The following is a 60,948-nucleotide window of genomic DNA, read 5'->3' as shown; positions in this document are numbered from 1 at the left end:
TCGCTTCTGATCATCATCACTGTACCCCGAAACATCTTATATCTGCTATAAATGGACATTCGGTGCAACCCAGATGAGGATGGGTTCCCTCTTGAGTCTGGTTCCTCTCAAGGTTTCTTCCTTATGCTATCTCTGGGAGTTTTTCCTTTCCACAGTTGCCACCGGCTTGCTTATCAGGGACAAACTTACTTATAAAGAACTTATTCACTTTTAATCACCACATTATCTGTGTAAGGCTGCTTTGAGACAATGTTCATTGTTAAAAGCGCTATACAAATAAAAATGAATTGAATTGAATTATTTCTAGTGTATACAGTGGACATTGTCTCAAAGCAGCTTTACAGGGGATAAAGTGGTTATAAAATAGGAATTTATAAGTTTAGTCCCTATGAGTTAATACCTTAAAGGTTTATCCCTAATGAGCAAACCAGTGGCAACAGTGGCATGGAGAAACTCACTAGGGTGGTTTGAGGAAGAAACCAGAGTCAAAAGGAACTCATCCTCATCTGGTGGCAGCTAATGTCATTTTGTTATAGTTTTATAATTATTAATGTGTACTGTTCAATGATAAGGTTCATTGTTCAGGGTTTTAATGCAGAATTGTTCATGCAAAGTGCGAACTGTTTATATTAATTGAAGTTTAAATACACCCTCATATAATAACTTCCTCCGTCGTTTAGACTGTTCATGTGGAGATTATGGTGACTATGTTGTGGTTGGTTAAAATCAGTCTTCTCTTTATTTTTAAGCAAATGCTCCAAGTCCCATTTTCAGCGACTTTGTTTCTCGAAAACATCTACCAAGACCTGCAAAACCGGTTAGTCTAATACCATCTAGGTGTGCAAGAGACTGAAGGCGGGTATGATGTATGCAGATGTGTGTAGAACCGTTGGTGTTTGGTGACATGTTTGGACTCGGTGTGGTCTATAGGCTCCTGTGTGAGTAACGTTAAGGCGTTGGAGGTTTCCTCCTGCTCGGAGCAGCGAGGCGCGGAGTGGGCTGAGCTTCATGTCAACACACTCACACGAGATACGAGCCACTGCGCTACCGAGTCGTCGACTGGAATGGAGGGACGGAAAACACTAGCCGGTGTAAATGGGCATCTACCCGAATGACTCGAATGAATGGTTTGCCTGATGCCTGTTTTAATTACTTCATACGGACACCACGGAATCGGAGCTGCCGCCATGAAAATGAGACGGAGATTTTTACCCAGATGCTGCTCTTTCTCTCCCTGACGTGCCGTGAGCAAAGTAAATGAACACATTCAGTCACGTTGAATTGTGTGTTTAACACTATTTTCTGTAAGCTGTTCTGATAGTATACACGGGACCTTTTAGACAGTGTGTTGCAGTGATTTCTGTGATCTTAACATAAAAGGGTTTGTTCTCTTTGCCGGTCGAGTCTCGACTAATGTGTAGCTGTTTGTGGCCTGAAATCAAAAGTGTGTGTATTTGGTGATTTCAGGGACACAATGTTGCTGGCCTCGGCCGCCGTGGTATGGGAATGGCTGAACGAACACGGCCGCTGGAGGCCCTACAGCCCTGCTGTTTCTCATCACATCGAGGCGGTGATCCGAAGCGAATCCCGGGCAGGGAGCGTCGTGCTAGGCCAAGCCGACAGCCGCCTCGCGCCCTACATCGTCGACTTACAGTCAATGCATCAGTTCAGGCAGGACACAGGTAAGACAGTGTTCCCTTATTCGTCGGGGGCAATTAGATCATTTGAAACATGTAAAACCTTCATGAAAGTTTTTAGTAATGCAGAAATAACTTTTTTTTGTATCAAGTATTTTAGACATACTTCTCCACTCATCCACTCAAGTTTCATCCCCTTAGACTTTCGTGTTGTGTAGTGGTCGTAACCTGCGATGTGCAGGTCGCAGCCAGACACTGCTTTTGTCGTTTGCTTTTGTCATAAGCGAGCAGTCATGTGTTGCAACAGTTTAGTCGAGTTGTAGTTCACACCCTTTCCAGTAAGCTGTGACAAGCTGATAGTTGACAGAGAAGTTGCAGTGAACCTGTGGTTTTTTAACAGCTATACACTGGAATTTGGTACAGTGACATACGAAAGTGTTTAAACAGAACCAACAACAGTTATCATTTAATGCTTGAGCATTAGGTATTAGTTTATGACTATAAACAAGTGCTTATATTTTGTTTCATAATAGTTCCACATGTTACAGCTGTTGACTAGAGGCATGGGCTGTGGAAACATGACTGAATTCAATGTTACGTGCTAAGAATAAACACATATGAAAACTTTCATTTTTCTTGACTTGTCAGTTTGGTAACTTACTGTGAATGGTGAAAAATGTCCCTCTTCTGACCTAATGTTTCTTTCCCTGTAGCAATTCTATGGCAATGATGAGATGCTTTCAGCTAAATAATTTATATAAATATATGACCGGATGAGCCACAACAAAGGATCTGCTTTAGAAGAAAAACTGGTTCATATATAGCAAACTTGATGGTTACTTACCCCAACCACGGTTCACCAGTTGACGAAGTCTAATCCATTATGTTAGCGGAAATGAAAACGTGACACCATAAAACAGCTGTTTTTCTTCAAGTCACATTTTTGTTTTGTTAGAACGAGTCATACTTTTGCAGCTGTTGCTCTGTGGGGAAATCTGATTTAATAAAAACGAGTCACAATAGGGGTAGTGGAAAGACTAGATGAAACAATATTGCGAACATTATTTTAATCTTTGATTGTTTATTTGAAAGCATCATAATCATCAATGTCATTCGATTGCTTTCTTTTTTCATGACATGATCTTGTGGACAATTTGAAAAGGCTGGGAGGCAGAGAAAGGGAATACAAGTCAGCTTCTGAGTGGGGGTTGGTGGGGGCTACAAACATTTAGGAGTGAGGGGTGGTTAGAAAAGAAACCATCACCCACTCCCTTTGTTGAATAGGAGGAACAGATGTGAGAGGAGAGCGTGGGACAGAATCTGTAGAGCAAACAGGAGGGGAGAAATGTACTAAGACAGAAAGATTAGCCATAGTGAGCTCGTTAATTATGTGATCACGGGAGAACATTGTTTAAAGACAAAAGAGAGAGCTACCTGTCCCTGCTGAAAGAAAGTGTAGTGTGGTCCTGATCATTTCCAAATGAACACCATTGTGTGTAATTGCTGAAGTGGCCCAATCTAGACAGGGAAGACACTTTTCTGGCTTATTAAATCTTTGAGGTGACAGAGATTAGTCTGTATAGGAAGTAATGACCTAAAATATATTCTCTATTATTACAATATCTACAAAGCATCTTGCCAGTTAAGTCTTTTAACAGATAGGTAATTAAACAAATGTATAATCTTTTAACCATTGGTATGACGTGCAAGCACATTGGTCAAGTTTTTTTTGGTTGTTAACAATTATTAATGTGCTTTCTAAGCTACAAAAGAAATACACAGAAAACAAGCAATAGATGTCAAGAATAGCATTTATATCAAAGAGAATTACATGCCTTATCTGTTAATGTTAACAATAAGTGATGCTCGAGTGGGCAATTCAATATTAAGATAATAGTTACATTTGTCCCCAGTGTTTAATAAGAATTTCCACCCATATTTTTCATACTAGTGTTATTAATCTTAGGGAATAGAGGACATTTTGAGAGATTGGTTTAAATAAAAAGAGTTGGTGATATTCAAACCCATTTTCTACAATTCAATAAAAAATGGGACGCTTAAGAAAACCCTGAGCATTTATTTGCTGAAACACACATAGACACATAAGTGTATGCACACATACTCTAATCGTTTTGAAAGAGAGCTAACGTAGCTCTCCAACTCTTTTTGGCAAAGGGGTTAAAGATGTGATCCAACTGTGCTAGAGCCTCCATAAAACCCAGCTGGTCTTAACCAGCAAGATCCATGCCAAATTTCAACCAAATTAAACTGGATCAAATGCACACACAAAAATGCTGAAGCTCATTTGAGAGTTTCTCCTGCAAACATTGGTCTATGAGATGGGCCACATTCAAGTTGAAAAATGCAGGACAAAGACACAGAAGGGGGGAGAAGTGCAATGCATGGACTGGGGGTAGGGGGATTTAGGGGAATAATTTGGAAATGGGAACAGAAGAAGAAAACAGAAGGGCTTTAAGTTTCTCCTTCTGATTGCGCAACAGGCTGTATAGAGTTTCAACAGCCCTGGGCCCCGTGTGTTTTTCAATAAAAGCCAGAGATTAATCATGCGTGCACACAGGCAAATTCATGCATGAATGCATGCACACTGACACACACAAAGTTGGGTTAGGTTTTCATTTTGCTAATCACTTTCATGTGATTGCTTTGAGGAGAGCACAGAGTCAGAATGTGGTTTTCTGCTAACATATTGTGGTCTGTGATCTGGGTTAGCCTGTTTATTTCCTCTCTGTCTTTCTCTGCTAAAACCTATATGTCTGTTTTTTATGTCAGAGGAATTTTTGTTTGCTCTTTCCTTGACATTTACTGTTTCACACAAAGTCATTGTCAAATAGAAACAACAACAAAAGCAGAGAGAAGCAGAGAGAATCAGAAAGTGAGGAATGTGCAATGATTTAAATTCATTACACAGAGAATTGCTATGTTTAAGATTCATATTTATTTCTATGCTAATATATATTACAGGCTATACGATATGTTGGACTGTTTTATTCAACTAAGATTAGTGGTGACACCACAGATTCGTTACTACTCCTTGTAAAATAGATTTTTTTTGCTTTCCCCATGACACAGTATTATTTTGGAGAAATGCTTCCATTCTATCCTTTATTATACTGTCTAAGGGTATCAGAATAAAGACATTTACTACACTTCAAATAACTTAAATCACAAGATGACATACTTTGCTATTTATAGGATTACTGTCATTGGTGATAATGGTGATAATCGGTGCTTTATCTGTTTGTTAGCTGGTAATCTTTTAGCCTCTCAATCATTAGTGTTTTTGCAAAAATAATGCAACGCTACTTTGTGTCAAATGTGTTATAACCTGTGACATCAATTTTGTTCACTTTTCTCCTCACAGTCTCTTAAACCTTGAAGCTGCTGTCTTATTTACTTCTCTCACTTCCACTATCACTTTTGTACACAATGTTTTGTTTTGTGTCAATTTTAAGAAAGTTGAAAAACTGACAATGCAAACATTATCACTCATTCTTTATAGGACTAATATAAGTAAATTAAAGAATTTCTATTGTGGCAATTAATTATTGGCCAAAGGATAATTTGGGCTATATTGTAGACAAACAAAGTTTAGTTTGTTTGCTCATCATAAGTATGAGTCTTTTTTCATATTTCTTTTTTTCTATTAGAAAAGGTAAAAAAGTTTCTATGTGTCCACAATTTTTCTCAATTCACAATTTTATGCAATAAAGCACAAGGTTCACATATTCAGCATGTGAAAAGTAGCATGAAGGGACAGGAGGTCACACAAGCAAGGCGCTCTTCACAATTGAACAGATGGACATCTCTGTACACCTGCTTTCAGGCTTTGTTTTGCCTTAGAGATCCTGGGATCATGAACCTAATGTCACACTACATGATATACTAAGTCACTGACCTTCTCCACACACACACACACACACACACACACACACACACACACACACACACACACACACACGATTTTTTAAATTAGTCTCTTAATGCTTTTAAATGTTTTTTTTTTTTAATTGTTTGATTCTTTTGTGAAAATTATTTGTGTACATCCACTTCATTTGGGCATATGGATATATTTTTGGAACCATAATTAAAATATTTAATATAGCAATACAGGTGGCTCAGATTTTTGTTTAGAAAATTTTTATTGATATAGTGTGAGTGTGTAAAGGGACTTATTAACCACTTATGTAGTTTGTGTCCTTAGACATGTATTATAGTGCGACCATATTGTTGTTTTTGTGACATATTTAATGAACCAGTAAAACATGCACAGACAGTCCACCAAGCATAAATAACACAACTTTTAATTGAGTTCCTTCTTTATAAATGTACATTCATAGGAATTTTGTTCCAGTTAAGTCCATAGCTATGCAGAGAAAATGCTTTCAGTTATATCAGCTTACTGGTACTGTTGGACAAAAGAGAGGAGGAAGACTACTACAGAGATGGCAGGAAATGGAGAAGTGGAGGAGAGTGAAGGTTAGACTTAGTGCTTTAAATGTTGCCACTATAACTGGTAAAGGGAGAGAGTTAGCTGATATGATAGAGACGAGAAAGGTAGATATGTTGTGTGTTTAGGAGACCAAGTGGAAAGGGAGTAAGGCCAGGAAAATTGGAGGTGGGTTTAAACTGTTCTATCATGGTGTGGATAGAAAGAAAAATGTAGGGGTGATTGTGAAGGAAGAGTACAGTAAGAGTGTAGTGGAGGTGAAGAGAGTTCCTGATAGGGTGATGCACGTGAAGCTGGACGTTGAAGGGGTGATAAATGTCATCAGTGCCTATGCTCCATAAGTGGGCTGTGAAATGGAGGAGAAAGAAAAATTTTCGTTAGATGATGTGGTAGAAGGTGAACCTTGGAATGGAAGATTGGTGATTGGGGCATACTTTAATGGCCATGTAGGTGAAGGGAACAGAGGTGATGAGGAGGTAATGGGTAGGTATGGTCTTAAAGAGAGGAATGTGGAATGGCAGATGGTGGTAGATTTTGCTAAAAGGATGGAAATGACAGTGGTTAATACTTATTTTAAGAACAAGGGGGAGCACAGTGTGACGTATAAGAGTGGAGGAAGGTGCACACAGGTGAACTGAAGGAGATTGGAGACTGTAAGGTGTTGGCGGGGGACAGTGTAGCTAGACATCTTTGGATGGTGGTCTGTAGGATGGTTTTGGAGGTGAGGAAGAAGAATAGGAGGAGAGTGAGGACTGAAAGAAGAATAAGATGGTGGAAACTAAAGGAGGAAGACTGTAGTTTGAGATTCAGGGAAGAGGTCAGACAGGGCCTCAGTGGTGGTGAAGAGATGCTGGATGATTGGGCAACTACTGCAGAAATGATAAGGGAGACAGCTAGAAAGGTACTTGGTGTGACCTCTGGAAATAGAAAGAAAGACAAAGAGATGTGGTGGTGGAATGAGGAAGTGCAGGAAAGCACAAGGAGAATAAGGTTGGCAAAACAGAATTGGGATTGACAGAGTGATGAGAAAAGTGTGCAGGAGTACAAGGAGATGAGGCAGCAGGTGAAGAGGGATGTTGCAAAAGCCAAGGAAAAGGCATACGAGGAGCTGTATGAGAAGTTGGACACTAAGAGGAGAAGGTGGAGGAGTTTCTGTACTTAGGGTCAACAGTGCAATGTAATGGAGAGTGTGTTAGAGAAGTGAAGAAAAGCGTGTTGGCAGGGTGGAGTGGGTGGAGAAGAGTGGCAGGAGTGATTTGTGATAGAAAGGTATCTCAAAAGTGAAAGATGAAATTTATAGGCCTGTGGTAAAACCTGCGATGTTGTAGGGTTTAGAGACAGTGGCATTGAGTAAAAGACAGGAGGCAGAGCTGGAGGTAGCAGAGTTAAATATGTTAAGGTTTTCATTAAAGTGACGAGGATGGACAGGATTAGAAATTAGTTTATTAGAGGGACAGCGCATGTAGGATGTTTTGAAGACAATGTCAGGGATGCGAGACTAAGATGGTTTGGACATGTGCAGAGGAGGGACACAGGGTATATCAGTAGGAGTATGCTGAAGATGGAGCTGCCAGGTGTGAAAGCTTTATTTTCTATCACAGCATGCTGCTGTTATAGGCCCCTTTCATTCATTCTTAAGTTTCACCCTTTTTCCAGTGCTGTTGACTCACAGGGGGAGGAGGAGAAAAACATAATGATCAAGGGAATACTTTTCTATTCATCTGTTAATGAAAGAAAACAAGGTTATTTTACCAAACACAAAGATCACTGCAGAGTAGGGCACAAAAGGGGCAGAGAGGGAGTGATTATGGTCTAGACCTGCAGCTAATGAGAAAATCATACCTTATTGATGCCTTAATCTTGTATTGGAATTTCAGGTCAAGTAGCACGAGCCAACAAATACATCAAGTTTGTTATTGTTACACCGTAGGTCACTAATCTTACTATTCTCTTAGTTGGATAGAAACTATTTTAGTGTGTTTGCTCTGGGTATGCCAGTATTGAAACAAGAACTAGTTTGATCTATTGTACATACTGCCTACAAGTAATTATTGGGATTTTGCATGACTGTGGAGCCAAACCGGTTTTTTATCTTTTCTTCTTTGGGAAAGAAACGCTGTTCTGTAGTTCAGTAGTTAAACTGTAACATGTCTGATTTATTAAATAGATTAATTATCGGGATTGGTGCAATAGTTATTCTAGTGTAAAAGCTTGACAATGCCTCAAACTATAACACTATAATAACATGTTTCTATTGAATAGATAATAGTTTTCCTTGTTTGTCCTTTGAAAAGCTGTATGTCAGTGTATGCATCTAAAATGTATCTAAAAATTGAATCGAATCGAATCATGTTTATAAAGCGCAAAGGTGAATTATTCACAGTAATGTCCTACTTTATATATTTTCTTTTATAGTATGTTATTTAACTTATGTTACCTTTTAGTTCTAGAACATTTAATTACCTTTTACTATTAACTAAAACTGACAGTCTTGCCTGGGGTAAAGACTGTATGTCTTTCATAATTTCATAATTTAATACTTTGTTAAAAACTCACTAAGAGATAAGGATTTTGGACAGTGGTATTAACTTTAAAAATACAACAATGCAATGAATGTTTGACCGGTAAGTGTTTATGGAACATTAAAATTAATACAATCTGACCTGTCTCTCTCCATCTTACAGGTACTTTAAGGCCAGTACGTAGAAGTTTCTATGACCCCGCTTCAGCACCAGGTCAGGGCTGGCTGTGGGAGTGGGAAAATGATGCAGGTTCTTGGACACCATATGATATGGAGGTGTGCATTGCCCTGCAAGCAGCACGGGATCGCCAACAGCCATGGCTGGATCTGGCACCGCTTGGTTTCTGCTACCTTGTGGACTTTCAAAGCATGACTCAGATCAATCAGCAAACGCAGAGGCACCGCCGCATTAAGAGACGCTCAGACATGGCTTATCCACTCGTCTCTGGCCCATTGCCAAAAGCCTCACAAGGTTGGGGCATTGGGCCTGCAGGGGCAGCTGGTGGTAGAGGCATGGCTAGTGGAGGTTCAACTGGAGCACTTTTGGGAGTTGGAGTTTCTGGATCTAGCTCAAGTGGAAATGGTGGTCCACTGTACCCTAGTGGAACGATTTCGATGTCATCTCTTTCCCCTCCTGGACAGCCATGTGGTTGTCAACAGTGCATGCTTGTCTTGAGTGTGAAAACAAATGCCTTGTCATCACAAACCCTAGGACGCAGATTGCCACCCACAAAAGCACTCAATCCTAAATCCAGTCAAGGGACACTTCCATACTCTTCTACAACCACATCTATATCAAATTCATACTCACAAACTCTGCCTCATGGACTGTCCTTGAACCGCTCTCTCTCACAAGATCGCAAAAATGCTGCTGCTTTTGCTCAGTCTTTGTCCATGCTCACCTCAAACACCGCCACTCTTTCGCTGTCCTCTAATCGCCCACCCCTTCCACCTTTGCCCCCTCCACCAGTATCCCATCAACAATCTTTATCCATGCCAAGCTGCACACCAGCATCTTCTTCATCAGTGCCAACCGCAACACTTATCACTGTGGCTACAAGCAACACGTCATGTTCATCCTCATCATCAACCTCAACAGCCGTTCCACCTCAGCGTTCTACAGCCTGTGCCGCTCCTTTGCCCCCTCGTGCCAGTCTAGCAGGACTCAGCAGGCCAGCTTTACAAAGAATTGCCATGGCACAGTCTCGGGCACTCATTGCCTCTGGGTGAGAAATGGCTACTATTATCTTGTTACACTGCAAAACTATGAAAGAAAAGTATCACATTTGTTTACTATTTAGGTCACACTTTCTCCACTTTTCTGTCCTGATTGCCAGGCTGCAATAATATCGCCCAGTGTTAAAAATGGCAACCTAATTCCTAATGGTATAATAGATTAGATCTACAGGTTCTTATCCATAAAAGAAAAAATAAATTGTTTGCCTTAATTCCTTGCATAGTTTTAAATCTAGCCCTTGCTCTTAGTGCTCTTTCATTATGATTAGCTGATTTGTGGTGGTTCTGCTCGTGAATAAACAGTGTTACAGTGTCTGTCAATATTTAGTCATGGTGTATGATTGCATGGCTACCTCACCATGTTTCCTATGTGGCCATACTGTATTACTTATGAACATGTTAAAAATGTTTTGATATACATATCTGGTTAGAATTTAGAGAACCAAGATCTTCACATTGTCTCATTTTCATTTCCTAGGTTGTTCAGGTGAAACTTATTGGTCTTTACACATGCAACTGTGTTTGTGCAGTGTGTGTGCATGTGTATATATATATATATATATATATATATATATATATATATATATATATATATATATATATATATATATATATATATATATATATATCACACATTTCTGAATGTCTGTGTATTGGGGGAGTGTTTGTAGGCTGCATGATGTGCAGCATGGGGGAGTGTGTTTCTCACACTCTAAATCATCCAGCATGTCGCTGCTTGATGACCATCTGGGGACAGAACTGAGCATTTAAACAGTAAAGGAATGAAGATGAAGCAAACGAAAGGGGAAAAAAACACTGAAAAGAGGATTGTCATGGGAGTCTGGGAGGGGGACTAAACGTCCCCCAGTCTGTACACCTCCCACATTTCTGTCTCTCCTTATCATCTCCACCCACTTCCCAGTCTTTTCCCCTACCCCCACCATCATTGTGTGTTCCTCTAGGGTTTCTATGGTAACTTTTTGTTGGCATGGCAAAGCCTAGTCAGCATTAGCAACACAATGATGCTTCCATCAAGTGTGTGCATGTGTCTGTGTAGGATGAAAGTGCAATCATTATTATATTGTACTATATACGCCTATCCTGGGCTATAAGTTTTTTTAAGCTTCGGCCATGTTACACACATTTTGGAAGGAGATCCAAGACTGCCTGGCTTTAATGGAAGGCCATTAAATTGTGATTGTCTAGAATCTGCGGGGGTAGAAAATGGTCAAAGCCAACAAGGAATGTTACATAGAACCAGATATGTGTTGGTAGTGTGGACACACAACATGTCATGTAAAAAGCCATGAATAATTGACTTTTAGGTGCCTAAATTGGCTTCATCAGTATTTTTTACTTTGCAATGCAAAGTACTTTACAAATCTTAAGCAAAGCTGTTTGAACTAAATTTCTGAATCATGCATGAATAGTTTCTTCTGATCTGAACTATCTAGCAAATGCTAATGTAAAAAAAGCACAATAGTTTTATTATCATTCAATAGGTTCATACAAAGAAAGTTGAAAAATCCTGATTTTCTTTTATTTTTGTGCCCGCAAAAAAAAAAAAAAAAAGTATTTTTAAACATGAACAGAATTTTCTTCTTGAATCTTTCAAGAAATTTTGGTAGAAATTCTTCAGTAAAAAATGTAATTATTTGGATTCCGATTCTGAGGATGTGTTTGCATACTGAAACATTGGAGTCTTTAAAGTGCTCTCTCCTCCCCCACCTCTCCAAACAATAAGGCTTAACTAGACCCTCGCAGGCAAAGGCTAAAAATGCTAACATCTTACCTAATTTACTGAAAGGGGGAGTTTTATGTGATTTATTCAATGGAGATTTTGTTAATGATGAAGAATCCATCCATATGACTGCATGTTGTAGCATACTTTTATGAACCTGCCTAACCCCGTGTTTGAGGGAGGGAGGGAGGAGGAGGAGAGAGAGAGAGAGAGAGAGAGAGAGAGAGAGAGAGAGAGAGAGAGTTTGTGTCTGAGTGTTAAAGTGAGTAATTGAGTGAGTTTTTTTTTTTTTTTTTTTGAGTACAGTTGTGTTGCTCTTATTCAATTGTTATATGGCTGGGTTTGCCCCTCTGTGGGAAACCTTGTGACAGTGCCATTGATTCGTTCTGACTCTTACTGTGAATGCCAGCTAACCGCAAAACGTTTGATTTCTGCTTTCGATGTTATGAACAATGTTCTATTTGTGGAGCTGTATGTTAAAAAAAATTGCCCTTTTTTTTTTTTTTTTTAAATAGTCTGAAATAAAATTTAAAGTCATAGAAAAAAAAGAACTTAACCTCTGGTGGTTATATTTATCATCTATTACTTTAGAAAATTGTAGTAATTTGAAAAAAATTCTGAGAAACAGACAGACTAACACTGAATCTTAATCTCAAACCATGCATCTAAATGTAATTTTGCCTATAATAACAATATATTTTTTAAACAATTTCTCAGAGCACATCTTCCAGATTATTAAAATCTATTTTTTATGTATAATAAGAGATGGCTATGCAAAAATGTGTAAAAACTCATTTCTTATAACTTTATTTCAGTCTAAACTAATGGTTCAATTATTTGTAATTAACAGAGAAGGTGTGAGTAGTGCTGGGAGATGGGATTTGGAAGATTTTGTTAATGGTTTAAGCACTAGCCAAATATACATTTGTAAAGTGTCTCTTCTCTGTGTAGCAGTAAATTTACACCTTAGTAACGCCTTCCGGTCTGTCTTTGTTATAAAATTTGTTCAGCAACCACTTACTTCTTAACAGCAAGCAATGGTACTTGTTAATCATATATTGCTATTCCTAACTGCTGTTAATGCTGTCCTGTTTGACAATCTTGTATGTTATAACATTGTTTAAATTGACTCCTTTATTCTAACCACCTAAGTTACACATTATTGTCTGCACTCAGAATGTCTCTTGTTATGTCTCCTTAATCAGCGAATGTGATAGTAGGAGTCCATGCTTGTTTGCACCTGTGTATCAGTGGGGCAGCTGGGACAGTGAGCTGATGTTGCTTAGGTTAATAAGGGTGGCTAAACATACCCCAGTACCTATCTGTCACCTGTACTGTTATTCAAAATGTAGTTAAAACACTGCTAATACACTTGATTAAATTAATATGCAGATAATAGATAATAAATCTCGATAATGATAAATAATTTTTGGTTTCAGTTTTACAGCTGGAACATATTAACTGTTTGTGAGAAACTAGTATTAGTGAAAACCATTTGCCAACCTTCCCCTCCTATCAATACATCCATTTTATTTAGGAAAAGATCGGAACTGTACAACCGGACACAAATCCAGATTCATGTCCATGTTGTAATTCATTGCAGCAATGATTTATCTCAAGAATGTAAAGCTGTTGCTGATTAACAAAAAGGCCAGCTTGGGTCATTATAACCACAACACCACATAAGCAAGCAATTCAACATCTAGCTAGTATTCATTTGTAATTTCACAGAATAACAAAGTAGAAAAGTAGCAAAATCTAGATCCCTCATTCTGCCCTTCACTCTGTTCTGTAATCTTTATATAATAGCTCTGTATTAAAAAAAAGTAGTGCAAGTCTCCCCCTGTATAAGAGAAGGTTTAAGCCATAATAGGCTTTTACACCATCTCTGTTTGTTGATGTGTGTGTCTAGATCTAGTAGAATGTTTATAAGAGCTGTCATTGCATTAGCTTGTGACGTATATTAAATTTGTTGAAGATGTTACTCTCATGTGTTGTCCGGTCAGTCACCGTATAGAACATAATGGATTAGGGTTGTAGAAGAGCAAGAGACAACCACAAGGATTACAGGAGTTTACTTTTACTATGTAATAAACACATTGTATGTAACTTTTATTTTTCATTTGTCAATATACATGGTATTTTTTATTTATTTGGGTAGCGTTTGGTACACCTTATACACCAGTATGGTGTGCAGTGCTTTTACATATGGAAATTGTTAATGAAAACAGTTTTAGCTCGATAAGTAGTACATCAGTATGTCTATCCGATCAGTGTCAGAGATTTTTTTGTTAGTGTGTGGGTGTTCGTGTTACCATTATGAACATTTTTCACTATTTGCAGGTTTTAGTATTTAAGTAAATCAGCAGACAACAACTGGAATGCTCTAATATTAAATTACATTTTTGAAAGCCTTGTCTGCTACCACAGCCACAATTTGAGCAACATCAAATGTATATGTTGGCACTCTGCCGACATGATTTTACTCTTTCTTTGTTTACATGGACATTAGCTAATTGGATTGTGTTAAGGTTGGATGTTTTCTATATATCTCAGAATTGACGTTTTTTTTTCTGTTGCTCTTAGTGTGCCAACAGTGCCAGTGAAAAACCTAAATGGTTCCAGTCCTATCCATCCAGCTTTAGCAGGTAAGACTGTAAAAATTACAACTGAAATTTTAACATAAATATAAAAAAAATAGATGTCTGCACATGCTAACTGATGAAAGTTAAATTAATTTAATAAAAGCTTAAAATTAAGAAAGAATCAGTGTACATCCCTGCCATTTTATTTACAATACAGGCTTCACAATTTCATTTAGTACTGATAATATTTGAACCAAATTTGAATTTTGCAAACTTATGATTTAAAGACATTTTAAATTTGTTAACCATAAAACTAAATATAAAAAAGAAATACTATGTGTTGTTCAATTTTATAAACAAAATGTACTGCAGGTAAATCATATTTTAAAAATAAATAAAGATATTTTTTAATTAAATTGAATAAACCTAAACTGGGGACTTGAAAATGATTGAAGCATACTGAACCTTGTTGCAGAAATTGAGCTCCAAAGTTAACTAAAATGGCTAGTTTTCTTGCACTGTAAACATTGCTTGCATGTAAGCAAAGCTGTTTTAATAATTATAACATACTTGTGTAACCATATAGTGTTTGTTGGGTTCTAGTAATCCAGGGCAACATATTCTAAATATTTTTAATAATGATGCTCCTCACTGTATGAACAAACCTGTCCTCAAAGTGAAATTTGTTTGGAGTCTTAGTATATTTTATTGTTTATTTAAAAGTATTTATAGCTCATCATTAGGAGATATGTGTAGTCAATAACGAACACAGTTATGAACAAATTCATGGTACTAACGGTCGTCCGGAACGTAACTCGTTTGTAAGGTGGGTTGCACAGTGGGTGCACAGATTTAGACCTCTGTTGTGACAGCATTGCATACATAATTAAAATAATACAGATTTCCACGAAGTGAATTGCACATTTCCATGATGTTTAATCATGACTTCATCATTTGTGTTGGCATTTATTGTTACACTAGTTGTGTATGTATATTCCTTCCAGGAATCACAGGTATTCTGATGAGTGCAGCAGGCCTGCCTGTGTGTTTGACTCGTCCTCCTAAACTTGTGCTACACCCTCCTCCTGTCAGCAAAAGTGACATCAAACCCATCCCTGGTCTTGGACACTGTTGCCGGAAAACCACAAAAAAACAGGCTCGGAAATGTATGGCTCAGAAAACGCACACAAATAAATTCATACATACATATTAATATATTATATATTATTTGTTTAAGACTTGATGAAGCTCATCATTTTTAAAAAATGTACACAACATTATTTTTCAAAACCATGTTAAACATGTATTTTTTTCAGGCAAGACTCCAGAGGAGGTAGTGAAGAGGTACCTACAGAAAGTCAGAAATCCTCCAGAAGAGGTAAATGACACTCTGGTACTCTGGTGTTGGTGCATGTATGACTATTAAAATCACAACCACATATTGCTTATAAACCTGAGTTATGTGATCTTATGGTTTGACTTGATATGAAGGATACAATCAGCGTATATATATATAAATATATATATGGAAGTTGGGGCAGTCTGTGGCAGGGGACCTGAGCTAAAAACCTAAGCTAAAACTGTTCCTGATTGGGTAAGAAGACATAATGACTGGAGATGTTTGAGCCCAGATAAAGACTTCCTGTATACCTCACATCGTAAAGACCCTATAGACACTGAACAGATAACAGGAATGTGTTAAGAGTACCAGTGTGAGAACCATCTTAAACCTAACATATACAGTCTTCAAGCTAAACCATATGATAGCTGCTACATCTCTATGGTTGTGCAATGAGACAGTGGTTGTCAGTGCTCATACTATACACTGCGCACTGCAACAAGTCGGTTTGCATGGATGCTGAAGACATGTCCAAGAGCAGGAATTACTGGAACCGTGTCCTGTGGTCTGATGAGACTAAGATAAACATGTTTGGTTTAGATGGTGTCCATATGTGGCAATGCCCTGGTGGGGGGCACCAAGAAAATAGTGGCTTGCCTACAGTCAGGAATGGTGGTGATAACATCATGGTCTGTGGCTGCATGAGTGCAACCGGTACTGGGGAGCTGCGGTTCACCGAGGGGATTCGAACATGTACTGTGACATTCTAAAGACCTGAACCCTATTGAGCACCTGTCTGGCATCCTCAAGTGGAAGGTGGAGAAGCGCAATGCATCTAACATCTAGGAGCTCCATGATGTCATTATGAAGGAGTGGAAGAGGATTCCAGCAACAACCTGTGCAGCTTTGGTGAATTCCATGCCCAAAAGGATTAAGGCAGTGCTAGATAACAGTGGTGCTTACACAAAATATTGACACTTTGGACACAGTTTTGACATGGTCACTTACGGTGTACTCACTTTTGTTGCCAGCTATTTTGACAATATGGCTGTATGTTGGGTTACTTTTAGAGGACAGTAAATCTGTATTGGTGTACAAGCTGCACATTGACTACTCTAAAGTATATCCAATTTAAATTTCTATAGTAAAGGATATACTAAAATGGTTGTTGTACTGTAAGGGGTGTACTAACTTTTGTGTGTGTGTGTGTGTGTGTGTGTGTGTGTGTGTGTGTGTGTGTGTGTGTGTGTGTGTGTGTGTGTATGTATGTATATATATATATATATATATATATATATATATATATATATATATATATATATATATAGAGAGAGAGAGAGAGAGAGAGAGAGAGAGAGAGAGAAATATATGCACACACTTTTCATTAATAAAATAATATTGCTGATTCAGGACTGCACAATCTGTATGGAGCCTTTGGCTGGCCCCTCTGGTTACAAAGGCCCAGGGGTGGGCGCTGTGTCTCGTGCAGAGTCAGTGGGTCGACTGACACAGTGCGGCCATCAGTATCATCTGCAGTGCCTGGTAGCCATGTACAACAATGGAAATAAAGATGGCAGCTTGCAGTGTCCCACATGCAAGACGATCTATGGTGTGAAGACCGGTAACCAGCCACCTGGGAAGATGGAGTACCATGTCATTCCTCACTCACTCCCAGGGCACCCTGACTGCAAGACTATTCGTTTAATATACAATATACCACCTGGTATACAGGTAACATATATAACATATTCATGTACTGCTTGACTACAAAAAAGCTTTAAAACAAAAGAGTAATATGTTTACACTTACAATTTTTTGTTTTTTTGTTGTTGTAGGGCACTGAGCACCCAAACCCAGGAAAACCTTTCACAGCAAGAGGATTTCCACGCCACTGCTATCTTCCAGATAGTGAAAAAGGAAGAAAGGTATCTTGCAATATATATATATATATATATATATATATATATATATATATATATATATATATATATATATATATCTTATTTCCAGTAGTAAGTGAGTAGCCACAGGGACACTAACTCCAGTCTCTTTTTTTATTCCCCTGGCACTGTTGTGTATGTTTTCAAGTATAAAATAATTTAAATAAATGCGCTTGAAGTGTGAGGGGGAGACATAACAAACTTGCGGCCTGCCACTTAATATGCTCCCGAGTAAACTCAGATATGAACCATGTTCCGCACATGTGTATCGAATCGAAAGCCATTTACCACAAACTTTTGGCACGAATACGTGTACCGCTACACCCCTACTGTTTGATTTTTGTGACTTAGCCAAACATTTCCTATTTATAGAAAGGCAGTTTGACTCTTCTGCATTTTGTAAAAGTCTATTATGACTAAGGTTATGTGTTTGTATTCATAGGTGTTAAAACTTTTATTAGTAGCATGGGACAGGAGACTAATCTTCTCAGTGGGTACGTCTAGCACCACGGGTGAGTCAGATACAGTCATCTGGAATGAGATCCACCATAAAACCGAGTTTGGATCCAACCTTACTGGCCATGGATACCCTGACCCTGGCTACCTGGACAATGTGTTGGAGGAGCTAAAGGCCCAAGGCATGACCGAGGAGGATGGACAGCAGCTATGAAGAACAGGAAGGAGCATTGGAAGAGATATAGAATTCAAACAAAGGCTAGAACTGTGTGAATTGAACTTAAAATGGGTGTGGGATAACGGGAAAATTATGCTTTCTGTGGGTTTGGAAAACTTTGTTTTGGGAAAATTCGATTTTGAGGCATAAAGGACTTGTGTGTGTGTGTGTGTGTGTGTGTGTGTGTGTGTGTGTGTGTGTGTGTGTGTGTGTGTGTGTGTTTTCACGCATTTAAAATGTGAGTGTGTGCTGGAATTAATAAGTGAATGAGGAGAGGTAAGAAAAGAACTGAAGCAACATTTGCTCAGTTGTGGACCAAAAAATGGTATACGTAAATGAATGAAAGCTGTGGTTTGACTAAATTTAAGTGCTTTGAGTCTCTAGCAATGATTAAATCTACACTGGTATGCTAGATTACAACTTAAGATAAATCAGCCTACAATTCTGATGAGAGTTTTATCTTTTTTTTAATTAATCATCCCAGTGCTCTCATTTGTTTATTAATATTGAGTTCACTGAAAGCTATAAAAAGAGAGTTTTATAAGAAAGGAAATGGCAAAGGTTGTTTATAGAAGTAAAAGAAGGTATACTGAATAGAAAAATGGGTAATGGAGAGGAAAGTAAATGTGTGGTAGGGAGTCCAAGCAGAAGATTGAGAAGAAGAAAGGCCAAAGAATGCAGCTTTAATCTCATAAGTTAATAAATTAAGTATCCATATTGATAGAGCTGTAGTGAAGGCTTGTGCATGTTTGTGTGTGCTTGTGTGAAGATTAACGGAAAGCCTTATGCCCTCAAATCATTTTCTGTTCTTTAAAAACATTCCTTATTCCAACCATTTGAAATGTTTGAGTTTTATAATCTGGGACCCAAGTGCTTAACTTGTATCATGATTTCTGTTACATATGTAATAACATTCCATATGTTACATTTATTTCCTATAAATTTTTATTGCATTACTTTTGTAAGTCGTGGATGATGATGTGTGGGTGTGGCTCAGATCGCTGAGTCTATTGAAATACCCTGTCACAAAGTTGTAAACACCTACGGTGTAACTTCTGTAGAATAAGAGAATGCTTAGTGTGGACTGAAAAGCGACTTAAACGTTTTCTGTTGGTTTTAAGTTTAAAAGAAAACCTAAAGTACTTTTCAGTCCAGGTTTACATGTATTTTTGTAGCCCTAATTTCTCCATATCAAATAATTATAATAGTGCCTCTTTGAAGAGATGGTTATGATAAAAAGGTCCTGGATTTTCAGTGATAGTGTTAAAGGACAAATCTGTATATGCAGCAGGTTCAAAATAACAGTAAATGACACTAACTAGTGTTGGTATTCTAAAAATCCTAATACAAATAGTTTAATATTGTACAGGTTATGAGGAAAGAATGGAAGGCCAAGCAAGAGTTTGAAAGTTAAATGACAATTGATGGTTATACAACACAGTAATATTATATAGTCAAATATTTGTGGACACCTGATCAGCACAGTCATATGTGGTCATTTCCCAAGCTGTTGCCACAAGGTTGGAAACACTACTGTATAGAATGTATTTGAATGCTGTAGCATTACGAAATCCATTCACAGTGCACACAAAGTCATAGTTTGGAAGGGTCTGTGTACTTCAGTGTTCTGATTTCAACCCCACTAAACATCTTTGGAATAAATTGGAATGCTGATTGCCTTGACAGGCACTGTCCTTCCTAATGTTCTTATAGCTGAAAGGGCACAAACCATACAGTCATTTAGCTAAATAGTGGAACGCCTTCCTAGGGGCACTGAATATTTTAATGCCTGTAGTTTTTGTAATTTGGCACGTTGAGTCCATGGTCAGGTGTCCACATATTTTTGACTCTGTACTGTTTTATAGGCGAAAATTTAAATACCCTACTCTAGCTATTACTCTAGATTCACAACGGAATTGTTGGCCTCAGTAGTGAAAAAGATGAACTTTTGTTTGTATGTTGTTCCAATCTGTGTTGCACTGCCTTCCATGTCCTCTTTGTCTGTTTTCCAATGTGTGTGTTCAGTCAGTAACTGACCTGTTAATGTCTTTCTGTCTTTAACTCAAGAGTGTGCCATAATTGTGTCTCTGTAAGAGTGAAAACATGCATTTGTGAGCACAAGTGTCAACTGTATGCATGCATTTAGCGCTTTAATGCGTTTGTGTGTATGTATGACTGGTGTGTTTTATGACCTAATTTACAGTAGTTATTTTCTTATTTTCTGCATGCTTTTATTACATATTTAGTGTTTTATTACCTGCATTTTTATTTCCTCCCATTCCAAGCAAATTAAATATTACACACCTTATGGTACTAGGTTATAGAACTCCTCAGTCGTTCTGTATGTTCTGTACATGTACAGATGTTCACTGCATTTGCCATTGTCTTTTGTGAAAAAGAAACTAAATGTTCCCTGAGTGTGCACATTGTCCGGTTCTCTGAACCAAGTCTTCTTCCACTTTCCATTAACAACTGAACAGCAGAAATCTCAAGTCATATTTGGGGACCTGTTTGAAATGGATAACATTTAGCTTTTTTTTAATTACATTTTCTGCACTGCAGGAGGTTTGGATAAGTGCAGGCTTAAAACAACGAGAAATGTATATATAATAAGGGGGGGTTGTAAATAATACAATTTGAAGTTATGTTATTAAATGATAAAAATAAAGAATCTGTGATAGTTGTTTGCGTTCTGTCGAGACTTATTTATAATAAATACAAGTGCATGAGTGATGTGTGCAGTATTATTTTAGTTTATTATATTTACATTTACAATGTGCAACCCTGTTTTTGCTAATAATCTGGCCTTCACGTCGCTCCTTGTTCCCCAAATAGATGCCCTTCATTTACTACGAAAACTGGCCAATTAAAACGTAGTTTGAGGTACAGAAAAAAAGCCTTTTTTCATAGACACCGTATATTCCAGAAACCATTTACCGGACCATTTAATGGTTTCAATTTGGCTTATTTCTGCTTACGTTCTTTAAATTTACTTTAGGGGGATTACTAGATAAGAGCGAATCCTTTATAAAATATTTATGTAAAATATTGTCTGACATTAATCCGGTCCGTGGCGCAAAAAAGTTTGGGTACCACTGCTTCATATGGCTCGGGATTCATGAATCATTCTCTTCATGTGCTCTGATCAGTTGAGTCTTTGGTTATCTTGCTACCATCAACAAAAAATAAATACAAATTGTAAATTGCACAATTTAGTTGTTTTAAGTTGTTAGGAAGTAACTGTAGCGGCAAGTAGCAGACTGGGCTATTCAGGAAACGTCCTGCCTGTTCGATAAGTTAAACCCAAGATACTTAAAAGCGCGGATCCTATGCGAGTCCTCACTGATTCATCTGAATCGTGGAATCAGTTTGAATCCATAAACGGATTCGATTTTCTGCTAGTGAGCACGTGTGTACAAAAGTGACCATATGACCGTCGTACCGAAGCCCGGCTAGCTCAGTCGGTAGAGCATGAGACTCTTAATCTCAGGGTCGTGGGTTCGAGCCCCACGTTGGGCGGAAAGTTTTGTTTTTAAACTGTATCCTACACATTTCTAATGCTGATCGCTGTAGTTAGTTTTAGTAATAAGTAACTTAATGCGTTTGACTGATAAACTGTAGTCAGCTCTCACTGCCGCAGTTTAGGTTCGACTATTAATAAATACATATTTTAAATACATTTTCTATAGCCGAAGGTTTTCAAAGCATCATATAATAATAATAATAATAATAATAATAATAATAATAATAATAATACTAAACAAATTTGTTTCTAATGAGCTTTTCTCACACACGTGGTCACATAGGCTATTGTCACATGTTTAAAAGTATGAAAACAGTTTTAAAAAAGTTTTTTTTACACGCTGTAGCGGTTGTTTTACATGATAGGCATGCATTTTTATGGATAAAAAAAATGTAAGATTATTGTAAGTGTAGCATTTTCTTTTTCAAAAATAATAAATAAAACATTTCCAAGTTCACCAAAGTCAAGGTATGTTTTGCAAGAGTAATGCGCACATACCGCAGTGGGTTGACTCTTTCGTCAACCTTGTGTTAATATAAAATATTATTTTTATATATTTAAAAAGAAACAGCCTCCTTCGAGCCGGATTCGAACCAGCGACCTAAGGATTTCCATGAACCACTACAGTCCTCCGCTCTACCAACTGAGCTATCGAAGGGCTGGAGAAAAGGCTTTGGGGTTTACATAAACCATGTTGATGTGTGGGTGGTATATAAAGTATATAAAGTAATAAAAACATTTAATTGTTTAAATGGGACTTATGGGTAAAACAAAAAACTATTCGAACTTTAAATGTCACACTTCCTCGGCTTTGTCTTTTCAAGCTTTAATACTTTAAGGCAAGTTGTTGTTTTTGCTTCTAAACAAACGCGTAGAATTCATCCATTTTCTATTGCTCAAATAAATTTCTATTCATTCAAGAAGGAGAAAAAGAAGAAGAAGAAGAAGAAGAGGAAGAAGAAGAAGAAATGTCCTCAGAAACCCTTCTGGGATATTAGACAGAGAAACGAAATACCAAGTGTCAGGTCAATCGGACAAACGGTTTCGTAGTTATAGCAGTTTTTCCTTTTTTCTTGTTTAGCGCCACCAAGTGGCAAAGCTATGGTTTTTTTTTTTTTTTTTTTTTACCAAAGATTGGTTGAAAATAACTTTTAGGTTCACGATAATTTATTAGATATCAATCAGTTTAACTTATTAAGGTCATTCTATTAATAGATTAGTGTGCTAGGAGTACTCCAATCTGCCTCTGTTCAAAAATGTGAATGAAAGACAGTAATAGTGACCGAGTCTCTGTTGAACTCTGTACACCAGGATACAGAGCGATTATAGTAAACCAATCCAAAAGATAATAATTAGTTTGTGCTATTGATATGCTACAACACTTACCTGAAATAGGCCAGATCACCTACTGAAAGCCACAATACCTTAACAATAAAGAGATTCCCGTAAACTTTGTGATATTCTCATTAATGAGTTTCACTCTATCTTCATCGATCAAGTTCATCTGTTATCTGTACATTGTAAATTGTAAATACTTTAAGGCATGTTATTGTTTTTGCTTCTCAACAAACGCGTAGAATTAATCCATTTTTTCTATAGAGATTTTACTAAAATTTATTTCTGTTCATGTACAACCATTTTCTATTTCAAGTGATTAACGCAGTTCAAGCAACTGAGGCACCAAAGGTCATAAGGAAAAAGACATTAGAAACATGCACCATGGGACAGAGACACTGCGTGAAAAGTTTTAGGTTGATCGGACTAACGGTTTGTAGTTATAGCCGTGTGGATTTTTAATCTTATAGCGCCACCACGTGGTCAAGCTCCGTATATCTTTGAATTTGACCACAGAGTGAACTCATACAGGTGTCTACCAATGTGAGTAAAGATATCTCATTCCATTTACGGGTTACAGCCTTTTGAATAAAAGTGGACCCACCCACTTCGAATGTTTTGGCAACCCTTTGAACAGTGAAAACAAAACTTTTTTTTTGATAATTATTGATAGAACATTTCTGCACCTAGTGTGGTTCAATCGGACAAAAAACCTAGAACTAGCTTACTAAAGTAGGTTTTTTAACAAATTGAGAATAATTAATAAAAGGTTTGATTGAAAGCAGTGGTCCTTAAGACAAAGTGACTCACCATAAGGAGATCAATTAAATGCTATCAAAAATTGAGTGTATGTTTGAAATATCGCCCCCTAAAGGCCCAGTTGGTTAATTCTTTCGGCTGTCTTCCCTCACCACATCCATAAACCTCCTCCTTGGCCTTCCTCTTTTCACCCTTCCTAGTGGTTCCATCCTCAGTATTTTCTACCCCTAACATGTTCATTTAAAACATTGAGTGTCATAGAGGTGGTGTTGAAATTGAAACTCATACATGAAACTGCACTCTTTTTATTCTGTTTTATGAATGAAAGAAGATTCAATATTCACGTTAAACAGCAACCAGCACTACCATCAACATCACAGTGAAATAATAATAACAATTATTAATTTTTTTTTTTCCTCAAAAGAATAGTAATCAGCCTTTTAGTACAGTTCTAGTCACTTGTAGAAGCAAAGCCCAATCTGTTATGGAGGCTCATGGTTGCCAGATACCTTACTAGCAGACTTTCCCTTTCATATGTGTGCAGTCTTGTATTATTGTTGTCTTTTTTAATGTGAAGTCAACATCCAGAATTTCTTCTAATGTAGTTTTGTTCATTTACAATCAGCACAGTACACAGTCTGCATTAAAAAATATTCAAGAATGACTACATGTATTCTGTGAGCATTGCTGTTTATTTTCAAATGTACTAAATCTCCAGCTGGGCCAATTGTGGCAGTTATCAGGTGGTGGTTGTGTCTAGAAGGTGACACAAATTGACATGATTTTGAACTAATGTATAACTAATACCTAATAACTTATAATTGTTTTTAATGTATTGCCTCGTTAATCAACATTCAATAGCCTGTGTTGGTAACAGCTATGTTAGATTCCTACCATTGTCTAATTATAGGGACTTTCCAGCTGTGCCTACTTCCATCCTAAGTGGTTTAGGTCAATTGTGGAAATATAAGAGTCAATAACATTAGTGTTAAAAAGTATTAGTATTTTAATAACACAAACACTTGTTTTTTTTTTTTTTTATTGATATCAACAGTGTTCATTACAAAAGTGTTCTGAAAACAGAACACTTTTTGCTATATCAGATTCAAAAGGATGGACAATTATTCATGTCCTTAAACATGCATTTAGGTCAATAGAGCAGATAAAAGGGTATTCACGTTCACAGATAGTATTGGACCAGCCAACTGAAACAAATGAGAAAAAAAAAAATGTAGAAAAAAACATTCAATTTGTGAGAACTAAACAATATATCAAAATCAAACATATGAGTATATGTAAAAAAACATTACCATTCCTGTTCATGAGAGCACATGGGTAGCTGCCCACACTGCTCAGTGAGTACCAGTTACTGTAGTAGAAGCGAGCTGTGTCAACCCACAGCCATGTTCCCTATAAAATACACAACCACATGCCTTACTAATGACTATATCTATCAATAACAAGAACATAAGTGGCTTTAAATTGTAATAATATATTGTTTTAAGTTCTTTTATTTTTTTCTAGGATCATCAGACAGATTCAGATGTGTACACTTTGTAGTTAATTTCAAATTACATTCAGAGTCTACTGTAATATATTATTAAGTTACCTGGAAGTTGTAAGCACCAATCCAAGCCTGTGACAGACCAGCCATATCAAGCAAACTCTGCAGGAATTTATGATCCCCAAGACTTTGTACAGATGCCAGTCTTGCCTGTTCAGCTGCACACTGTTGCTAAAGACATAATTAGCCCAAGATATGATTAGAGATTGTCATAAGAAAGCAGTTCATTATTGATTTTCAGTTTAACCTTCCTAACTTTCTTTTTTTTTTTATCTTCACTTAGCTTCCAGTGCATCTTTAAACAGTTTCCTTTAATCTGCCATTTATTTTGCCTTAAAATTTTGATATTTACCTCAGCACTGATCCAGGACAGACTTGATCTCATGAGTCGAAAGCAGCGTGATCCATATTTGACCCATCCATGTGGACAGATGCCTGATTTAACTGTGAAAATAATGTAAATCTCTGTTCTATGCTTACTCCATTTCTGATTATTTCTATTGGTTTTTGTAAAACCATTTTAAATTGATCAGTCCCTTTAATTGACTTGTATAATACAATTACCTTCAGCAGTATTGACTTTGGGAGCTTCCTCTTTATCCTCAACTGAAATCACAAGTGATAATGTATTACTTTATATTGTTTATTGACACCCAACATCAATATAAGTACAGACAAAAAATAAGTATACCAATATACTGACCTTCAATAATCAACTTCTCAACAGCCAATTCAGTAGTTTCTCCTGAGGAATTGTCCAAATTACCAACAAACCACAGCCAAAAATTATTATCTTTTACAATAATTTATAAAACAATTAATTTTGTTCTTCATTGTATTAGCATGAGATCAAACTATCTTGCAACAACAACATAAACAACAACAACAACAACATAATAATAATAATAATAATAATAATAATAATAATAATAATAATATTGTTGTTGTTGTTGTTGTTGTTGGAAACAAAATAGCCAAATATGTAAGAATGCTTTGGAGAGTTTCTTTAAATTCCAGACTACTGCTGGTGGTCACTAACCTTGAAGTACCTGTTCCTTCTCAGGTCCAGTCTCAATTGCTGCAGCTTCAGAAACAACATAAAAAATCACATTACAAAAATTACACAAGTTACAATGATTCATAAAATCCTCACACTGCATTTAGTATTTCTTGCTGCTTACCTGTAACAGTCCTCAGTGTAAAGGTAGCACACAGCAGCACACACACAATCCAAACCTTCATGATGATCAGGATGATGACTGCAGCTACTTTTAAAAGAAAAATAAATAGAATGATTGAAATCATGCAATTTCAGTTCCTCACCATTCTGTCTCTCCTTGTGATATAAGTATTTTCCAGTCTAAATAGAACCTTAATTATTCATAATTTCCAATGAAGCTTAAGCTAGAATTAAAATGCATTTCAGTCTAAACAAAAAAGTGAGGAAGTACCGATTCTTATGTTTCAGGTTGTATCTGTCTAGCAGAAATTGAGAGCAGTCTGTTGAATGAAGTTCTCAGGGTGCTATATATATCAGTCCATTCCATTAATTGTGTCTAATACACAAGGAAATGTCTGTCACTGTAAAACATTGTCATGCAACTTGTTTATGGTTTACAGAAATCTCAGTGATAAATCCATATCTTACATCACTGCTTCTGTTCAAAAGTGTAAATGAAATATAGTGATAGTGATCGAGTTTCTATGTTAAACTCTGGACACTAGGATCAAAGTAAGCTACCAATTACACAATCTAAATGATAAGAATTGGTTTATGCTATTGATGTGCTGTAACACTTAGCGAAAATGGGCTGGATTTTAAATGTAAATCACCTACTGGAAGCTGTGAAACCTTTACATATCAAGAAAGAGATTCCTGTAAGATGTGTGATATTGTCATTAATGAGCTTCATGTTATCTTTTTGGTTCAAGTGTGCCACCTACATCATCTGGAGTACATCAGTGGTACCGCTCATATTCACTGGTCTGGAAGTGGCAAACAAACCCTTTCCTGGGCTGAGACAAGCTAGCTAGCTTCGAGGTTGGCCGACCTCTTCTCACGATGTCTAGCTTTTCTTGAAAATTAATTTTAAACATGTCCGGGACCAAATAAATGTTTCATTCTTCTTAGGCATAAATAAAAGTCTAACTCAGATGTATTCATGTGTGCAGAATGCTTTAGACATGTTTTGCTAGTCGAATTTGGTTGTAACAGTTTCCCTCTGACCAACCATTAAGAGGACAGAAAAATGCTGACGCTATTCTGGGCCAGCTAGCTGGCCCTGTGAGGCGAATTTGAAATCTGATTGGTTAAAGAAAAAATTTATTTCTTATTAAGACTAAGGTAAAAAGGCCAGCAATACTGACTTTGAAGGCCCTGGGCAGATTAGATTGACATGTCAGAACACAGAGGCTGAAATCTGATTGGACAAAAAATCTAACATCCACATTCATGTACTGGCAGCAGTGCAGCCAAGAGAAATGCTATGAAATGAAGAGAATAAACTGTTGGGAATAAATTTATACAAATTTATGGAACAAAAATTTGAATTTGGGTTGTAAATGTAGGTTCTGATAGTGTTTAAGACAGCAGAGAAAGCTTTGCTGGCCCTGACTGCCCACAACTGCTCCTAATGTAGTTTTGTTAATTTACAATCAGCACAGTACACAGTCTGTATTAAAACTATTCATGAATGACGTTATGTATTCTATGAGAGTTGCTGTGGACTATTCACAAACATACTAATGATCAAGCTGGGCCAGTAGTAGCAGTTATCAGGTGGTAGCAGTTTTCAGCAGTTATCTAGAAGGTGACACAAAATGACGTGATATTGAACAAATGTCATTTGTTTTTTATGTATTGCCTGGCTAATCAACAATCAAACGCCTGTTTTGGTAACATATCAGCTCTTTTAGATTCCTATAATACAAGAGTCTAAATGGTAAAAATATTCTAGTATTTCAATATATTTCATATATACCAGTCATATGCCATATATTCCAGTCCATTTAATTAATTGTGTCTAATACACAAGGAAATGTTAGTCACTATAAAAGAAGGTCATGCAACTTGTTTATGGTTTACAGAAATCTCAGTGATAAATCCACATCTTACATTACTGCTTCTGTTCAAAAGTGTGAATGGTGATTGTGATAGAGTTTCTATGTTGAACTCTGGACAACAGGATTAAAGTAAGCTACTATTTACACAATCAAAATGATAAGAATTGGTTTATGCTATTGATGTGCTGTAACACTTACCTGAAATATGAGAGATTTTAATTGTAAATCACCTACTGGAAGCTGTGAAACACTTACATAACAAAAAAGAGATTCCTGTAAGCTGTGTGATATTGTCATTAATGAGCTTCACGTTGTCTTTTTGGTTCAATGCCTCAATACACCAATGCTTTTTTCAAATAAACAAATATCTATGTATTTTATTTAATGTAGCATATTTAGGTGCCATTGATTGTTATTTAATAGTCAGTTTAAGTAGTTCTCTCCATAAACCTCTACAGTCCTCCCTTCTACCAATAGCTATCATAATGCTCTGTGGGTGCACTCTGTATATACTAGAAAGAAATTTAACATGTATAACCAGTAAACAGTGATCAGACCCCAAAAAATACTGTAAGAAATAAAACAATTAAAAAATAATGTTGAGGATTAAAATATGCATGCTTGGTACAATTTTTGTAATACCATTGTGTGGAAATCCACCTTGATCTCTCAGGCTGACCTGTCCAATTATTTTTGTTCAATAACATGGGAAATGTCTTAAAGTGATCTCATTTCCACATGATTCCCAAATATGGACAGAACAATGCTAGTGTTAATGGTATAGATAAGCAGAAGATAAAAACAGCAATTTTCACAGCATGAAGGAACACTGAGGCAGTTGCAGATCATAAGAAATGTGCCTATGTATAATAATTAGTCAACTAGCAAACAAAATGGGATTTTGGCTGGAAATTAATGAATTATAATGTTTGTGTCATCTGTTGGAAAAGAAAAGCATTAAAACAAATGGAGCCAAATTTACAGCTAGACACAGACAGCAATCACCACCTAAAGCATGAAGTTTATTATTGATGACCTTCAACTGCCTCAGTGTTGCTTCATGCTGTGTTTTTATCTTCTGCTTATCTTTACCATTAACACTAGCATTTTTCTGTTTATATTTGGGGAAACCTGTGGAAATGAGATCCCTTTAAGACATTGTTCTCCCATGTTAGGGAACAAAAGTAATTGGACAGGACTTACTGAGAGATCACAGTGGATTTCTACACAATGGTCGAAATAAAATGTTGTACAAAGTATGCATATTTTTATCCTCAACTTTATTTTTTTTTTTGTGACTGAATTGTCTTGGCTTACAGTATATATAGATTTATTTATTTTTGGTCTGATTACATTTCTTTCAGAATTCTTACACAGAGCATTTTGATAGCTCAGTTGGTAGAAGGGAGGACTGTAGAGGTTTATGGAGAGAACTACTTTAACTGTTTGTTTATTTATTTATTTATTTGTTAGTTTGTTTGTTTATTTTCTTCTTTTGTATTTATACATTGTGTTGTGTATATACGATATACTGTATTATGTTTCATATTTGCACATTTGGTTTTCTTTGTTGCTGTACCAGAGGGCATTCCCCACTGTGGGTTGAATAAATGAATATCTTTTCTCTCTCTCTCTCTCTCTCTCTCTCTCTCTCTCTCTCTCTCTCTCTCTCTCTCTTAAATAACAATTTAGGGCACCTAGATATGTTACATTGAATTAAACACATAGATATTTGTTGAAAAAAGCATTGGGGTTTTGAGGTATTGAACCATAAAAATAAAGTGAAGCCCATTAATGACAATATTACACAGCTTACAGAAATCTCATTATTGATATGTAAAAATTTCACAGCTTCCAGTAGGTGACTTACAATTAAAATCGCTCCCATTTCTGGTAAGTGTTACAGCACATCAATAGCATAAACCAATTCTGAATTCTGAATAGCATAAACCAATTCAAAACCAATAAACCAGTGATGTAAGATATGGATTTATCACTGAGATTTCTGTAAACCATAAACAAGTTGCATGACCATGTTTTACAGTGACAGACATTTCCTTGTGTATTAGACACAATAAATGGAATGGACTGGTATATATAGCACCCTGGCAACTTCATTCAACAGACTGCTCTCAATTTCTGCTAGACAGATACAACCTGAAACATAGGAATCGGTACTTCCTTACTTTCAAGGTTTACACTGAAATGTATTTTAATCCTAGCTTAAGCCTTAATAAAAATTTAAAACATTAAATAATGACGGTTCTATTTAGACTGAAAATATTAATATCACAAGGATAGACAACGAACTCTGAACTGAAATTGCTTGATTTTAATCAAATTTAGAATAATTTTATTTATTTTTCTTTTAAAAGTAGCTGCAGTCATCATACTGATCATCATGAAGGTTTGGATTGTGTGTGTGCTGCTGTGTGCTACCTTTACACTGAGGACTGTTACAGGTAAGCAGCAAGAAATATTAAATGCAGTGTGAGGATTTTATGAATCATTGTGACTTGTGTAATGCTTGTAATTTTTCATGTTGTTTTTGAAGCTGCAGCAAATGAGACTGGATCTGAGAAGGAACAGGTACTTCAAGGTTAGTGACCACCAACAAGGCTGGAATTTAAATAAACTCTTTAAAGTATTCTTACATAATTGGCTATTTATTATAATAATAATAATAATAATAATAATAATAATAATAATAATAATAATAATAATTATTATTATTATTATGTTGTTGTTGTTGTTGTTGGCAAGATAGTTTAATCTCATGCTAATACAATAAAGAAAAAATATATATTTTTAAAAATATTATAAAATATAATAATTTTTGCCTGTGGCTAGTTCGCAATTCGTTGGTAAATTCCTCAGGAGAAACTACAGAATTGGCTGTTGAAGAGTTGATTAATGAAGGTCAGTATATTGGTATACTTTTGTTGTTTTTGTGGGGGGGTTTTTGTCTGTACTTATAATGATGTTGGGTGTCAGTAAACAATATTAAGTAATACATTATCACTTGTGATTTCAGTTGAGGATAAAGAGGAAGCTCCCGAAGTCAATACTGCTGAAGGTAATTTTTATTAACAAATCAATTAAAGGGACTGATCGATTTCAAAGGTTTTTGCAATAAATTCTAATAAACAAAAATAAATTAACATAAATGAAGTAAGCATAGAACAGAGATGTGCATTATTTTCACAGTTAAATCAGGCATCTGTCCACATGGATGGGTCAAATATGGATCACGCTGCTTTCGACTCATTAGAACAAGTCTGTCCTGGATTGGTGCTGAGGTAAATATCAAACTCATAAGACAAAAGATTGCAGAATAAGGAAAACTGTTTAAAGATGCACTGAAAGCTAACTTAATAAAAAAACTTCGTTAAGAAAGGTAAAGTAAAAATTTATATATATAAAAAAAATAAAGTAAAAAAGTTTTCTTGTCTTCTTCTTATTTCGACTTCTCCCAGTAGGGGGCGCCACAGCAGATCATCCGTCTCTATACTAGTCTGTCCTCTACATCTGCCTCTTTCAACCCAACTACCTGCATGTCTTCCTTTAACACATCCATAATGCTGCTCCTTGGTCTTTCTCTTTTCCTCCTTCCTGGTGCCTCCATGCTTAGCATACCCAGTGTCCCTCCTCTGCACATGTCCAAACCATCTCATTCGGGTCTTTCTCACTTTGTCCCTAAAACGTCCCACATACGCTGTCTCTTTAATAAACTTGTTTCTAATCCTGTCTATCCTCGTCACTCCCAATGAAAATCTCAACATCTTAAGCTCTGCTACCTCCAGCTCCACCTCCTGTCTTTAGTCAGCGCCACTGTCTCTAAACCATCTCAACACAATCCTATTAACTTTTCTTTTCACTCTTGCAGATACGCTTCTATCACAATGAACTGTTTTCTCATGACAATCTCTAATCATATCTTGGGCTAATTATGTCTTTAGGAACAGTGTGCAGCTGAACAGGCAAGACTGGCATCTGTACAAAGTCTTGGGGATCATAAATTCCTGCAGAGTTTGCTTGATATGGCTGGTCTGTCAAAGGCTTGGATTGGTGCTTACAACTTCCAGGTAACTTAATAATGTATTACAGTAGACTCTGAATGTCATTTGAAATGAACTACAAAGTGTACACATCTGAATCTGTCTGATGATCTTGAAAAAAAAAAAAATAATCTTTTGTATATATATATATATATATATATATATATATATATATATATATATATATATATATCAATAAAAAATATATCAAAAAACTTAAAGCCAGTTATGTTCCTGTGTTACTGATAGATATAGTCATTAGTAAGGCATGTGGTTGTGTATTTTACAGGGAACATGGCTGTGGGTTGACACAGCTCGCTTCTACTACAGTAACTGGTACTCACTGAGCAATGTGGGCAGCTACCCATGTGCTCTCATGAACAGTAATGGTAATGCTTTCTTTCACATATACTCATATGTTTGATTCAGATATACTGTCTAATTTTTTTCAAATCAAACGTTTTTTAATTTTTTTTTCTCCTTTGTTTTAGTTGGCTGGTCCAATACTTTCTGTGAAATTGGATACCCTTACATCTGTTCTATTGACCTAAATAAATGCTAAAGGCCATAACTGAATAATTGTCCATCATTTTGAAGCTGAAATTGCTAAATAAATTGTTTTCAGAACACTGTCGATATCAATAAAAAAATACAAAAACAAACAAATGGTTGTGTTATTAAAATACTAATATTTTTTAACAGTAGTATTAATGACTTGTATTTCCGAAGTGGAATCATTTTTAACCTAAATTTACAAACAGTTTACTTAAAGCTCTTAGGATGGAAATAGGCACAGCTGGAAATGTGCCTATAAGTAGACACTGTTAGGAATCTAACAGGGCTGAAATGTAACTAAAACAGGCTATTAAAAAATTTATTAACCAGGCAATAAATCAAAAACAAGTGACATATTAGTTCAAAATCATGTCAGTTTGAGTCACGTACTAGACATAACCACCACCTGATAACTGCTACTACTGGATCAGCTTGAACGTTAGTATGTTTGTGAATGAAAATAAACGATCACAGAATACATAACTTCATTCATGACAGTAGTGCTGGCTGCTTTCTAAAATATGAATATTGAATCTTGTTCATACACTCAATTGAATGAAGGAATAAACAAATAAGATTTCCATTGCAAAACATTGAGTGTCATAAAGGTGGTGATGATTTTGAAACTAAATTCATTCAGAAAAAAAATTTGGATCTTTATTTTATTTATTTATTTGTTTGTTTGTTTGTTTGTTTATTTATTTATTTAATTGTTTATCCATATATGCTAGACAGCAGCCAGCACTACCATCAGCATCACACTTAAAAGTTATATGTTTTAAAAAGAATGGTAATCAACCTTCAGTACAGATCCAGTCACTTGTAGAAGCAATGCCCAATCTGTTAGGGAGGCTCAAGGTGACTTAACACCTTACTTACAGACTTTCCCTTTCACTTGTGTGCAGTCTTGCATTATTGTTGTCATTTTTAATGTACAGTCAACATTCAGTATTTCTCCTAATGTAGTTTTGTTCATTAACAATCAGCACAGTACACAGTCTGCAATAAAAATATTCATGAATGAAGTTATGTATTCTATAAGAGTTGCTGTGGACTATTGTGATGAACCCACATTTACATTTTATTTCTCTATTGTATTGTTTTATTTTGATTTGATTCTGTATTTTATTTTGTCATATGGTCATCTATTTGTCTGATTAAGTACATGGCAATAACATAAAGATAAGTAATATACAGTGGTAAAGATGTTATCAATGTTTAATCCTCTTATGCTTTGTTTGCATGGAGAGCAGAGAAAAAAAAAACATAGAAAAAGTTCATGAGCAGGTCAACGAGTTCGGATACGGTCAAATGGCTAGTGATCATCTCGGCATGCTTTGTGATTGGTTCATTCTTGATCACACGCGATAGAGCGTGAATTTGCGGAGGAGAACTTTCTGGTAGCGCGACTTCGGTGGGATTACGGACAAGGTTCGGATGCACTTTGTTGTCGCGAGGGACATGGTTGGACCATATGTCTTCTCACTTATTGGATCCCTTTCTTTGCACAGATCTCGTGGACTTTCTCGGGAGTGGATACCATACTTTTTTGGATGTTTTCCAGGATTTTTCGCGCCGTCACCATTTTGAAACAGTGACAGAGACACTACGTGCATGCATGTGCGGTAGGATAGTCGAGCTGGCCATGCCTAAAGGACAGTGAGATGTATCTGCAGGCTACTGGTAATGTTAATATGTTTTGGGGTGTTTTGAATGTGAACCTTTTTGTTTAAGATAAAAAAAAAAAAAAAAGAAATGACTGTGATATAACGAGCTGTAATTTTATTTCAAATGGCTTTCAGATAAATGATTGAAACGGATTCATGACTCCATGCCTGTATTTGCTGCTACCCTAGTACGTAACAAAAATTGGGGGCTCGTCCGGGATATTTACCATTTTTACGAGTCATTTGCATTAAGTTAGCATTTATTAAATCCAAGTGATTGTTTTTTTTCCCTCTCGTAATTATGGCAGCAGCAGTAAAAGAGTTTTTGGAATTACCTACTGTTAAGGGTCTGCAGCAATTGAGAAAAACAGATTTATTGGAAGTTGCTAAGATGCTAAAATTAGCTGGTTTGAATGTAAGTTACGGAAAAGAAACGATTGTAAAAGTGATAGCACAACATTACATTTATATTTACATTTGCGGCATTTAGCAGACGCCCTTATCCAGAGCGACGTACAAACGTGCTTTAAATCTCTAGTAGTGAATAAATCTACACTGGTACGCAAGAATACAAACTCAATATAAATATAACTCTTGAATTCTACAAACTTGGAAAGTGCTAATTTAGGTATTTCAGGAAGAGGTAGTTCTTCAGTCGTCGCTTAAAGATAATCAGGGACTCTGCTGTACGGACATCTAGGGGAAGTTCATTCCACCACCTCGGTGCCAGAACAGAGAAGAGCCTTGAATTGTATTTACCTCTCATTCTGAGAGAAGGTGGTACCAGTCGAGCAGTGCTGGAGGATCTCAGACAGCGTGGTGCAGTGCGAGATGTGATGAGGTCACTGAGGTAAGATGGTGCTGGTCCATTTTTGGCCTTGTAGGCAAGCATCAGTGTTTTGAATCTGATACGTGCAGCTACTGGAAGCCAGTGAAGGGAGCGCAGCAGTGGGGTGGTGTGGGAAAACTTGGGCTGATTGAACACAAGTCATGCAGCTGCGTTTTGGATCATTTGCAGTGGACGAATAGCGTTCAGGGGAAGACCTGCCAGCAGAGAGTTGCAGTAGTCCAGTCTTGAAATGACAAGAGACTGAACAAGCAACTGGGCAGCCTGTATGGACATTATCATGATGAGGGTGTTTTTACAAGTGAAGACTTTGATGTGGAGCCTCAACCTAAAAGTGGCTCAGACATAGAGTTAAAAATACGACTTCAGTTGGAGAGAGAAAGAGAAAAAGAACGTGCTGATGAGAGAGAAAAAGAAAGACAGTTTGAACTGGATAAATTGAAATTGGAAAGAGACAGGGAAGATAGAGAAAGAGAAAGACAGGAACGAATGGAAAAGGAAAGGATGCCGATTGAAAGAGAAAGAATAGAGCTGGAAAGAGAAAAAATAGAAAAACAGCTTCAGTTAGCAAAGCTAGGAAAAGCAGATCCATTAAATACAAACAAATTCAGTGCTAGCAGAGAAGTGAGGTTAGTTCCTCCTTTTGATGAGCTGGAGGTTGACAAATATTTCCAGCATTTTGAAAAAGTGGCTGAGAGTTTGAAGTGGCCCAATGAGTATTGGTCTTTGATGCTGCAAAGTGTTATAAAAGGAAAAGCTCAACAAGCTTATTCAGCTTTGTCTGTTGATGATGCTTCGAACTATGATGTGGTTAAGCAAGCCATTTTGTCAGCTTACGAGTTGGTTCCGGAAGCTTACAGACAGAAATTTAGGAGTCTCAGAAAGATTGATAGTCAGACATATGTTGAATTTGCTCATGATAAGGAGGTGTACTTTGAGCGTTGGTGTACATCTAGAGCAGTCAATAGTGATTTCAAGAAATTGAAAGACTTGATGTTGGTTGAAGAATTTAAGCGGTGTGTTAAGGATGATATTAAGTCTTACCTGGATGAGAAAGACACGTCCACACTACATGAAGCTGCTAAGTTGGCAGATGAGTATTCACTCACTCATAAGTCTAAGTTTGGATCTCATGATAGGCCATATCCACCTAAGAAGAGTGGTGGTAAAATTAATTCAGCCCAGACCACAGAGGTTAAAGACAGAAGTGCTGATGTTAAGAAAAAGTTTGGTGATACCAAGAAGGAGGCGCCTACAGGTCCTACATGTCATTATTGCAAGAAACCGGGTCATGTCTTGTCAGAGTGCCTAATTCTTCAAAGAAAGAGAGAAAAGGGGCCCTCGCCTAATGCTTTGGTGAAGTCTGTCACAGAAATGCCTATTGAGTTTGGTTCACGTGAATCATTTTGTCCTTATGATGCCAAAAGGCTGAGTCGTCTGATCTTCTGAGGGAAGAGTTTCTTCCTTTCGTGTCAGAGGGATTTGTTTCTCCAAGTGAAAATTCTCCTTCTCAACCCATTCGAATTCTCCGTGATACTGGGGCTTCCCAATCACTTTTGTTAAAAGAGGCATTGCCCTCCTGTGGAAGTGAAGACAAGGCGATAGGGGACTTTATTCTTGTTCAGGGTATTGAGGGGAGAATTGTGACCGTACCTTTGCACTCCGTGTTTCTGAAGTCAGACTTAGTAACAGGACAAGTTAAAGTGGGGCTCATATCCAGCCTCCCTGTCAAAGGTATTTCTCTTTTACTCGGCAATGACTTAGCTGGTGGAAAAGTCGTTCCTCTGTTCAGCTGACCTCTAAGCCAAGCATTGAAGATGAGTCTAAGTTAGACTTGGAGTTTTTCCCTTCATGTGCAGTGACTTGAGCTATGGCCAACCAGGCAGGAGAAGATGAGAACTCTGTACAATCTAGCACGTTGTTGAAGCATGACCTTGATCGTTCAGGACATAGGTTAGATAGTGGCTCTAGTAAGAGTTCATGTTTTAATGAGTTGTCAGATACTTTTCTTGGAGCAGTCTTTGATCAAGATGTTATTAGTTCGCCACAAGAAGTTGGGAACGATTCGCATGTGTCTGATGGTTTATCTTTGTCAAGAAAGCGATTAATCACTGAGCAAAGCAGTGATCCTGAGATTGCAGAATTGAGAGAAAAAGCTCTCCCTGATGAGGAAATTGTCAAAGTGCCCGTCGGGTTTTACCTGAAAGACGGGGTTTTGATGCGAAAATGGCGTCCTCCTGATATTCCTGCCAATGAAGATTGGGCAGTTATTAACCAAGTTGTTGTACCTAAAGTTTATAGGAGGGACATACTTACCATGGCACATAGCTTACCTCTAGGTGGTCATCTTGGTGTTAACAAGACTGTTAACAAGATCATGAAGCAATTCTTCTGGCCAGGTTTGCGCAAAGATGTTGCAAACTTCTGTCGCACATGCCACACTTGTCAGGTGGTGGGTAAACACCAGTTTGACCCTCCTGTGGCACCATTGAAACCTATCCCAGCCTTTGGTGAGCCTTTCTCAAGGGTTATTGTGGATTGTGTGGGGCCTTTACCCAGAACAAGAACTGGAAATGAGTACATGGTGACTATCATGTGTGCTTCAACAAGGTTCCCTGAAGCAATTCCACTCAGAAATATCAAAGCAGCCACCGTTTCTAGGGCCTTGATAAAGTTTTTCACTTTGTTTGGGCTGCCAAAAGAGATTCAATCGGATCAGGGTAGTAATTTTACCTCCGGATTATTCCAGCAGGTTATTTACCAGTTGGGAATCAAGCAGATTACATCAAGTGCATATCATCCTGAGAGCCAAGGTGCTTTAGAAAGATTTCATTCCACCCTGAAAACCATGATTCGGACATACTGCTTTGAGAATGAGAAGGATCGGGATGAAGGTGTTCATTTGTTGTTGTTTGCAGCTAGAGAGTCAATCCAAGAGTCTCTGGGTTTCAGCCCTTTTGAGCTGGTTTTTGGACACCAGGTAAGAGGACCGTTAGCCCTGCTGGTGAGCAGTGGACCAACAACGACACTCATGTTAATTTGTTGGATTATGTCCTTAATTTCAAAGAGAGACTTAATAGAGCCTGTGCACTAGCCAAGGAGAATCTTAAGGCTACTCAAGGGAAGATGAAAACTTGGTACGACCGCAAGGCTAGGGCAAGAACATTTAAGCCAGGAGAGAGAGTGCTTGTTTTCTTCCCACTGCAGTCCAATCCCCTACAGGCTAGATTCCATGGACCTTATGAGATCCATTCCAAGGTTAATGACCTCAATTACATTGTGACAACTCCAGATAGGAGAAAGGCCAGACAGTTATGTCACATCAACATGTTGAAACCCTACCATGATAGGTCTGTGCAGATTGTCTCAGTTGTTAGCCAGGGTGAAAATGATGTTGATGTAGGTAATGCTCAACCACTCAAACAACATCCGTATAGGATGAATCCTGAGAAATGTAGGCTAGCTGAAGAGGAAGATCAAAGTTCCTCACTAAGATCGATTTGTTAAAAGGTTATTGGTGTGTTCCATTAACTGAACGAGGTAGAGAAATATCTGCTTTTGTAACACATTCTGGGCTGTACGAATATCAGGTTCTCCCATTTGGAATGAAAAATTCACCAGCCACGTTCCAAAGAATGATTCATGCAGTGATCAGAGATTTGCCCAACACTAGTGCTTACATAGATGATTTGGTGACTGGGAATGAAACTTGGGAAAGTCATCTCAGAGATGTTGGCAGACTGTTTGAAAAATTGTCAGAAGCCAACCTAACAGTTAACTTGGCTAAGAGTGAATTTGGATGTGCTCATGTAACATATCTGGGACATGTTATTGGTCAAGGTCAGGTAGTTCCAGTTGATGCTAAGATCCAGGCAGTATTGGCCTTTCCTGTTCCCACCAATAAGAAAGCTTTGAGGAGATTCTTGGGAATGGTGGGATATTATCGCAAGTTTTGCAAGAACTTTGCTGATGTCGCCTTACCCCTGACAAATTTGCTTAAAAAAAAACAGAGAAGTTTGTCTGGAGCGAATCCTGCCAAAAGGCATTTGACAAACTTAAGTCCATGTTATGTCATTACCCTGTGCTCCAGTCTCCTGATTTTAATAAACCATTTTCAGTGGCCGTAGATGCTAGCGATGATGCTGCTGGTGCAGTGTTGTTACAACAGGATGAAAGCGACAAGGTTGAGCACCCTGTGGCATATTTCTCCAAAAAGTTCAACCGGCATCAAAGAAACTATTCAACCATCGAGAAAGAGCTATTAGCTTTGATTCTAGCACTACAACAGTTTGATGTTTACTTATGTACATGTCAGAAACCCCTCATTGTTTATACTGATCATAATCCATTAGTGTTTTTGAGTAAGATGAGGAACAAAAACAGAAGATTGTTAAACTGGAGTTTAATTTTGCAAGAGTATGACCTTGTGATAAAGCATGTTAAGGGTAAAGATAATGTTATTGCTGATTGTCTATCTCGATGTTAAAAAGTTATTGATAGACCTGTCTGAAAATTTTGATCTATGGGATCAAAATTTTTCCTTTTTAAGGGGGAAGGTGTGATGAACCCACATTTACATTTTATTTCTCTATTGTATTGTTTTATTTTGATTTGATTCTGTATTTTATTTTGTCATATGGTCATCTATTTGTCTGATTAAGTACATGGCAATAACATAAAGATAAGTAATATACAGTGGTAAAGATGTTATCAATGTTTAATCCTCTTATGCTTTGTTTGCATGGAGAGCAGAGGAAAAAAAACATAGAAAAGAGTTCATGAGCAGGTCAACGAGTTCGGATACGGTCAAATGGCTAGTGATCATCTCGGCATGCTTTGTGATTGGTTCATTCTTGATCACACGCGATAGAGCGTGAATTTGCGGAGGAGAACTTTCTGGTAGCGCGACTTCGGTGGGATTACGGACAAGGTTCGGATGCACTTTGTTGTTGGGTGTTTTGAATGTGAACCTTTTTGTTTAAGATTAAAAAAAAGAAACGACTGTGATATAACGAGCTGTAATTGTATTTCAAATGGGTTTCAGATAAATGATTGAAACGGATTCATGACTCCATGCCTGTATTTGCTGCTACCCTAGTACGTAACACTATTAACAATCATACTAACTTCAAGCTGGGCCAGTAGCTGGGGCAGTTATCAGGTGGTGGTTATGTTTAGAAGGTGACACAAATTAACATGATTTTTATATGTCAAATGTTTTTGATTCATTTCCTGGTTATTCAATATTCAATAACCTGTGTTGGTAACATATCAGCTGTGTTGGATTCCTAACAATGTCTAATTATAGGCAAATTTCCAGCTGTGCCTACTTTTATCCTAAGTGCATCAAGTGAAATGTCTGTAGATTTAGGCTAAAAATGATTCCACTGCAGAAATATAAGAGTCATTAATATTAGTGTTAAAAAGCATTTGTATTTTAATATATTCCATATATACAAGTCACATGCCATATATTCCAGTCCATTTAATTAATTGTGTCTAATACACAAGGAAATCTCAGTCACTGTAAAACATGGTCATGCAACTTGTTTATGGTTTACAGAAATCTCAGTGATAAATCCACATCTTACATTACTGCTTTTGTTCAAAAGTGTTCAAAAGGATGAACATAAGATACCAATTACACAATCAAAATGATAAGAATTAGTTTATGCTATTGATGTGCTGTAACACTTACCTGAAATAACTAATTGGGTTTGTCAGAGCCATAGCCTAAATACACTCAACTCGAGAACTTTTCACCTGTCATGAAATAAATAAAAACAAAAATATAACATAAATATGGAGAGAAAGATGTCTATTGTAAAACAATGATGGTCATTCAGGTGGTGTTGATTTATGAAACATAATTTTCTATTTTCAAGCAATTCTGTGCTTTAAGTGAACTGTTTGTAAATTCAGGTTAAAAATGATTTCACTTCGGAAATACAAGGATCATTAACAGTATTCGTAAAATAACACAACCATTTGTTTGTTTGTTATGTAACCCTCTTACTAGTTATGTTTCTTTTACTAAAAATATGTGCATATAAAAGCTACAGTCATACTTATTTAAAAGCTTATTTAAAATAACTGCCCTATTCAGATATTTGTGGCTGAAAAGGTTTGTTTTATAATAAGGTTTAAGTACACTATTCATTAAATTGTGTCGTGTTTAAAGAGATTTTTTTAATGTGATCTGAAAATGAGTGTGTATTCCTTTAACTCGTCAATGGCGGCAAAAGAGTTAAGAAACCCTGTGTATGCACTAAAGTTTGGTTTAAATGCACCTGGAAGACATGTGCTGGTTACTATCTAGTTTTATTATCTTTTCTGTGATTGGATGTTTATTATTTTATACCCACCCATGCATATGAGAGTGTAATGTGATTGGTGGTTAATGAGTCAATCAAATGAGAGAAAGCTCGAGACGAGTCGCGTTCGAGAGAGTTCGGAAGCAGAAACGCTGTGCTGAAAACCATTTAAATAACCGCTAAACGCGCGTTACACTGGTTTGTTTTCATTGTAAAAGTGTTTTCGTTTGTTTGTGCATTAGGAGATGTGTTAACGGACTGTGATTTCGTCTTATCAACTGTTGGTGAGACTTTTGGCCTTTGAATAGAAACTGCCTGTTTGTGTTGATACGGAGTGCCTCTACGTAACGTTATGGGACTGATATACAGGTAGTCGTCGACTTACAACCTATGCGACTTACGACCATTCGACTTTACGACCACAATCGCTAGCCGCGGCAGTGCGTGCCAGCTTCCGGCATAATTTCACAGTACTGTAAATATAGCCTACTCTACTTATGACCAAATCGTGTTTTACGACTGTCGTACGCCGCGGCTATTTCAGCTATTCAGCTATTCAACTATTTCAGAGTTCAGATATCAGAGTATTTTGTTAGAAATTGTTAGTGGATAGTGAAAAAGTTGTAAAATTAATTATTTGAGAATGTAAATACTTGCAGAGAGTTATAGAAATAAAGTTTTGCATGTTGATATTTATCTTTTTCCTACCTTGTTAAATCATTGTTGATAATTGTTGTGAGAAATCATTAACAGGATCAGTGTCTTCACATAGATGAATATCATTAATTATTAATAATAACATATAATTAGAGGTAAATTGAGCTAATTTGTTATTTCAGAAGATTGTATCAAACTGGTAGCCCTTCACATTAATCAGTACCCAAGAAGCAGCTCTTAGTTTCAAAAAGGTTGGTGACCCCTGGTCTAGAACGTGACTCAAATTGAAATGATTTTGATCTAATATATCACTTTTTTATCTATTGCCTGGTTAATCAATATTCAATAGCCTGTTTTAATAAAATTTCAGCCCTGTTAGATTCCTAACAGTGTCTAAATATAGTCACATTTCCCGGTGTGCCTATTTACATCCTATGAGCTTTAAGTGAACTGTTTGTAAATTCAGGTTAAAAATGATTCCACTGTGGAAATACAAGGATCATTAACAGTATTCGTTACAAAAAAAAATTGCATTTAAATAACACAACCATTTGTTTGTTTGTTACATTTTTTATTGATATCAACAGTGTTTATTACTCAAGTGTTCTGAAAACAGACAATTTATTTTCCCATATCAGCTTCAACAATATGGAAAATTATTCAGCCATGTCCTTTAACATTTATTTAGGTCAATAGAACAGATGTAAGGGTATAGTCTTCCACAGACAGTATTGGACCAGCCAACTGAAACAAAGGAGAAAATAAAACAGTTAGAAAAAACGTTTGATTTGCAAGAACTAGACAATATATCTGAATCAAACATATGAGTATATGAAACCAAATAAAATTGTAGCGAAATACTTTGTACGACATTTTAGCATAAAAAAGGATAAAGCATATATGTGAAAGAAAGCATTACCATTACTGTTCATGAGAGCACATGGGTAGCTGCCCACACTGCTCAGTGAGTACCAGTTACTGTAATAGAAGCGAGCTGTGTCAACCCACAGCCATGTTCCCTGTAAAATACACAACCACATGCCTTACTAATGACTATATCCATCAGTAACACAGGAACATAACTGGCTTTAAATTTTATTAATATATTGTTTTAATTTATATATTTTTCTTTTAAGATCATCTGACAGATTCAGATGAGTCTACTGTAATATATTATTAAGTTACCTGGAAGTTGTAAGCACCAATCCAAGCCTGTGACAGACCAGCCATATCAAGCAAACTCTGCAGGAATTTATGATCCCCAAGACTTTGTACAGATGCCAGTCTTGCCTGTTCAGCTGCACACTGTTGCTAAAGACATAATTAGCCCAAGATATGATTAGAGATTGTCATAAGAAAACAGTTCATTATTAATTTTAACTTTAAATTTCTTAACTATCTTAGTTTTTTCTTTGCTTAGCATCCAGTGCATCTTGAAACAGGTTTCTTTCTTCTGCCATCTTTTGTCTTAAGATTTTGATATTTACCTCAGCACTGATCCAGGACAGACTTGATCTCATGAGTCGAAAGCAGCGTGATCCATATTTGACCCATCCATGTGGACAGATGCCTGATTTAACTGTGAAAATAATGCACATCTCTGTTCTATGCTTACTCCATTTATGTTCATTTCTATTGTTTTTTCAGAATTTATTGTAAAAATCGTTTAAATTGATCAGCCCCTTTAATTGACTTGTATAGTAAAATTACCTTCAGCAATATTGACTTTGGGAGCTTCCTCTTTATCCTCAACTGAAATCACAAGTGATAATGTATTACTTAATATTGTTTATTGACACCCAACATCAATATAAGTACAGATAAAAATAACAAAACAAAACAAAACAAAAAAAAGTATACCAATATACTGACCTTCATTAATCAACTCATCAACCGCCAATTCAGTAGTTTTTCCTGAGGAATTTTCCAAATTAAAAACTTACGACAGCCAAAAATAAATTGTATTCTTCAGTGCATTAGCATGAGATTAAACTATTGAGGCAACAACAACAACATACTACTACTACTACTATGACTAATCATAATAATAATACAAATAATGATAAATAAACAAATATGTAAGAATGCTTTAGAGAGTTTCTTTAAATTCCAGACTACTGCTGGTGGTCACTAACCTTGAAGTACCTGTTCCTCCTCAGGTCCAGTCTCAATTGCTGCAGCTTCAGAAACAACATGAAAAATTACAAACATTACACAAGTCACAATGATTTAATAAAATCCTTACACTGCATTTAGTATTTCTTGCTGCTTACCTGTAACAGTCCTCAGTGTAAAGGTAGCACACAGCAGCACACACACAATCCAAACCTTCATGATGATCAGGATGATGACTGCAGCTACTTTTAAAAGAAAAATAAATATTAATGCTTTAAAATTTGAATGAAATCAAGCAATTTCAGTTCCATCTTACTATTCTCTGTCTCTCCTTATGATCTTAGTATTCTCAGTCTAACTAGAATCTTCATTGTTTAATGTTTAACATTTTCAATGAAGCTTAAGCTAGTATGAAAATGCATTTCAGTGTTAACAAGAAAGTGAGGAAGTACCGATTCCTATGTTTCAGGTTGTATCTGTCTAGCAGAAATTGAGAGCAGTCTGTTGAATGAAGTTCCCAGGGTGCTATATATATCAGTCCATTCCATTAATTGTGTCTAATACACAAGGAAATGTCTGTCACTGTAAAACATGGTCATGCAACTTGTTTATGGTTTACAGAAATCTCAGTGATAAATCCACATCTTACATCACTGATTCTTTTCAAAATAGTGAATCAATAAAGAGATTCCTGTAAGCTGTGTGATATTGTCTTTAATGAGCTTCACTTTATCTTTATGGATCAATACCTCAATACACCAATGCTTTCATCACATAAACAAATATCTATGTAGTCAATTTAACATAACACATGTAGGTGCTCTAAAATGTTATTTAATGGACAGTTAAAGAAGTTCTCTCCATAAACCGCACTCTGGCAGCACACATTGAGAATTCTAAAAGAAATGTAATCAGACCAAAAAATAAATAAATCTATAAATACTGTAAGCTAAGACAATTCAGTCACAGTAAAAAAAACTAAAAATAAAGTTGAGGATAAAAATATGCATACTTTGTACAACTGTTTTTTTTTTTTTTTTACTGTTGTGTGGAAATCCACCCTGATCTCTTGGGCATACCTGTCCAATTACTTTTGTTCCCTAACATGGGAGATTGATGTCTTAAAGGGATCTTATTTCCACTAGATTCCCCAGAAATGGACAGAAAAATGCTAGTGTTAATGGTAAAGATAAGCAGAAGATAAAAACAGCAATTTTCACAGCATGAAGCAACACTGAGGCAGTTGCAGGACATAAAAAATTTGCCTATTTATAATAATTAGTTGACTGGCATTAAAAGGGGAATTTTGGCTTGAAATAAATGATTTATAATGTTTGTGTCAAATAGTGGGGAAAAAAAGCATTAAAACAAATGGAGCCAAATTTACAGCTAGACACAGACAGCAATCACCACCTAAAGCATGAAGGTTATGACTTAAAATTTGTACATTTTTCTCGAATAAAATGACGAATCGGAGATTGTCAGAGCCATAAACTAAAATATACTCAATTCAAGAACTGAAATGAAAATGTCCACCTATCATGAAATAAATAAAAACAAATAAAATATAAAATAAATCTGGAGACTAAGCTGCCCAATGTAAAACATTAAGGATCATTAAAGTGGTGTTGATTTGTTAACCGAATTAACCCATAAAAAAAATTAAAGCAATTCTGAACATGCACTTAATTAATTAATTAATTAATTAATGTATTAATTCATACAATTGAGTGCATGAAGAAGATTAAATATTCATGTTAGAAAGCAGTTAGCACTACCATCATCACCACAAAAGTTATATGTTTTGAAAAGAATGGTAATCAACCTTCAGTACAGATCCAGTCACTTGTAGAAGCAATGCCCAATCTGTTAAGGAGGCTCAAAGTGACTAAACACCTTACTTACAGACTTTCCCTTTCACTTGTGTGCAGTCTTGTATTATTGTTGTCATTTTTAATGTACAGTCAACTTTCAGTATTTCTTCTAATGTAGTTTTGTTCATTTAAAATCAGCACAGTACACAGTCTGCAATAAAAATATTCATGAATGAAGTTATGTATTCTATAAGAGTTGCTGTTGACAATGAACAATCATACTAACGTTCAAGCTGGGCCAGTAGCAGCAGTTATCAGGTGGTGGTTATGTCTAGAAGGTGACACAAATTAACATGATTTTTATATGTCAGTTGTTTTTGATGTATTGCCTGGTTAATTAATATTCAATAACCTGTTTTGGTAACATATCAGCTTTGTTGGATTTCTAACAGTGTCTAATTATAGGTTCATTTTCAGCTGTGCCTACTTCCATCCTAAGTGTGTCAAGTAAAATGTCTGTAGATTTAGGCTATAAATGATTCCGCTGCGGGAATACAAAGTCATTAATATTAGTGTTAAAAAGTATTAGTATTTTAATATATTCAATAAATACCAGTCATATGCCATATATTCCAGTCCATTTAATCAACATACACAAGGAAATGTCAGTCACTGTAAAACATGGTCAGGCATCTTGTTTATGGTTTACAGAAATCTCAGTGATAAATCCACATCTTACATCACTGCTTCTGTTTAAAATTGTGAATGAAAAATGGTGATAGTGATCGAGTTTCTATGGTGAACTCTGGACACCAGGTTTAACGTGCCAATTACACAATCAAAATGATAGCAATTAGTTTATGCTATTGATGTGCTGTAACACTTACCAGAAATGGGCTGGATTTTACTTGTAGATCACCTACTGAAAGCTGTGAAACTTTCAAAAAACAATAAAGAGATTCCTGTAAACGTCTCAAGGTTACGACGTAACCCTAGTTCCCGAGGAACGAGGCGCTGCGTCGAACGCTATGGGAACGCCCTGCGTGACCACGCTCTGAACCACGTGTGAAATCTAGCCAATAGGCAAGCCGTGACGTCATAGACAGGCGACGTCGCGTAAACCAGGAAGCTACAAGATGGCTGTGCGGTGGTAGCGACATTAGCTTCTGCAAAGAGAGAAGGTAAGCGCCGCGGGATGCAGGAGTGTGGCACGGAGGCGCGGCGTCTCGTTCCTCGGGGAACTAGGGTTACGTCAGAACCTTGAGACGTTCCCCTTCAGGAACTCGAGCTGCGTCGAACGCTATGGGAACGAGTGTCCAATCACGCCACACTGACCAGACCCTGCCAAAGAGTGAGGGCCTCGGCACCAGCACGTGGGACAGAGGAGCCGGGGTGGCTCTGAGGTCGAGGCCATAGAACCTGACAAAGGCCAGCGGGTGGACCAACCCGCAGCGTCACAGGCGTCCCGGAGTAACACTCATGTGCACCCGGCCGCAGAGGCCGCCACACTCCGGCGGGGCGAGCCCTGACCGCGATCGGGGCGGGGACCAGGACTCGCAGCCGAACAACTGCACCAACCACCCCAAGGACTCGTCCTGTGGAGATAAGCACCCAGTGCTCGCACTGGACACAGCGGTCTCGTAACCCCTGGTCGGGGCTATAATAGAGGAGGGCAGAATGCCTGTAACACGACACATCGTGTGGGAGCACCTGGCCCCGTGTAAGAACACTCTGGGCATGCCAGGGGGCAACTCCAGGTGGGACGAGGCAACTGCCAAGTCCCAGACAGGCACTCGAGTCGTGTCCCGGGCCACAGCCTCCGGGCGCCGCGGAGGAAACGTGTCACCAATGGGACCTACCCAGCGAACACGGAAACCCTCAGGGTCGAAGGGGTTAACCCTGCGGCAAACTGTACCTGCAAAAACACCAGAACTGAACCGACCGGGCAGTCATCTGGGTCCAAGTCATGGTGCTCACACCGTGGCGCGAACAGTCGCCATCGTCGGCATACGACCTCCTCATGGAGGGAGCTCTGGAGTGGAGAGGGGCCTCTACTACCTCGGTAGAGAGAACAGCCGCTACAAACTGTGTCCCCTCAGGGGCCACAGGCTCCACAACACCGGGCAGGGGTGAACCAGGGTTCTGCCCGCCAACCAGGTGCTACCCGGAGGAGACAGACTCCCTACCGGCAAAACTTTCCCATTGTCCGAGCGGACCAACACATAGCGATCTCTAAGGACTGGGAGAAAGAGTTGTAACTCCAACAACACTGCCAGCACCTCCCGGCAACCTATGTGCCACAAGAGACGCGGGCCGCTCCACAGACCCTGAGAGGAGTGGCCACTCATGACCGCTCCCCACCCCGTGATGGGCGCCCGTCGTTAGCGTTACGCGGCGACAAGGAGTCCCTAAAACGGGCCTCGGGACAGAACGTAAGGTTCTACCATGCAACCAAGGCTCGTGGGCACACCGTAAGACCTTGATGTGATGACACAGACTCCTCAGGGGAGAACCTACCGCCCGGAGCCACCACTGGAGGGGCCACATGCGGACACTGCCGACATGAGACCCAGCAGCCCCTGGAACTGCCTCACAGTGACCAGGCGGCCTGCCCCTACCCTCCTGACTGCAGTGAGGATGACTACAAACCGGGCGGAGACAACCGTGCCCGCAACTCGGCCGAGTCCCACACCACGCCGAGAAAGTGGCCCTCCGCTGGGAAAGTACACACAACCCGGCGTCCCAGTCCGAACCCCAGTACCTTCATGCAGGCGGGAACAGCACCTCAATGCCAAACCGCCAGGTGGTCTAACGAGCCACCATCAACCAATCGTTGATATAATACAGAACGCGGATGCCCTGAAGCCGCAGCGGGGTCAGTGCTGCGTTCACGCACTCTGTGAAGGCACGGGGTGAGGGCGCTAGGCCGCACGGAAGGACCGATATTGGTAAGCTTCGCCCCGAAAGCAACCTCAGGAACCTCCCGTGCGCGGTGAAGGACGGCTGCATGGGAGCATGCAACCTCCAGATCTAGCGTATGACAAATCAGTCCTTGGACATGACCTGAGACACGACCTCTCTAAACGAGAAACCTGAACCCGAGCCCCAAAAAGTGAGTGGTTCAAGTAGCAGAGATCCAGAATGGGACGCAACCCACCGTCCTTCTTGAACAACGAAGCACGGGCCGTAGCAGCCTGACTCGCAAACTGAGAGGGGAACCACCTCGATGGCCCCTTTCCCCAGGAGTGTGCGCACTCCCTGTTCCAGGACCAGGACACACCCCGTCGAGCCGGGGAGGAGAAGATGCAAACCGAATTGCGCAACCCTTCTTCACAGTACGCAGGACCCCGAGACTCCAGGCAGCCCTAAGACTGACAGAAAGTCTCCACAGGAGAACCAACCCCTCGGGCTGGCCCCGACCCACTCAGAGCGGCTGGAGCGGTGCTCTGCAGCCGACCACACCTCCTGAGAGGTGGCGGAACCCCCCCTGTCCGCAGCGATCACGCGGGCGGAATACGGGGAGCAAACCGCTGGAGAAGCTGCGCCCTGAACACGACCCGTGGCAGGGCTAACAGACAGTCCTCCTGAACCCAAACGGCAGGAGCAGCGTACTGCGGCCGTTGAAGCCTCCTGAGAAGCGGCGGAACCCCGTCCGCAGCGATCATCTGGGCGGAATACTGGGAGCAAACCGCTGGAGAAGCTGCGCCTGAACACGACCGTGGCAGGGCCAACAGACAGACCTCCTGAACCCGAGCGGCAGGAGCAGCGTGCTGCGGCCGTGAAGCCCCTGAGAGGCGGCGGATGACACCCATCCGCAGCGAACTGTCGGCGGAAATAAGGGAGTTAACCGCTAGAGGGAGGCAGCGTCCGAACACCCTGTGGCAGGGCCGACAGACCGGCCTCCCGGCGGTGCCAGGGAGGGACGAGCACCGTAGCATGAGGTGCGCACCGCCCTCCAAAATGCAAGCCATCAGGCCTACGCACCATAGCCCGTTCACCAGGCGGGGGCGACCCTCAGGCCGTCCAGCCCCTCCTCGGCCTAGAGAGTCGCCAGGGCCCCTAGGACCGCCCAGCGAGTCGGGTGGCAACACTCTCTCACCGGGCCATCTCGCTGTGCCTGGGCGTACCAGGCGCGGCTGCCGCTGAGCAGCTCCATCGAGCAGCGAGGCACTACCACTGAAACGCCACCGCGGCCTCCTGAACCCGCCAGCAATCACCCTTACCCACAGCGTCACCAGGTCAGGCCAGGAGGGACACCATGACGCTCAGAAGGAAGCTCGCATCATCCCCATAGCAGGCCAGCCTGGTATGCCTGCAACACACTCATCGTGTGGAAGCAACCTGTAGCCTGACCTGCCGCGCAGCTACCCACCAGAGCCAAGCGGGCGCTCAGAGGCAAACCGATAGCCGTCACAGGCGCAACACTCGGGAGATATAGCTAGCTAGCATCTCCACCACAAGCGGCAACGTCCGTAGCCGCGCCACGCAGATCAATAACATTCGCGCACAGCGAAAGAACATCGGAAAAGCATGCGGCGTCCACGGGCCTCCCAGGACCCAGACACCTCGGTGCGCAGATCAGGGGCGCTGAGGCTGTGACACAGTGCAGGAAACGCACAACCAGCTCACTGGCGCGCTGCTCCCGCCACACGACCGGCCAAGCTAATCCAGCTCGGACCGGCCCGTGCCACGACCACAAGGAGCTCCATATACAGCACAGGCTGTGAGGAGTCCGCAGGCTCGCCAGCATCCACCAGCTCAACCTCCTCGGAGAGAGAGACATGTAATGCTGCGCCGCCCGCACCGGGAGAAGAAGCAGCCGCCAGGCATGCTTCCCTAATATCCCGAAATTTCATCCACCTCGGAGGAAGAAATACAGAGCACCGCGTCACACACACCGAAAAGAACCGATACCAAACGAGCGCTCTCCCGGGAACGGAGCTCGGCTAGCAGCCGGGAGCGATAGCCGCACGGCTAAATGCTAACAACCGATACCCTCGAGAGCCGACTAAGCACGCTCCTAAGCTAAGCAAACAACACATCGGCTGCGTGTCACCCCCCCCGAAATGAATCGGGCAAGCAGGAGACACGCAGACAGAATTTTGCCTGCATATAAGCTCATGACTGCACAGATAACACACTCAAAGCGCTTACCTGAACTAGCAGAAGCTAATGTCGCTACCACCGCACAGCCATCTTGTAGGTTGGTCCACCCGCTGGCCTTTGTCAGGTTCTATGGCCTCGACCTCAGAGCCACCCCGGGCTCCTCTGTCCCACGTGCTGGTGCCGAGGCCCTCACTCTTTGGCAGGGTCTGGTCAGTGTGGCGTGATTGGACACTCGTTCCCATAGCGTTTCGACGCAGCTCGAGTTCCTGAAGGGGAACTGCGTGATACGTTCATTAATGAGCTTCACTTTATCTTTTTGGTTCAATGCCTCAATTTACCAGTACCTTTGATCAAATAAACAAATATCTATAATTTGAATTCAACAAAAATTTTTAAGTGTCCTAAATTGTTATTTAATGGTCAGTTAAAGTAGTTCTCTCCATAAACCTCTACAGTCCTCCCTTCTACCAACTGAGCTATCAAAATTCTCTGTGTGAGCACTCTGGCAGCACACATGTATATACCAGAAAGTAATTTAACATGTATAACCAGTAAACATTGATCAGACCAAAACAAAAACTACAGTAAAATATTAAATAAATCAGTTGAGATAATCAGACCAAAAATAAATAAATCTATAAATACTGTAAGCCAAGACAATTCAGTCACAAAAAAAAGAAAGAAAGAAGGTTAAAAATATGCATAATTGATACAAATGTCTTTCCACCATTGTGTAGAAATCCACCCTAATCTCAGGCAGACCTGTTTAATTACTTTTGTTCTCTAACATGGGAGAACAATGTCTAAAATTGATCTGATTTCCACAGGATTCCACATATACAGTGAGGAAAATAAGTATTTGAACACCTGTCTCTCAGCTAGAATTCTGACCCTCAAAGACCTGTTAGTCTGCCTTTAAAATGTCCACCTCCACTACATTTATTATCCTAAATTAGATGCACCTGTTTGAGGTCGTTAGCTGCATAAAGACACCTGTCCACCCCATACAATCAGTAAGAATCCAACTACTAACATGGCCAAGACCAAAGAGCTGTCCAAAGACACTAGAGACTAAATTGTACACCTCCACAAGGCTGGAAAGGGCTACGGGGAAATTGCCAAGCAGCTTGGTGAAAAAGGTCCACTGTTGGAGCAATCATTAGAAAATGGAAGAAGCTAAACATGACTGTCAATCTCCTCGGACTGGGGCTCCATGCAAGATCTCACCTCATGGGGTCTCAATGATCCTAAGGAAGGTGAGAAATCAGCCCAGAACTACACGGGAGGAGCTGGTCAATGACCTGAAAAGAGCTGGGACCACCGTTTCCAAGGTTACTGTTGGTAATACACTAAGACGTCATGGTTTGAAATCATGCACGGCACGGAAGGTTCCCCTGCTTAAACCAGCACATGTCCAGGCACGTCTTAAGTTTGCCAATGACCATTTGGATGATCCAGAGGAATCATGGAAGAAAGTCATGTGGTCAGATGAGACCAAAATAGAACTTTTGGGTCATAATTCCACTAAACGTGTTTGGAGGAAGAAGAATGATGAGTACCATCCCAAGAACACCATCCCTACTGTGAAGCATGGGGGTGGTAGCATCATGCTTTGGGGTGTTTTTCTGCACATGGGACAGGGCAACTGCACTGTATTAAGGAGAGGATGACCGGGGCCATGCATTGCGAGATTTTGGGGAACAACCTCCTTCCCTCAGTTAGACCATTGAAGATGGGTCGATGCTGGGTCTTCCAACATGACAATGACCCAAGCACACAGCCAGGATAACCAAGGAGTGGCTCTGTAAGAAGCATATCAAGGTTCTGGCGTGGCCTAGCCAGTCTCCAGACCTAAACCCAATAGAGAATCTTTGGAGGGAGCTCAAACTCCGTGTTTCTCAGCGACAGGCCAGAAACCTGACTGATCTAGAGAAGCTCTGTGTGGAGGTGGGCCAAAATCCCTCCTGCAGTGTGTGCAAACCTGGTGAAAACTACAGGAAACCTCTGTAATTGCAAACAAAGGCTACTGTACCAAATATTAAAATTGACTTTCTCAGGTGTTCAAATACTTATTTGCAGCTGTATCATACAAATAAATAGTTAAAAAATCATACATTGTGATTTCTGAATTTTTTTAGATTATGTCTCTCACAGTGGTCATGCACCTACGATGACAATTTCAGACCCCCATGATTTCTAAGTGGGAGAACTTGCAAAATAGCAGGGTGTTCAAATACTTATTTGCAGCTGTATCATACAAATAAATAGTTAAAAATCATACATTGTGATTTCTGAATTTTTTTAGATTATGTCTCTCACAGTGGTCATGCACCTACGATGACAATTTCAGACCCCCATGATTTCTAAGTGGGAGAACTTGCAAAATAGCAGGGTGTTCAAATACTTATTTGCAGCTGTATCATACAAATAAATAGTTAAAAACCTGTCTCTCAGCTAGAATTCTGACCCTCAAAGACCTGTTAGTCTGCCTTTAAAATGTCCACCTCCACTACATTTATTATCCTAAATTAGATGCACCTGTTTGAGGTCGTTAGCTGCATAAAGATACCTGTCCACCCCATACAATCAGTAAGAATCCAACTACTAACATGGCCAAGACCAAAGAGCTGTCCAAAGACACTAGAGACAAATTGTACACCTCCACAAGGCTGGAAAGGGCTACGGGAAATTGCCAAGCAGCTTGGTGAAAAAGGTCCACTGTTGGAGCAATCATTAGAAAATGGAAGAAGCTAAACATGACTGTCAATCTCCTCGGACTGGGGCTCCATGCAAGATCTCACCTCATGGGGTCTCAATGATCCTAAGGAAGGTGAGAAATCAGCCCAGAACTACACGGGAGGAGCTGGTCAATGACCTGAAAAGAGCTGGGACCACCGTTTCCAAGGTTACTGTTGGTAATACACTAAGACGTCATGGTTTGAAATCATGCACGGCACGGAAGGTTCCCCTGCTTAAACCAGCACATGTCCAGGCACGTCTTAAGTTTGCCAATGACCATTTGGATGATCCAGAGGAATCATGGAAGAAAGTCATGTGGTCAGATGAGACCAAAATAGAACTTTTGGGTCATAATTCCACTAAACGTGTTTGGAGGAAGAAGAATGATGAGTACCATCCCAAGAACACCATCCCTACTGTGAAGCATGGGGGTGGTAGCATCATGCTTTGGGGGTGTTTTTCTGCACATGGGACAGGGCAACTGCACTGTATTAAGGAGAGGATGACCGGGGCCATGCATTGCGAGATTTTGGGGAACAACCTCCTTCCCTCAGTTAGACCATTGAAGATGGGTCGATGCTGGGTCTTCCAACATGACAATGACCCGAAGCACACAGCCAGGATAACCAAGGAGTGGCTCTGTAAGAAGCATATCAAGGTTCTGGCGTGGCCTAGCCAGTCTCCAGACCTAAACCCAATAGAGAATCTTTGGAGGGAGCTCAAACTCCGTGTTTCTCAGCGACAGGCCAGAAACCTGACTGATCTAGAGAAGCTCTGTGTGGAGGAGTGGGCCAAAATCCCTCCTGCAGTGTGTGCAAACCTGGTGAAAAACTACAGGAAACCTCTGTAATTGCAAACAAAGGCTACTGTACCAAATATTAAAATTGACTTTCTCAGGTGTTCAAATACTTATTTGCAGCTGTATCATACAAATAAATAGTTAAAAAATCATACATTGTGATTTCTGAATTTTTTTTTTAGATTATGTCTCTCACAGTGGTCATGCACCTACGATGACAATTTCAGACCCCCCCATGATTTCTAAGTGGGAGAACTTGCAAAATAGCAGGGTGTTCAAATACTTATTTTCCTCACTGTATGTACAGTAAGTAAAAAGCTAGTGTTATTGGTAAAGATAAGCAGAGGATAAAAACAGCAATTTTCACAGCATGAAGCAACACTGAGGCAGTTGCAGGTCATAAGAAATGTGCTTATGTATCATAATTAGTCGACTGGTAGTTAAAAGAGGAATTTTGGTTTAAAATAAATACATTTTAGTGTTTGTCATCTAGTGGAAAAAATGCTTCAAAACAAATTGAGCCAAATTTACAAGTAGACACAGACAGCAATCACCACCTAAAGTATGAAGTTTATGATTAAAAAATGTGTATTCTTTTCCTCCATTAAAAAATAACTAATTGGGTTTGTCAGAGCCATAGCCTAAATACACTCAACTCGAGAACTTAAATAAAGATTTCCACCTGTCATGAAATAAATAAAAACAAAAATATAACATAAATATGGAGACTAAGATGTCCATTGTAAAACAATGATGGTCATTCAGGTGGTGTTGATTTATGAAACATAATTTTCTATTTTCAAGCAATTCTGTGCTTTAAGTGAACTGTTTGTAAATTCAGGTTAAAAATGATTCCACTTCGGAAATACAAGGATCATTAACAGTATTCGTAAAATAAAACGAGCATTTCAATAACACAACCATTTGTTTGTTTGTTATGTAACCCTCTTACTAGTTATGTTTCTTTTACTAAAAATATGTGCATATGAAAGCTACAGTCATACTTATTTAAAAGCTTATTTAAAATAACTGCCCTATTCAGATATTTGTGGCTGAAAAGGTTTGTTTTATAATAAGGTTTAAGTACACTATTCATTAAATTGTGTCGTGTTTAAAGAGATTTTTTTAATCTTCTTCTTCTTCTTCTTCTTTCGGCTGCTCCCATTAGGGGTCACCACAGCGGATCATCCGTCTCCATACCACCCTGTCCTCTACATCTGCCTCTTTCACACCAACTACCTGCATGTCTTCCCTCACCACATCCATGAACCTCCTCCTTGGCCTTCCTCTTTTCCTCCTACCTGGTGGCTCCATCTTCAGCATTCTTCTACCAATATAATTCATGTCCCTTCTCTGCACATGTCCAAACCATCTCAATCTCGCCTCCATCACCTTGTCACCAAAACATCCTACATGTGCTGTCCCTCTAATAAACTCAGTTCTAATCTTGTCCATCCTCGTCACTCCCAACGGAAACCTTAACATCTTCAGCTCTGCTACCTCCAGCTCTGCCTCCTGCCTTTTACTCAATGCCACTGTCTCTAATCCATACAACATCGCAGGTCTCACCACAGTCCTATAAACTTTCCCTTTCATTCTTGCAGATACCCTACTATCACAAATCACTCCTGTCACTCTTCTCCACCCACTCCACCCTGCCTGCACTCTTTTCTTTACTTCTCTAACACACTCTCCATTACTTTGCACTGTTGACCCCAGGTACCTGAACTCCTCCACCTTCTCCACCTCTTCTTCCTGCAACCGCATCACCCACTGCCCTCCCTCTCATTCACACACATGTACTCTGTCTTATTCCTACTGACTTTCATTCCCCTTCTCTCCAGCGCATATCTCCACCCCTCCAGGCTCTTCTCAACCTGCTCTCTACTCTCACCACAAATCACAATATCATCTGCAAACATCATAGTCCAGGAGACTCCTGTCTGACCTCGTCCGTCAACCTGTCCATCACCACTGCAAACAGGAAAGGGCTCAGGGCCGATCCTTGATGCAGTCCAACCTTCACTCTGAACCAGTCTGTCGTACCTACTGCACACTTCACTGCCGTCACACTGTCCTCATACATGTCCTGCACCACCCTTACATACTTCTCTGACACACCTGACTTCCTCATACAATACCACAACTCCTCTCTTGGCACTCTGTCGACGCTTTCTCTAAATCCACAAATACACAATGCAATTCCTTCTGTCCTTCTCTATACTTCTCCATCAACATCCTCAAAGCAAATAAGGCATCTGTGGTGCTCTTCCTCGGCATGAAACCATACTGTTGCTCACAGATGGTCACCTCTTCTCTCAGCCTGGCTTCCACTACTCTTTCCCATAACTTCATGGTGTGACTGATCAACTTAATTCCCCTGTAGTTACTGCAGGTCTGCACATCTCCCTTATGCTTAAAGATCGGTACCAGCACACTCCTTCTCCATTCCTCAGGCATCCTCTCCCCTTCCAGAATCCTGTTAAACAATCTGGTTAAAAACTCCACTGCCATCTCTCTAAACATCTCCACGCCTCTACCGGTATGTCATCTGGTCCAACCGACTTTCCATTCTTCATCCTCTTAATCGCTGCTCTCACTTCCTCCTTACTAATCCTATCTACATCCTGCTTCACCAACTCCACATCCTCCAACCTTCTCTCTGTGATTTTCCTCATTCATCAGCTGCTCAAAATACTCCCTCCACCTTCTCAACACACTCTCCTCACTAGTCAACACATTTCCTCTCCATCCTTTATTGCTCTAACTTGCAGTACATCCTTCCCAGCTCGGTCCCTCTGCCTGGCCAATCGGTATAACTCCTTTTCTCCTTCCTTAGTGTCCAACCTCTTATACAGCTCCTCATATGCCTTTTCCTTGGCTTTCGCCACATCCCTTTTACCTGCTGCCGCATCTCCTTGTACTCCTGCCTACTTTTCTCATCACTCTGTCGATCCCACTTCTGTTTTGCCAACCTCTTTCCCCTAATGCTCTCCTGCACTTCCTCATTCCACCACCACGTCTCCTTGTCTTGCTTTCTATTTCCAGATGTCACACCAAGTACTTTTCTAGCTGCCTCCCTCATCACTCCTGCAGTAGTTCCCCAATCATCCGGCACCTCTTCACCACCACCGAGCCCCTGTCTGACCTCGTCCGTCAACCTGTCCATCACCACTGCAAACAGGAAAGGGCTCAGGGCCGATCCTTGATGCAGTCCAACCTTCACTCTGAACCAGTCTGTCGTACCTACTGCACACTTCACTGCCGTCACACTGTCCTCATACATGTCCTGCACCACCCTTACATACTTCTCTGACACACCTGACTTCCTCATACAATACCACAACTCCTCTCTTGGCACTCTGTCGACGCTTTCTCTAAATCCACAAATACACAATGCAATTCCTTCTGTCCTTCTCTATACTTCTCCATCAACATCCTCAAAGCAAATAAGGCATCTGTGGTGCTCTTCCTCGGCATGAAACCATACTGTTGCTCACAGATGGTCACCTCTTCTCTCAGCCTGGCTTCCACTACTCTTTCCCATAACTTCATGGTGTGACTGATCAACTTAATTCCCCTGTAGTTACTGCAGGTCTGCACATCTCCCTTATGCTTAAAGATCGGTACCAGCACACTCCTTCTCCATTCCTCAGGCATCCTCTCCTTCCAGAATCCTGTTAAACAATCTGGTTAAAAACTCACTGCCATCTCTCTAAACATCTCCACGCCTCTACCGGTATGTCATCTGGTCCAACCGACTTTCCATTCTTCATCCTCTTAATCGCTGCTCTCACTTCCTCCTTACTAATCCTATCTACATCCTGCTTCACCAACTCCACATCCTCCAACCTTCTCTCTCTGTGATTTTCCTCATTCATCAGCTGCTCAAAATACTCCCTCCACCTTCTCAACACTCTCCTCACTAGTCAACACATTTCCTCTCCATCCTTTATTGCTCTAACTTGCAGTACATCCTTCCCAGCTCGGTCCCTCTGCCTGGCCAATCGGTATAACTCCTTTTCTCCTTCCTTAGTGTCCAACCTCTTATACAGCTCCTCATATGCCTTTTCCTTGGCTTTCGCCACATCCCTTTTACCTGCTGCCGCATCTCCTTGTACTCCTGCCTACTTTTCTCATCACTCTGTCGATCCCACTTCTGTTTTGCCAACCTCTTTCCCCTAATGCTCTCCTGCACTTCCTCATTCCACCACCACGTCTCCTTGTCTTGCTTTCTATTTCCAGATGTCACACCAAGTACTTTTCTAGCTGCCTCCCTCATCACTCCTGCAGTAGTTCCCCAATCATCCGGCACCTCTTCACCACCACCGAGCCCCTGTCTGACCTCGTCCGTCAACCTGTCCATCACCACTGCAAACAGGAAAGGGCTCAGGGCCGATCCTTGATGCAGTCCAACCTTCACTCTGAACCAGTCTGTCGTACCTACTGCACACTTCACTGCCGTCACACTGTCCTCATACATGTCCTGCACCACCCTTACATACTTCTCTGACACACCTGACTTCCTCATACAATACCACAACTCCTCTCTTGGCACTCTGTCGACGCTTTCTCTAAATCCACAAATACACAATGCAATTCCTTCTGTCCTTCTCTATACTTCTCCATCAACATCCTCAAAGCAAATAAGGCATCTGTGGTGCTCTTCCTCGGCATGAAACCATACTGTTGCTCACAGATGGTCACCTCTTCTCTCAGCCTGGCTTCCACTACTCTTTCCCATAACTTCATGGTGTGACTGATCAACTTAATTCCCCTGTAGTTACTGCAGGTCTGCACATCTCCCTTATGCTTAAAGATCGGTACCAGCACACTCCTTCTCCATTCCTCAGGCATCCTCTCCTTCCAGAATCCTGTTAAACAATCTGGTTAAAAACTCACTGCCATCTCTCTAAACATCTCCACGCCTCTACCGGTATGTCATCTGGTCCAACCGACTTTCCAGAAAGTAATTTAACATGTATAACCAGTAAACATTGATCAGACCAAAACAAAAACTACAGTAAAATATTAAATAAATCAGTTGAGATAATCAGACCAAAAATAAATAAATCTATAAATACTGTAAGCCAAGACAATTCAGTCACAAAAAAAAGAAAGAAAGAAGGTTAAAAATATGCATAATTGATACAAATGTCTTTCCACCATTGTGTAGAAATCCACCCTAATCTCAGGCAGACCTGTTTAATTACTTTTGTTCTCTAACATGGGAGAACAATGTCTAAAATTGATCTGATTTCCACAGGATTCCACATATACAGTGAGGAAAATAAGTATTTGAACACCCTGCTATTTTGCATGTTCTCCCACTTAGAAATCATGGAGGGGTCTAAAATTGTCATCGTAGGTGCATGTCAACTGTGAGAGACATAATCTAAAAAAAAAATCCAGAAATCACAATATATGATTTTTAAACTATTTATTTGTATTATACAGCTGCAAATAAGTATTTGAACACCTGTCTCTCAGCTAGAATTCTGACCCTCAAAGACCTGTTAGTCTGCCTTTAAAATGTCCACCTCCACTACATTTATTATCCTAAATTAGATGCACCTGTTTGAGGTCGTTAGCTGCATAAAGATACCTGTCCACCCCATACAATCAGTAAGAATCCAACTACTAACATGGCCAAGACCAAAGAGCTGTCCAAAGACACTAGAGACTAAATTGTACACCTCCACAAGGCTGGAAAGGGCTACGGGGAAATTGCCAAGCAGCTTGGTGAAAAAAAGGTCCACTGTTGGAGCAATCATTAGAAAATGGAAGAAGCTAAACATGACTGTCAATCTCCCTCGGACTGGGGCTCCATGCAAGATCTCACCTCATGGGGTCTCAATGATCCTAAGGAAGGTGAGAAATCAGCCCAGAACTA

At 39.3% G+C, this 60,948-nt stretch overlaps 3 protein-coding genes and 2 non-coding genes across 11 annotated transcripts; 3 read left to right on the top strand and 2 right to left on the bottom strand.

Moving 5' to 3' along the window:
* The first annotated feature begins 827 nt into the window (after positions 1-827).
* Positions 828-20,873, top strand: dtx4b (deltex 4, E3 ubiquitin ligase b). Its single transcript, XM_046875024.1, has 9 exons — positions 828-1,253; positions 1,468-1,682; positions 8,790-9,852; positions 14,190-14,251; positions 15,193-15,354; positions 15,505-15,566; positions 16,938-17,258; positions 17,363-17,452; positions 17,910-20,873. The coding sequence occupies exons 2-9, from the start codon at positions 1,475-1,477 to the stop codon at positions 18,135-18,137; spliced, it is 2,196 nt and encodes a 731-aa protein (XP_046730980.1). The 5' UTR covers positions 828-1,253; positions 1,468-1,474; the 3' UTR covers positions 18,138-20,873.
* A 713-nt stretch (positions 20,874-21,586) lies between these two features.
* Positions 21,587-21,659, top strand: trnak-cuu. The gene has a single exon. It is a non-coding gene; the product is annotated as a tRNA-Lys (tRNA).
* A 577-nt stretch (positions 21,660-22,236) lies between these two features.
* Positions 22,237-22,321, bottom strand: trnay-gua. Its single transcript is given in 2 exon segments — positions 22,237-22,272; positions 22,285-22,321. It is a non-coding gene; the product is annotated as a tRNA-Tyr (tRNA).
* Positions 22,322-30,542: 8,221 nt separating this feature from the next.
* LOC124378522 (galactose-specific lectin nattectin-like) lies at positions 30,543-44,060 on the top strand. Of its 3 annotated transcripts, none has more exons than XM_046838234.1 (9): positions 30,543-30,558; positions 30,760-30,846; positions 30,939-30,983; positions 31,235-31,303; positions 31,419-31,460; positions 31,592-31,683; positions 32,344-32,469; positions 32,732-32,831; positions 32,934-35,165. In XM_046838234.1, the coding sequence occupies exons 2-9, from the start codon at positions 30,786-30,788 to the stop codon at positions 33,002-33,004; spliced, it is 606 nt and encodes a 201-aa protein (XP_046694190.1). In that variant the 5' UTR covers positions 30,543-30,558; positions 30,760-30,785; the 3' UTR covers positions 33,005-35,165. The 3 variants fall into 3 exon arrangements, 1 of the variants encoding a protein (XP_046694190.1); XR_006924263.1 differs by lacking the exon at positions 30,543-30,558 and adding an exon at positions 43,956-44,060 and having other exon boundaries at positions 30,765-30,846; positions 32,934-34,680; XR_006924264.1 differs by lacking the exon at positions 30,543-30,558 and adding an exon at positions 40,442-40,830 and having other exon boundaries at positions 30,765-30,846; positions 32,934-34,428.
* LOC124378500 (ladderlectin-like) lies at positions 42,693-47,319 on the bottom strand. Of its 5 annotated transcripts, XM_046838196.1 has the most exons (9): positions 46,698-47,319; positions 45,050-45,154; positions 44,756-44,842; positions 44,618-44,662; positions 44,355-44,396; positions 44,193-44,234; positions 43,970-44,061; positions 43,668-43,793; positions 42,693-43,501 (listed from the first exon to the last, which is right to left on the bottom strand). In XM_046838196.1, exons 3-9 carry the CDS (start codon positions 44,814-44,816, stop codon positions 43,298-43,300), a joined length of 612 nt encoding a protein of 203 aa, XP_046694152.1. In that variant the 5' UTR covers positions 44,817-44,842; positions 45,050-45,154; positions 46,698-47,319; the 3' UTR covers positions 42,693-43,297. The 5 variants fall into 5 exon arrangements, with proteins under 5 accessions (XP_046694152.1, XP_046694159.1, XP_046694177.1 ...); XM_046838203.1 differs by lacking the exon at positions 45,050-45,154; XM_046838221.1 differs by lacking the exon at positions 46,698-47,319 and having other exon boundaries at positions 42,693-43,226; positions 43,402-43,501; positions 44,756-45,608.
* Positions 47,320-60,948: the final 13,629 nt, after the last annotated feature.

This window comes from Silurus meridionalis, chromosome 2 (genome assembly GCF_014805685.1).
Source record: "Silurus meridionalis isolate SWU-2019-XX chromosome 2, ASM1480568v1, whole genome shotgun sequence".
In the NCBI taxonomy this organism is placed as follows: Eukaryota; Metazoa; Chordata; class Actinopteri; order Siluriformes; family Siluridae; genus Silurus; species Silurus meridionalis.
Note: the sequence above shows the minus strand (reverse complement) of the source record. Positions and strands in the feature narration are given on the sequence as shown.

What these genes read in the sequence shown, in the direction of transcription:
- LOC124378522 (XM_046838234.1), top strand. Translation starts at nt 30,786, where the DNA reads ATGAAGGTTTGGATTGTGTGTGTGCTGCTGTGTGCTACCTTTACACTG. An exon ending in GAAGGAACAGGTACTTCAAG is followed by an intron (nt 30,984 to 31,234) that starts GTTAGTGACCAC and finishes GCCTGTGGCTAG; the next exon opens with TTCGCAATTCGTTGGTAAAT. An exon ending in TGTCCTGGATTGGTGCTGAG is followed by an intron (nt 31,684 to 32,343) that starts GTAAATATCAAA and finishes TTATGTCTTTAG; the next exon opens with GAACAGTGTGCAGCTGAACA.
- LOC124378500 (XM_046838196.1), bottom strand. Translation starts at nt 44,816, where the DNA reads ATGAAGGTTTGGATTGTGTGTGTGCTGCTGTGTGCTACCTTTACACTG. An exon ending in TACACTGAGGACTGTTACAG is followed by an intron (nt 44,663 to 44,755) that starts GTAAGCAGCAAG and finishes TTGTTTCTGAAG; the next exon opens with CTGCAGCAATTGAGACTGGA. An exon ending in TGTCCTGGATCAGTGCTGAG is followed by an intron (nt 43,794 to 43,969) that starts GTAAATATCAAA and finishes TTATGTCTTTAG; the next exon opens with CAACAGTGTGCAGCTGAACA.
- dtx4b (XM_046875024.1), top strand. Translation starts at nt 1,475, where the DNA reads ATGTTGCTGGCCTCGGCCGCCGTGGTATGGGAATGGCTGAACGAACAC. An exon ending in TATCCATCCAGCTTTAGCAG is followed by an intron (nt 14,252 to 15,192) that starts GTAAGACTGTAA and finishes TATTCCTTCCAG; the next exon opens with GAATCACAGGTATTCTGATG. An exon ending in ATAGTGAAAAAGGAAGAAAG is followed by an intron (nt 17,453 to 17,909) that starts GTATCTTGCAAT and finishes TTGTATTCATAG; the next exon opens with GTGTTAAAACTTTTATTAGT.